The sequence below is a fragment of the Rattus norvegicus genome, chromosome Y (assembly GCF_021556685.1).
Source record: "Rattus norvegicus strain SHRSP/BbbUtx chromosome Y, alternate assembly SHRSP_T2T, whole genome shotgun sequence".
Taxonomy (NCBI): Eukaryota; Metazoa; Chordata; class Mammalia; order Rodentia; family Muridae; genus Rattus; species Rattus norvegicus.
In genome coordinates, this window is record NC_141555.1 from 48,042,744 (window position 1) to 48,114,832 (window position 72,089).

The 72,089-nt window shown below is 40.3% G+C and overlaps 1 pseudogene; it reads right to left on the reverse strand.

Moving 5' to 3' along the window:
* Positions 5,683-33,653, reverse strand: LOC103694772 (Y-linked testis-specific protein 1-like; annotated as a pseudogene).

Here is a 72,089-nt window from a genome sequence, read left to right on the forward strand (position 1 = left end):
CAGAGACTTGAAGGCAGCAGCTGAAGCAGAGGCGATGAAGGAACAACCGCTTACTGGGTTGTTGCTTATTGCTTGGTCAATGTGCTTTCTTCAGTAACCAGGACCACCCACCCAGAGGTGGCACCATCCACAATGGGCCTCCACATGAAAGTCCCCCAAACTTGGGGAGACTCTTGCTCCAGTCACGGGTTGGGGTACAAACAGGAAACACGAATAGCCGGTCTTGATGTAATCAGCAAGAGGCAGTTTTATTTACGAGATCTCGGGCTGACACTTACCCCATATAGGAGATTGACTCAAGCCCAAGCCTCTCTAGGCAGGAGCTTATATAGGGAAAACCAGGGGTTTCGTGTGGATATACATATTGGCTAATACAAAGGGTGCACAGTTACTTTTGGCATGGAGTTACATCAACAAAGCACACCTGTAATGTAGCATCTCAGCAGTGTGGGCAGGGCAACTCATCTCACTGCAGCAGGGGGATGACCCATCCTCAGGGAGTGAAGAAGGGGGGGGGTGGCTTCAGATGGCCAGTGTCCTTGGGAGCTGATAGTCGGGCTGGTGAGCCGTATCTCAAATTCTCTCAGGCATGTCTGGACTTTGCTTGAGACTAACTTTTTGAAATTTAACTCTTCATTCCCTTCTACGTGTTGTGAGTAGTTCTAATCTTAGAACTACATGTAGAACTCATTCTTCATCTGGCATAACATCATGGTACTGTTGTCTTAACATGAGGACGTGTACAGCGCTAATCCTCTTCTTGACAAAAGCTAAAAGGTGATTAATGATGTAGGGCCCAAAGGTGAGCAAAAGGAGAAGGATAATCAAGGGACCAGCTAAGGCTGAAAGCAGGGTGGTAAGCCATGGGTACCTATGGAGCCAGCTTTGAAACCAGTTATCAGTGGTTTCTCGTTCTCATCGTCTCTTTTCCAACCTCTCTCTAAGTTTAGCCATAGAATCTTTAATGGTCCCAGAGTGATCGAGGTAAAAACCTCATTCTTCTCTCAAAGCAGCACATAACCCTCTTTCTTTAAGGAATATCAGGTCTAATCTTCTCCTATTTTGAAGGACTACCTCTGAGAGAGAGGTTAGGTATTCTTGGAGGTCAGCTAAAAAGTCTTTAGGATTCCAATCTGAACATTATCTAAACCTATACACCAAGGTCATGACTATCTTAGAACTTTTAAACTGATGGTCCCTGAGGCACAATCCCAAGAAGTGTTACAAGTATTAACATATGTAATGTTACATCATTTGTAAGAGAAATCAAGCCTATCTCTATATTTTTCTCGATGGAACCCAGGGCCAACATGAAATTCTTGTTTCTAAAGCACACTCCTCAAGTGCGCATTATAACAACCTCCTAGTCACTTATCTGATGTGTAAGTCTAGGGAGCTTTCTGAAGATCTGAGTGTCCCTCTAGGTCCCAGCTCTCAGCCCCAACAGCTAGTATGCGGCTGGTGAGGGCTGAGAATTCACGGCTGTCTGGGTGGTCAGCAGCACCAGGTATGGCCCTTTCCAGCGAGGCTCGAGTGTCTAGGCTCCATGTCATTGTATGTAGCTACAGTCTCCGACCTGGAACAAATGAGCTGTCTTGGAGGTTCCTGGGGCATAGGCTGTGGCCAGCTGTGAGCAGATTTCTTTCTGTATCACTTTTAGGTCTTTTAGCCTGGCATATAAATCATTATTACTATGACATGTTAGTTCAGTAACATCTTCTAATACAGTCAGAGGATCTGAGGCTCCATATAACATCTCAAAGGGGGTAAAGCTGAATGTGGAAGGGGTATTTCTTGCTCTGAAGAGAGCAAGAGGGAAGGAGTGTCACCCAGTTGGCGCCAGTCTTCATGGTCAATTTGAACAGGGTCTCTTTTAGAGTCTTATTTATTTATTCTACCTGTCCTGAACTTTGAGGTCTGTAAATATAATGTAATTTTCAATCAACCTCTAAATACTTGGCCACACGCTGGCTTACCTTGGCAACGACAGTAGGGCCATTGTTTGACCAGATTACCTTGGGTAATCTAAATCGGGGGAAAGATTTCTTCCAGTATTTTCTAAATGATTGTAGAGGCCGTCTCTTGTTTGTTGAGGAAAGTTTTTGTCTATTCCTGGAAAGGTATCTACAAGCACTAGGAGATACTTGTGATCATATTTTCCTGGTTTTATCTCAGTGAAGTTCATTTCGACTTTTTACTAAACTCTCTAGGTCTCTTTATCCTGTTTTCTTGTTAAGCATTTGCTTACTGACATATCTTTCTCTGAGGAATATAATTTTTTTTCTCAAGTGTGTCATTGTCTTTTTTTTTTCTCTTCTTTTAATCAATTGGGACCTTTTCTTCTGTTGTACATATTAAGTGAGGCCATCCCTTAGTCCAATCCCAGTTCCCAGTGGCTGTCTCTTGTAGGCCTGTAACTAGGATAGGCTACTGCATAGCCATTTTCCGAGTCACTTTATCTGCTTTGTTACTGTCCCATGCCACTGAATCTCTTCCTTCTGATATGCTGAGCAATGAATAGTACTCACAGTTGTTGGCTTCATCAGTGCATTAAAGGGATGGTAAAAGCATCTGCAGCGCTGATGTGCTGGGGGGTAGAAGTTCAGCCATCCTAGATGACATTGTGATTGTTGCCCACCATGGCAGCACCCACTTATCTCTGACCTTCATGAAGAAGGTTCCCATCTGTGGACAAGGTCCTCGGCTTTCAGCAGGGGTCAATCAGCCAGTCGCAGAGGTCTTTCCTCCACCCATGGGCTTCTGCCAGTTCTTGACACTTGTGCTATGGTGGCTTCCAGGTCAGGATTGGGCAGCAAGTTGACCAGATTGCCCCCAACAGGTGGAGAATCTAGTCCATGTCAGCTGATCAGTGATCCCATCCTCTGGGACATTTCATTTAAAGGCAAAACATCAGCCACTCTACCACAGTTTAAGTCTTGGATTGGGTGATAATTGTCAGAGCCCGGCTGGCAGGAATGATGTGTTCCAGGCAGAACGGCACTGAGCCACACACACATCTCCCAGCATCAGGTACTGGTACACTGAGACAGGTCTTAAGCTCCACAGACACAGTCTGTAGATATGCATACACACGGCCTCACCCAGTCATTTTAGCCCACGCAAGCCATTTTGGAGAGCAATTTTCTCATGAGCAAGGTATAGGGCCAGTCAGGGATGACCATGAAGTAGTGTGTGCGTTACCCGGCCCACGCCAAGGTCCACTGTTTTTCAGGCAGTCCATAAGTATTGTTCATTGCCAGTAGCCCCTTGCACTCAAGGTCTTTGGATATTGGCCCACTGGGGGGCATAGGACCACAGAGCATTGGGTCCCTGTATCCACACTTCCCTTCTATCTCTGTACATAGCCAGCACTCTTGGACCAAGAAGCTCTTGGTCCTAGAGGGACCAGTGGCCCCTCTTGTTCTTTCTTGGGCAGTACCTAACACTGTGTCCTTTTTCTTCGTATTAGGCACACTGATCTTTAGACAGGAATTATCTTTTGTTGCCAGGTACTATCTTCCTAGGTTCCCTAACTACTGTGGCAGTATATGTTCCACTCTTGTCTCTTTTCTTCCATAGCTTCCTGTTCCTTTTACCTTCTTCCCTCTTTCTCTGCCTCAGTCTCATTGTCTGTATCTTCTTCTACAGCTATTAGTTGCTGTTTACTTTTGTGCACTGACCCTGAACCATATATCAACCTTATTTTCTCTGCAACATACAACAACTCTCTCAGTGACTTAGCTTAACCCTTCAAGTTTCTGTAACTTTTTTTTTATATCTTTTTCTTACTTTAGCCAAATTGGTGGGGCATTTTCTAGCCCCTCGGAGACCCACCCTTGGAGCCTGGCGGCAGACCCGCAGCACTCTCTACCTTCAACGGTATTCAGGTCAACAGTCAGGAGTGACAGTCTTCCATCGGTGTCTGGAACATTCTTTCTGGCTTCTTGTAGGAATCCGTCTTTCCTCAGTGGTAAAGAAGACCTGTGACAGTTACTAACAAGCATCTCAGATGGGATGGTGAGAAAACAAGGATGTCTTGAGAATAGAGGTCTACTGAAGAGGGCAAACAGCTTTTAGTCACACAGCTAAACCAGGGGGCCTTCTTGGGACAAAAAGGCCATTGTAGAAATAAGCACAAACATTGTTCCTGTGAAACAGAAAGGAAAGCAGAGAGGCAGCTGATCTGCTATCGACTATCTCTCTGAACTTAGATTTTACTTAAGAAGTACTTCCCTTCAGTGTCAGCTCAGTGTCTCTGTCTCTCAATAAACTAAGCCTCTGAAGGACACTAGGCTTCTAGTAAGAACTAATAACAAAACGATGAAGAGAGGGTTAGAACCTGGGTGTTAGATACTAAGTGGCTGACAAAAGAATTGTAAACAGTTCACCTGGGGCTATCAGGTTTGTAGTAGTAGTCCTTTACCAAGCTGTCTCACTGGTTTAAAGGCCCATGGAAAAGAAAACATTAATCATGACCTTAGCCACAGCCAAAGCCTGAATTCTAAATTTTGACTGGCAAAACAAAGTTCTTCACAGTTTGTTGTAGATTCTTTGAAACTATTTTACGGGCTTCTATACCCCCCCCAACCTGGGGCATTTTGACCACAGGGGCAGGAACTGGATGCTGTGGGGATAGGATAAAAGGCACTCTCCATGTCAATGATGACTAACAGGGAAGGTTACTTAATGTTGGAGATCAACTCCTCTCAGGAATAGGGCCATCAGATAAGGCAGGCTCCCTTAAAGAACTTCTCTTAATAAACACTCTCCTTTTGTTAGCAAGTGTTGAAGGTCTGTCCACTGAAGGCAGCAACTGGAATTATTTATTTATTTTTTCCAGGGACAAAAGTCTCATAATAAAACCACTAACTCTACGCTATCTTTGTTGTCAAAGCGTCAACCCCAGCCGGCCACCTTACCTTGAAACTCCTCTTACGCTGACTTGGCCAGACCTGCACTGCTGTCCACGCACAGCCTGTAGCTTGCTAGCAGGCCTGCATGCCTGCCACCCTCAGCCCCTACATTTTCCTACTCTGTGCTGTCCCTTCCTTAAAAGCTGTGAATGTTTAAGCAACAGGGAGAATTTTTCTTCAGGATCTAAGGTAAAGCTTTCAGGTACTTGTTAATGCCTGCTTCAGAGGGATCACTCGCTAACCTGGAGACCTTCATACACAACGGTTAACAGCAGCTGGACTGGACAATGGGAGTAAAGAGAGGGGCAGCTCTCCTTGGGGATGAGGCTCAAGAGAGAAAGATAAAACTCCCCGGCAGAAAACAATTTCTCTCAAGCAAATTATTTTTAACTTTTAATTAAGAACCAAGAGGACCAAGTAAAACTCCTTGACAAACAAAGCAAACAGTTTCATTATTTCAAACACAGTCGTCAGTCCAAGATTTCAAACACAGTTGTCAGTCCTAGTCCAAAAAGAAAACAAAAGCTAAAAAGACACTCGACAATACCACAGAAAACAAACCAGACAAACAAGACCAAGACAAAGCATCCTATAACCAATTTGCACAGATGCCTGGTACCTTCAGTACCTGGTCCAAACTGCAGCTTAACTTTAGCTGCTTCTGGAATACTAAACACAGAAACAGAATACAGACAACAGACACTAACACATCTAAGCACACTTGTCCATGCCTATACTTAATGATGCAGCCGAACGCAACCTCCGAAGTCAAGTCACAGTCAGATCTTTTTGACTGTCAGTCGCCGGGTTCTCCCAACAATATTTGGCTCTTGGAACGTCTCCCAGAGCTGGGGCGTCCCCACTTCTGCTATCTAAAAAAAGAAAACAAAAAGAAAATGACTATTCGGAGTAGGAACCCAGTACCTACTCACAGGCATCTGTCCGGGGCGGGAAACCCATCGGCCCAAGTGGAAAGCATATCCACTCAAATTCGGGGTGGTAAGCCCATCCACCCGAGTACACTCAAATTAAACCTAGACTATGGCACAATGTACAGTACATAATACACAACACACACACACACACACACACACACACACACACACACACACAGCCGCTTTCAACACTCACTCCAACGTACCTCCAAGAGGCATTCGAGTCTCTGGGGGTCTCGCTCCTATCCCGGACGAGGTCCCAATGAAAGACCCCCAAACTTGGGGAGACTCTTGCTCCAGTCACGGGTTGGGGTACACCCAGGAGACAAGAGTAGCCGGTCTTGATGTAATCAGCAAGAGGCAGTTTTATTTACGAGATCTCGGGCTGACACTTATCCCATACAGGAGATTGAGTCAAGCCCCGAGCCTCTCTAGGCAGGAGCTTATATAGGGAAAACCAGGGGTTTCGTGTGGATACACATAATTGGCTAATACAGAGGTTGCACAGTTACTTTTGGCATGGAGTTACATCAACAAAGCATACCTGTAATGTAGCATCTCAGCAATGTGGGCAGGGCAACTCATCTCACTGCAGCAGGGGGATGACCCATCCTCAGGGAGTGAAGGAAGGGGAGGGGGTGGCTCCAGATGGCCAGTGTCCTTGGGAGCTGATAGTAGGGATGGTGAGCCCTATCTCAAATTCTCTCAGGCATGTCTGGACTTTGTTTGAGACTAACTTTTTGAAATTTAACTCTTCACACACACCAATCATTATTCCAAAAGATGCCCCAGAGATCTGTCCACAAGCAAATGCAATGAGGCAAATCCTCAGCTGAGGTACTAAAAAAAAAAAAAATGTTTAATAAATCCCGATGCCGAGTTACTCACATCAATGGTTTCTGTTTCCGAATGAAAGAAACAAGCCCAGCTTCTATATCTAAGGCAGCCCATAGCTGGGCAGATGCCTACCCTCCATGCTGTTAGAATCCATCTCCCAGCAATAAGCCCAAGTTACTATTTATTAATTTCTATGCTTCATCTTGGCTGTTCTTGAATCCAAGGTGCAGCCCTCTGGGCCATGATCTATTAGCCCTTTTATACGGCAGCTCTGCCTTTCTGCAAGTTATTTCCCTTCCATGACAAACTCTGTCTCCCCTCCTCCACACTCCACTAAGGCATGGGGACCTCTCTGTCCTGCTTGCTCCCAAACCCAAGCCCGGGAACCCTAAATCCCGTCTCTCTCTCTCTCTCTCTCTCTCTCTCTCTCTCTCTCTCTCTCTCTCTCTCTCTCTCTCTCTCTCCTTCCCAGCTATCGGAGGATAGCATCTTTATTCACCATTCAGAATTAACTCTGGGCAGGTTCCCAGAAGCTAGGGGCAGACTTTCTCCTGCAAACAAATTTGGGGAACCCGATTAGTATTAGAAAGCAAGGAGCTACAATCTCCTCTTCCCAGGTGTGTCAACTTGACCACTGTAGGGAGTTGAGCCAGTGACTGAGGAAGACAGCTAAGGTTGACCTCTGACCTCCCATGCTTATGCAACCACATACACGTATGTATTCATTTATTTAAATCCATAGCAGGATATTGGCTGGGAAGGCAGGGTGAGTGGATCTGGGGACAAGTAGATAAAAGAGAAACAGGTATTTGTAATCACCACAGAGAGCTCTCTTCTTTCCTCTCAGAACAAAGTAGACTACAGCCATTATGTCATCTTCCTAACAATGTAGGGGCTTCTCAAGGGCAAACTCCAAACCTGCAGCATTTCCACCCAAGTCTTTGTTCCATGATGCCACAGTGTGCATTAAGTTGAAAACAAAAACAAGAACAAAACAACAAAATCCCCCAAATAGGGTTAAACGTACCAAGCAAGATTAAAACCATCTTGTTTAACAAGAGACACCTGTTTATTCCTGTTTGATAAATGGTGTTTCTCCAATAGTTCGGATTTTTTAAAATTTTTATTAAACAAAATAGAAATAGAGTAGAAAGGAAGAGAACAAGACAAGAAGCTGTTGCTTGTCCTCAGTTGAAACACTAGGTAGAATCAGGCAAATTTTAATTCTGAGAAAGCTCAGGTTTGACAATGCAGTCTGTATGTTATTTCATGGTTTCTCGTGAACTCATCTGAATTTTGGTTTTGCATACGTGCATGAGGCACCCTTCTGTCTTGGACCTCTGTGGTGTTTTGCATGCCCAGGGTGCCCTTCGTTCAACAGTCAGATACACTAAGGATTCTGTCAGGTGCTAAGCACAGGTTGGTGATAATCCCACATGGTCCTCTCTTTGGTGAGCCTGAGAGAGAATGGGTCAGGGGTCAGCTAATAATGCAGACCCTTTCATGCAAGCGACAGCTTTATAATGTTTTATTTATTAAAAAATGGTAATTTACTTTAATTAATTAGTTAGTTAATTAATTAGTTAATTAATTAATTATTGTGTGTGTGCGTGAGCTTGCCGCTGCAAATATGTGGACCTCAGGTCCTCAGGCCTGGCAGCAATTGCCTTGTCTTGCTGAGCATCTCACCAGCCTGGAGCAAAATGCTGACCAAAGGAGGCAGTGGGACTTGAATGAAGTGTTTTCTTTTTCTTTTCTTTTTTTTTTTTTCTTCAGAGTTGGGGATCGAACCCAGGACCTTGCACTTGCTTGGCAAGTGCTCTACCACTGAGCCAAATCCCCAATCCCAGGTGTATTCGTTTTAATCTCTTTTATTATTATCTGAGAATTTATATAGATGCATGTAAGGCCTATTTGTTCAAATCCAGCCATTCATTCCCTCCCTTTCAATTCCCTTGTTGCAAAGTCTGTGTTACAGGAAATGTCTAGAGAAGTGTGGATTTTTGGAAGCCCTGGGTCAGGTCTGAGCTGCTCACATTGGCCCTTCAGGGAGACCTGGTGATTAGCAGGACCATTAGCCACTTAGTAGGTGGGAAATGCCCCACTATTTCCATTTTAAATGTCTAACTAGGCCCGGTGGGAGGCAGATTCTTATCACTTCAGAAAAGCCTTCAGTACCCATGACACCTGTCCCCAGCCCAGTGCCAAACCTAGAGGGCTCTTGTGTTTGGTGAGGATTGTCCTGGTGTGCTCTGGGATTTCCTCATTTTCTCAGGGAATCTGGGTGTTGGTGTGATTCAGACAGCACAGGGCTCCTGGCTTCACTGGATTTCCATGAGAGTACTCCTGTCTTTCTGCAGACTTGTTTGACAGGGTGTCAGTACTGCTATTGGCATTTCCATTAGGGGCTGATTACTACTCTGACTCATTGGAGCCATACTCCTCTCACTGGGGTCTGACCTCCAAGGTTTGCCCTTCACACTCTTTGTCTTAACCTCAGGGAGGGAGCATACAGTAAGTCTTAGCAGAAAAGATGCTGGGCTTCTGAGTCGAGGGAGAGTGTGAATTTGGGACAACTTCAGCTTTGTCTGATATTTGATGTCTGGATTTGCCTTCTCTGAGGTTTTTGCCCACCCCCCCCATCCCTGCTACTTCCTTTCTTTGACCTTCCTTCCTGTCCTCCATCCTTCCCCACTTCTTTTCCATGGTGAAGATCATTGCTTCATAACATCTTATTATTAGACAAAAGAGAGGCAAAGACATTGGACCTTATAGTCCCATGACTTCACAGAGCAGACAAAGATTCTCAATATTCCAGGCGGAAGTGGATGGTCCCTGCTTCCCTCTGGTGCAACCCTCCCTTTCTCGGATAGTTTGAATGTGAAATGCTCCTCAGAGACTGTAAACACAGAAACACAGTTCTCACCTTAAGGGACTAAGGATGATTTATTCCGGAGCCATGTAGAGTGATCATGGTCCAGGATCACAAATTTAGGTCACCCCTTATCCCAGTGTGGATGCAGTGTCACGAGATTTCATAGTTTTACACAACAAAAAAAGTTATAATTATAATGCAAGGCAAATGCAAAATACATTGGTGGGCATACAAGCAAGGCAGTCAAAGCTAATTTGGGGGGTCCTTTCTATGTTCCTACGATGCTATCTGATGACATTCTTAGCTTTTAGATTGTTGGTTTGTAGGAGTTTATTAAGTTAATAGATCCCAAAAAGTTTTTATTTTAAATCTATGACATAGATTAGTTTTGACAAAAAGGGAGGCAAAGAATTCTGGGGGCTAAAACTATCAGGTAACTAGTCTCTGGATCAGCAACATTCCAACATCTCCTCACCACTGCAGTTCTAACCAGCCAGTCAGCTTTCACAGACAGCTTCTTCCTAGAAATTCTCATTTAAAGGGCACACATGTTTAAACAGTTAGACCTCAGTTGTGGGCAACATTTTGCGAAGGAACATTTTGTGTGGAACATCTTTGACAGCTGGCAGCCATAGAGCCACAGTGGCAGATTGTGAGGTTCATGGTCTGCCTGTCGCTGACTCCAGCCTGCTTCTCTATATACAGTGGCAGGCTCTTTGTTCTTCTGTCAGGTACTTTGTTACAACAGTAAGGGAACTGATTAGTGCAATTAATAGCAGTTCAACTAACTAGAAGCAGTCTTGAGAGAAAAGGGTACCGTTCTGGCTTTGCGCTAGGTGAAGAGTTGGTGAAGATCCTGTTGTCTCCTTCCAGAATGATGAGTTGACATCTTTACATGCAAATGTCTGTGTATGTCAATGATTGGAAGGCAGGTCCTTACCCATTGTAGCCGAGTGAAGCTGATCACATAAGGACTGGAGTTGGCTCCCGCTCCATTGCTGTTGACTTCTGAGACCATGAGAAGAATGGGAAGCAGAGGAGGTCACTATGTGACAAAAGAGGCAGGGATGTACGATTTGTCCACAAGCAAAGGGTGGTGGCATCCTGCAGAAACAAGGGGAGATCTCTCTCTCTCTCTCTCTCTCTCTCTCTCTCTCTCTCTCTCTCTCTCTGTGTGTGTGTGTGTGTGTGTTTGTGTGTGTGTGTGTGTGTGTGTGTGTGTGTGTATGTGTGTGTGTGTTTATGTGTGCGCGCTCCCTACTGACACTTAGGCTCTAGATACTCACCTTCCAAAATGCTGAGAGAATGAGCATCTGTTGTGATATCCCCCATGTATGTGCATGTGTTGTAACTACGTTATGGCACTCACACTGAATCCCTTGCTGCTCTCAACTTGGCCCAAGCCCAGTGGGCATGAAATGGCCACACAGAAGAGGAGATGCTTGCCCTGAGATAACCCCTGTAGATCCTGTCATAGTTCTCAGTTCTCTGGGTTGAGTGGTTGTATATCCCAGGGCCCATTGGTAGCAGGAGACTGTTCTTAAGCAAGTGCTATTCTTGATAGGATGAGCAGCCAACTCTTAGTGGGACGTCAGCTACTGGAGCCACTGCTGTAGCTTCTCCTGGGACAGTGGCACTGAATGTGTGGGACTATTCCTCTCTTAGTGCTAGACACAAGGTAAATCCGCTCAGCCCCAGGACTGCTCAGTGTGGGTCTGCTTCTATCCCTTCAGTTTATCATGATCTTAGAATTTAGGATGGGTCTTTATGTGCAGAGCTGTGAGTACCGTACTCTGCGAGGCGAGCCTCTCTTCTCTCCACTTCCCCAAGCTTCATGTCTCATTCATGTCAGCATAGAAGAGACACGGCTGATGGTGAAGTAAGTCCTTCTTAACTCCCCTGGGAGCTTGTTAGGGATGCTTAGAGGGGCACAACTTGTTGAATTCTGTCTGCAAAGGCAGGTCCACTCTGTGGAGAAGGGAGGGGGCAACAGCCTGAGTGGTAGAGCTGACCCCAGCTTGCTGCAGACTCCCTTGTGTTTCCTGTGTATCTTCATGATACATTTTTGTTTGCTCAACTCAGTTTTCGGTATCCTCACTCTGGGCGCCTTTACTTGTGGTTTGAAATTTTGAGATAATGCTAAAGTAAAGGGGTGGAGGTGGGAGATGTGGTTTCTTCTGTTCAAGTAAATCACAACTTTGTAAGTGGCGGGTAGGTTTTTGCAAGTTTAGCTATTTTCCCCTCTGGGTTTCTTGTATCTTCTTCTTTGAGGTCAGAAAGTTGGGCAGGAATCCTGGCTTTTTCACACTGCACACCTTAGGCCTTAGGATGTGCTGCTGGGGAAACAACCGCCATTCTCTACAGCACTCCCACCCTTAGCACGGGACCTTGGGAGACATTTGGTATCCATAGGACAGCACTAGCAATAACATTCTTTGCTCTGGCTTTAGTTACATTGACTGAATGAATGTTGTTTCGGGACCTCTGGTTTATTTTTCATGGGTTCTGTTGTGAATCCATTGGAATTGAAGCATTCCCTTCTGGAGGAAAGAAAGAATCTCAGAAGTTTCAGGAAGCTTAATAAACCTTTAAGGCTTAGGAATCTCGAAGGTTATGACGCTCAGGTCCTGTTCCAAAGAGCAATAAGATGAGAACAATTGCCCCGGGGGTCGGGGGCAACCATGATGAAGGGGGCTTCTTGGGAGGAGCTGCCTGCTAGTTGGGCTGAAAGCTACAGGATGTAACTATTTTGAGTGTCACCCATGCTGGTGTGGGTTTCCCACTGATAGAGTTGACTGAGCCACTCGTCTGCTCCTGAATAGACATGATAAGGTAGACCTGGCTGGAATTGTTTGTAGTTGGAGGCTTACATGAGGTGAACACATATTGTTCAGGTCTACCCAGGATGGGTCATGTAACATAAGCTGCTAGACATTCATGTAGGTTAAAAAGTAGCAGAAGTCACCCTATGTTAACATAACCAGAACTAGGTAGCTAAGGGTGCAAAGCTAATGCAGGGTATTGGGCACAGGTTCTAGAGGACCCAGGGGAGGAAGGATGTTCCTCATCCTCGCCCCTCATCCCTGCTCCTCTGTGCTGGTCCAGATACCACCAGGCAGGACGCCATCCTACAATCCACATCTACACTGGTTTACCACCCAGATCCAATACTTCCGGAACCTACAGCACTACAATGACCTCACTGGCTGCAGGGAGGACACAGCCAGTAAAGAAGCTGCTTAAAGTTAAAGGAGAACTATCACTCAAGTTGGGAGAGGACCTCTTCACTCTCCAGGAGCCTTGTATGAGAGCTCGGGCCTCCTGGGAACCACAGTTCTTGCTTCAGGGCTCAGCAAAAGTCAGGGCAAATGTAGTCATTGGTCGGGGCTGCCTTCCTTGTTAACTGAGGTGCCGTTATTTTATTTTCTGCCACAATGAAATTAACACTTAATTACTGTGGCATTTTTTTATCTTGTGATACACAGTTCTGACCCACGAAGGCATAGAGAAAACATTAACATCTGTTTCCACCTCTCTGCTGGAATAGGATGCTTGAATTGTGCGGGGAAGTTGTGAGTTTCCCTGTAATACAGGTTATGTTCTGAAAGGGAAGGAGGGGACTCCAATCTGCTCTGTAGTAGTTGCATTCAAATAAAATGCTGTCTATTTATCTTATCTGTCTGTCTGCCTGGCTGTCTATCTTATCTATCTAATCTATCATTTGTCTATCATCTATCATCTATTTATCCCTCCATCCATCCATCTACATACTATCTATCTATCTATCTATCTATCTATCTATCTATCTATCTATCTATCTTTCTGTCTGTCTATTATCTATCATTTTTCTATCTGTCTATCTATAATATGTCTATTATTAAATAGACATATCTATCTACCATTTGCTTATCTAATATCTATCATCTATTTATCTAAGGTGTGTTCATGGGTGTGTGTAGATGCATATGTGTGCAGATGTGTGTATATGTTTCCATATTCAGGTAGTCAGAGAACAACCTCAGGCCTCATCCTCAGGCATGGTCTGTTTTTTCGAGACAGTTTCTCTAATTGGCCAGGAGCTTACGAATCATGCCATCTGTGGTGGTCAGCAGATCACGGGTATCCTCTCCTTTTTTCCCCAACTGGCATTAGAAGCTTTCTCCATTCACATTTTGATGTGGGTTCTGGGAATCAAACCCATGTCTTCATGCTTATGAGGTATCCTGGTTAGTTTTCACTGACATCTTGACATAACTTAGAAGAGACTTGACATACTGACCGAGTGACCTGCTTATTTGCAGTCATGCATTTTAAAAGAAAAAGCTTTAGGAATGGGAACCAAATGGCTGACTCTTTCTAGGGTGAATACAGAAATCAGATACCACAAATCTAGGATTTATATATATATCTATATATATCTATATCTATATCTATATATATATAGATAGATAGATATAGATTGATAGATAGATATATGTTTGTTATATATATATGTGTGTGTGTATGTATTATATATATATATATATATATTATGTTGTATATATACTGTATAAAGGTATCATATGTGTGAAACTAAGTGCACACATGCTTATATGTATATGTGTATTTATAAAATTATCAGTGCATTCATGTATGCATATTTATGTGTGCATGCATGCATGTTTGCTTATGTTCTTGGTGTGCATATGCATGCGGATATATGTGTCATGCATGTCTGTATGCATGAAAGTGTATGTCTGTGTTGTTGCTACTTATTCTTGTCCTCCACCTCCACGCCGCAATTGGCCTGCTTCTCAATAACACTTTAGATGGAGCTGGGTGTCTTCTCCTTCTGGTAGGAAACTATGGACCGAAAGTGGATACGATCATAGACTGGAGACCCCAGCACATTTCATACACACATGGTGGGAGTGGCTCTGTACTCAGTTAGAAGCACATACTCAGGTCTCTGACTCTTGTATAGGAGCCAGAGAAGGACACTTTCCTCTCTTCTCTTCTGCCCTGGTTTCCATGAAGTGTCCTCCTGTTGCTCCTCAGAGTTGCTGGTAGGACGCTCCCTGGATGTTGCCACAAGAGACGGACCTGCACCCGTAGAAGCCCAAGTAGGGACAGCGTGTATCTGTTGGTCCCGAAATCCAGGTTAACTCCAGCACTCCTGCTGATCACGTAATAGAGCTGTGCAGTAGTTGTCGGGGTATAATTGACCATTCCCACTTGCCTTATAAAACTTGGCCATTATCTTTCTGGTCCAAGCTTGAGAAATGGCCATACAAAGAGTTTTGAAACTACCTTCCCCTGGGAGAGAGCAAAGAAAAAATTAGTAGATATTAAAAGGCTTTTAATCCATGAACACATAACCAGCTGAAACGGGCTGAAAGTGCCATTGTGACTGAACGGAGGATGTGTGAGGCATCTTTATCTAATAACCACCATTTGACATAATAAAGATTTATTTTAAATCAAAGCAGATGAGTCAAGTTCTTTTCTTTAAATCTGCTTTTGCTAATAGCCCTACACATCCGGAACCCATTTTAGTGCCGTCTCTTCTACTGAGAGCAGAGGCAAAGGCTTTCTATTCTCCCCAATGTCCCAACAGACTCAGTACTGATTCCTTTGGGCCCTCCGTGGAAGGGTACTTTTAAGCCTAAACCCGAAAGGAACCTTTTGGTGGGGGGCGGGGTTGTGTGGTGTTCAATGTCCCCATTTGTGTGTCCTGCTTTCGCTCAGTTCTCACATCACGTTCTCTTATCCGCGTGCTCGCCCACCCCGAATCATTTCAGACAAGGTTGTACCCGCTATCTTTTGCCTAGGTGGGGCTTCTGTTCTCTTCTTGTCTCTTGGGCTTCACGGAAAGCCCCTCCCCCCAAGTCCCCTGAAATAGATGACAAGGTAAAGCACATCTTTGGGTGATCGGCAGGGATTTTCAGAGCTAACAGGCAAAGTAGAAGAAATATGGGATGATTTATTAAGTCATGAAGTAGTCCCGGGACTAATAATATATGAAAATAAAAGAAAGAAATAACAATGCTTAAATAACAATGCACACGTGCACACACACACAGATACACAGTCCTTCTATAGAAACATGCACACGCACTCAGTGGTTCAAAGTACACAGACAGGTGTCATCTTCTTCTGTGTTCACAACTGGCTGAGTTTACTGTGGTAAAGACCGCCACCTATTTGATTATTAAACCACGCCTTTTCTCCTGGGCATCCAGCTCAGTGATATTGCCTGGCATCCGTGGACTGAGTGCCAATGGAATGGTCAGTGTATATGACTGGATTACTGGCAGCCTCCTCTCCAGCCCTTCTTGTACTTTCTCCCCTCCTTTCTTGGCTAGCTCTTTAGGTTCTTATGCTCGAGGTAGGGCAGAGCTATGGGGAAGGGGAAACCTGGGTCCCAGGAGACAATGTGGAGCCAAATTGAGACGGAAATTGCAGCCAGAGAGAAGGTCTGGGCCCTGGGTTGGAAGCTGATATTTCAAAGGCTCTTGTATGAGTCATTTATTGACTTCTTCTTCAGAGATAACTATACTTGGAGAAGCAATCCTCTTTATACGCCACCAGCTGGAAAGGAGCTTTCTTTATTGAATTTCCACATTTCATTTTTCATTTTGGTATTGTATGCAGCACATGTACACACGGTCGTGTGCACATGTTTGTGGAGGCTGAAAGACTGGTGTCAGTCTCAGGAACACCACCCACATCATCTGAAACAAGGTCTCCCATTGTCCTGGATCTCACCAGTTAGGTTAGATAGGCTGCCCCCCCAAGCCCCAGGATCCACCAGTCTCTACACATCAGCACCGTATTAATAATATACAGTGTGCACACACACTCCCAGCATTTCCTTCAAAGTAAGAGCTCGAACTTATGGAATACAAAGTTAAAATAATCAAGGGGCTGGAGAGATAGCTCAGCAGTTAAGAGCAATGACTGCTCTTCCTAGACATCCTGAGTTCAAATCCCAGCAACCACATTGTGGCTCACAACCATCTGTAATGGGAACTGATGCCCTCTTCTGGTGTGTCTGAAGATGGCTACAGTGTACTCATACATAAAGTAAATAAATAAAAAAAAATTGAATTCAGTGTTTTTGTGGCTTTCATAGGGCTGCCTCCTTCTCTTCTCTTTCTTCTTCTTTTTCTTTTCCTCACTGAGCAAAAAATTAAGTTCTAGAAGAGGGATGCCCAGACTGGATGTATAAAATCAGAAATAACAAATTGTGTTGGAACTGGCTCTGAAGGAAGAGGGGGACCAGAAGGATTGTTGTGAGTGTGACTGTCTGCTTGTTCCAAAGTGTAAGGCTATATAAACCCAGTGCCACCTCCTCCAGGAACGCAAAGCAACAGCTCTGTGTGAGGTCAGTGCTGTCTGTTGTGTGTGTGAGTGTGTGTGTGTGTGTTCGTGTGTGTGTTTGTGTGTGTTTGTGTGTGTGTGTGTGTGTGTGATCACTTTTGGGGGTGTATGCGACCACAAGCCAATGCTCATCAGATCTCGATCCCGAAAGTGCTTTGGGCCCCATCTTAAGTCATCACATCTCTCAGTGCCTGAGGTTAACTGACTTCCAGAAAGCATCTTAGATGGGCTGACTAATGTTTCATTACATCGCAATGACATTTTCTACTGTAGATAAAATAAACACCTATACTTTAGAATGGACAGAGACTTGAAAAATGGAAGTGGAAAAAATATCACTACCGAGTTTGCATTATAAAACACATTTATTTAGAATTCTCCAGGATAGTTGTAATTTCCCATATAACCTACACATGATTTCCATATATTAGCATCTTACATAATCATTTGAAAATAATAAGGAGAAATTAACCTTTGGGAAAAAAAAGTACTTTTTTAAATCACAGCTCCCACTCCCACACTGACAACTATGAAACTAATTATTTATTAACAAATTCCTAAGCCACAGTCTTTGGCTCATTCCCGGACTAACTTAATAACCCATTCAAACTATTCTGTGTCTTCTACATGGTTATTTACTATGCTTTCAACCCCTTTCTTAGTATCATCCTCAACATCTCCTTTAGCATCTGCCGCAGCGTCCCTCCCTGGGTCTCCTTTTATACACTATTTGCCAAAATCCTCTCTTCCTGCCAGTGTTCCACCTTCTATTTCCTGCCTCAGCTCATAGGTCATAGACTTTTTTTTATTGACAGGTGATGCTTAGAAGAGATTCTCTCTACAAACCTTGGTGCATTAACATCAATTAAATGACTCATTTTAAGTTCTCATTTTTAATTTTGTTCATGGATCTTTTTTGTGTTATGTCATGTTGCTGCAGTACCTGCAAAGTCCAGTACACAGAGGCAGATCTCCCAGAGCCAGAGTCAGTTGTGAGGATGCTAAGGGTTCTGAGTAGCTGAGCCATCTCTCCAGCCCATAAATGACACAATTTTGTCACAGTAAGGGGAAAACTGGATACTACTACTCCTATGCCTTTTCACAGTGTAGATTCCAATCCACACTTTATTTAGAATCTAAGGGTCCTGTAAATGTATTAAACTTTTTTTTCTTTTTCTTTTTTTCGAAGCTGGGGACCGAACCCAGGGCCTTGCGCTTCCTAGGCAAGCGCTCTACCACTGAGCTAAATCCCCAACCCCTTAAACTTTTTTCATTCCCACTTCGGGGGGTACCTATCCCTCATTTCCCCTAGACATTGAAGGTTGTCAAGGTATGAATGGCACATTTTGCAGGCTCTTTGCTTATGGTCCACCTGTCTGGTCTACTGAGCCTCCATACCCAATCCTGTAGGTCCTCGATCTCTTATGATCCCTTCAGCCTTGTGGATTCAAGCTTTTGAACACTGATTTCCAACTTTTCTAATGCAGTCGTAGGGAGGTTTGGCACCAACTGATTTCGTTCAACCTGTGCTATTTAACAGATAAAGATCGGCTGAACTTTAAAATAACCATTTGAATAATTTATTTTATATAGATAGTAATATGATCTGGTGTGGATTTAAATATTTCGCCACCTAGGAACTGAATTTAGGACATTGTGTAACCTTTTAGAAAACATTCTGTGGTTTTAAATTTTGGTGTGTATATGTGTGTGTGTGTGTGTGTGTGTGTGTGTGTGTGGGTGGGTGGGTGTGTGTGTGTGTTCATGTGTTTCACAGAGTCCAGGATCCCATCTACAAAATCTGCACAGATAAATCCCAGAATAGACGGGTGGAGACTCTGGAAGATCCCCTCCCCCAACTGAGGAACTACTGGCACCTGATGACTACAGGGCAGAGGGCCGGATTTCTTCATTGATTTGGCCCCTGACTGCTGTCCATGCTCCCCTGGATGTTTGTACCCACGCCCACACATCTAGTCAGCACTAAATGGACTCAGCAGTTTCTATTAAAATGCAGATGGAATTAGGAGGGAGGAAAGGGGAGGGATTTAAGGGGAGGGGATGGGGACGGATTTGCTCAAACACATTATGTGTATGTACCAATTTCTTAAGGAAAAAAATTAAAACAAAGTAAATAAATAAGTAAATAAATCTGCTCATGTTTGCACATGTGCATGGTTTATGTGTGTGTGTGGGGGGGGGGTTGCAGCACCCTGCTACAAGGTGATACCATGCAAGTCTCTTTCTGGTCTGCCTTCGGATTTAGATATAGAACACTCTCCAGCACCATGTCTACCCGGACTCTGCCATGCTTCCCACCATGATGATAACTGACTGAACCTCTGAAACTGTAAGCCAGGCCCAATTAAATGTTTCTTTATTAAGAGTTGCGTTGGTCATGGTGTCTCCTCACAGCAATGGAACTCTAACTAAGACAGGAGGTGTCTTTGCCTGACCCAAATCTCTCATATTTTCATCCGGGCTGGAAGCCAGCAGACCTTAGTGATTCTGTTCCCCCTTCCTGTCCCTGCGGTTACAGTTTTCCCTTTCCTGTTTCATGATGACTGGGATCTGAGTTCGGGTCTGCTACGGAAGCAAGTGGTTTTACCCACCCATTCTCCTAAGAACCATCCTGTGGTTTTTAAGGCTTATCAGACGATTACAGTCAACATTCAAACACAAATTAGAGATGGCAAGTGCATCTTGAATTTTCCTTGTTTTGGTATATTTGAGTTGTTTCAGTGTCTTGATTTCACCTTGTTTCAGTATATTTGAGTTGTTTCAGTGTATATGAATGATAGCTGAGGACTGGGAATCTTAGCAAGAGATCAAAAGGAGAAATGAGGATGCAAAGATCTATCAGATCCCTGCCACTTGCCCTTGCATTCAACATTTCATATTTTAAAACAATAACAACCACTACCATCGACAATAGTCAACAACAAGGCATGCATGCAAGAGACAGGCAGAGAAGACACTAAAGGGCATTACATACTTGTAACTTCACTTTCTCCACTAAAGCCTCATGTATTGAGCCAGTGGATTTTGTTCTCAAGCCCTGACGATTAATCCCTAGATGGAAGCCCCCTAACACCGAGATGAATGACACCATGGTCAATGGTGTAGGCAGAGCTTGCGATTTTCTTTTCTTGTAAAATCAACCCAGTAGGGAACTAATAAAGACAGCTCACATATATAAATAAAAGAGCCTTTGACACTGACGATTGGAATTGTTACTATATATCCCAGTTCTTTGCATTTTATTTTCATTTGTGTGTTGTTTTCAGCACCATGATTGCTACATAGAAAACTGTGTATTTTCTACACTATGTATCTTTTGGAGGTGCACTCTGTAAGCTAAAGACTAAATCAATCCATATCAAAGGGTTCCTCCCTGACCTGTTTACAGAACTGAAATTAAACTTTTCACAAAACATTTCACACTTGCCTGGCTCATTGTTGTTAGGGCTTGAGTGTGACATTTCCCCAGGTTCTCAGCTGTGGGAACACTTTGTCTCAAGCTGATGGCACTGTCTAGGAAGGTGGAGGAAACTTTCAGGCTGTGCCCTAGCAGAAGTAGGTCACTGGGTCAAGAAGGAAGGAGCTGGCTGGTTCAGACCAAACTCTTGGCTGTCTGATCCACCCAAATATAAGCAGGGCCATACAGGCTCTCAGTGACACAGATCAATACACTGTTGCCATGAAGTCATTGCCACGACAGTTTGAACCCAATGACTGTGACTGTGTGCCCTTAACAAACCTCTATTCCTTTATTTTGATTGTGTCATGAATTTTGACACTTTGACATAAAAATAATGTAAGTGTACATCTGCATGTGTGAGTGTGTGTGTGTGTGTTTGAGAGAGAGAGAGACAGAGCCAGAGCCAGAGACAGAGACAGAGACAGAGACAGAGACAGAGAGACAGGAGAGAGAAAGGGACCAAAAGACGGAGAAAGTGCATTATATTAAGTACACATAATTTGCTCCTTGAATCATAAGGCAGTCAATTGGTTTGATTTATGTTCAGTATTTGAATTCTTCAGAGTCATACAGCCTTATAATACATAGCTAAAGCTTATAGTATAAATTTTCTATTAAATAATAAATTGTCATTATCCTTGAGAATTTCATACCTGTATACAATGAAACATGGCCATAAACTCTTCCATTTCACCCTCTGCTCTGCCCAAATTCCCTGACAATAACCATCCCTCAAAATCCTATCCTCTTTCCCAACCTATAACCACTAAGCCCAATTAGCATTGGTTATGTACTTATGGGTGTGTGACCATCTTCAGGCATGTGGGAAGTATACCAGTGACCAAACCCTCAGAGAAGAATGATTCTTTTACCCCAGCAGCCATCAGGACCCGAAAGCTTCCTCAGTAAGGGATTCTGTCTTGCTGGTTGTCCTTTATAGACGTATGCAGGTGACCACAGCTGCTGTGAGCTCACAATTGCAGCAGTCATGTCCTGTCCTGAAGGCAGCAAACCACAGCCCTTCTTCCCACCCTCTGGGTCTTACACTCTTCCCACCTCCTTGTCCAAGATGCTTCCCGAGTCCCAGGAGTTAAAAGAGACTGTGTGCTCATCAATAAATGGGGCATCTACTGCTTCACATGCTAAACTGCTCTCTTAAGAAACTTTACTTTAGGGCTGGAGAGATGGCTCAGTGGTTAAGAGCACTGACTGCTCTTCCAAAGGGGCTGAGTTCAATTCCCAGCAACCACATGGTGGCTCACAGCCATCTGTAATGGGATCTGATGCCCTCTTTTGGTGGAGTGTCTGAAGACAGTGACAGTGTTCTCACATTCATGGAATAAATAAAGCTTTAAAAAAAAGAATCTTTATTTAAATTTTAACTGGAACCTGAAACTTTTTCTTTTTATTTACCTTTATAAAATGTACACACACACACAATAACACACACACACAAAGAGAGAGAAAGAGAGAGAGACAGACAGACAGACAGACAGAGACAGAGTGAGAGAGAGAGAGAGGGGGGGAGGGAGAGGGGGAGGGAGGGGGGAGGGAGAGAGATCGATCTAAAGGACTAAAATATACTCCTAAGTCAAAGATAAAGCCCAGACACTTGTCAAAAGAATGGTGGAGACTTAAGTGTGGAATGACCATGGAGCCTCCAGAAGGCAAGAACCAGAGACAGTGGCTCTACCAGGTAGGGAGTCTACTGTTTTTCGATGACTTCAAGACCAGGATTGGTGAACTGCAGAGTAGCCATGTGGGTATTAGCCTGCAAAGTGCACTTTGTATGGAGACTGAAGTGTGCTGCCCAGGCTGCCTTGGTTCCCTCTCACTTCTATGATTCCTAGGAGAGTAGGAAATGTTTCACCAGGTTCAGTGAAGCTTGTGAATCTGGAAGCTAGTGCTAAAACTGGACACTTAAAAGTTACTAGTTATTAGAAATTCTGTTTAAATTTAAAAATCATTTCCTCATTTGTGTGGGCTCACCCGACACGTGTAGGCAGTGCTTACTGATTGATCATGGCGCCGTACACTACCGACCTCACACAGACTCTGACAAGGATTACTTCCGGTGGTGTGTGACTTATTTTTTCTCCTTTCAATGAAGGTGCAGACGAGCCATTTCCGGTGTCAGCACGTAAATGACCTAGTTCCGGTTTCTCACAGGCTTCCTGCATCTAGGTTGAATCCTTGACATGGGACATCCTCGGCACGGCACAACGTTCCGTTTGGCTGAGCAAGAGGGATCTCTGGTGTGGATTGTTTTCTCTGCCCAAAGTACATGGGATTAAATTCGCAGACACCATGAGTCTATAGTGGCTTCTGTGAACTCTGGGTTGTTATTATCTTTTCAAATCCTCTTAGTTCTTGGCCTAGTCGGTGACAGCTGCCTCACTCTGTGAACTGGCTGCCGTCGTTCTTTTACAGTGATTTGATCGATATGTTGCCTTCATTTTTTAGATCTCCTAGCTCCATTTTCTGAGAAAGGCTACTTCCCTCTGTGCGCATGACCTCACTTGTTGGACGCTACCTCTTTGGAGATCTCAGGACATTCCTTTGAGGTTCTGCATCCCTGCAGACAAGGAGCTAAAGTCTTTCAAACAAAATTCTGTAACTCCACGGTGGCTTTTTCATGCCTTTTGATAAATCCGAGGACAAGTCTTTCCTCTGGCAGCTATTCATACACGTTAAACTCTTAAGTCGAGATATCCAACTTATTTTAATCCAAATATCAACAAACACATGAGTTACCAGTAGATTTATTGAAAGAATCATGTATGAGTTTGGACACTCCTTTGTCTCTCTCTCTCTGGAACACAACTTTTCCCCTTTGAAAGCTAAAATTTCTAATTTTATTCAGTCCATTAAAAATCCACATTATTCTTAATTTTTTGATGGTAATGACTTTAGTTATCTACAAACTGACTTGCTCCACCCCCCTCCTTCCATGATTAAAAGGAAGTCTACTTTAAAAGCAGTTCTGCCTAATGAAAACCTAGTTTTTTCTTTTGTCAAATATTATTTCTTCACTTCTGGATTTTTTTTTAAATACCAATAAGGCACCAACTGTTTTCTTGATGTCTCCCCCTCCCACATATACTTTATTATTTGGTAAACATGGGGTGAGCCCCCTGTATGCTCATTATCAAATGCTTCTGATTCGATTTGTGAACAAAAGCAGCCTACCCTCTGTCTTTTTCTAGTGGTGTTCCTTTTCAGTGAAAGAGAATTACCAAAGCCTGCCTGAGAATTAGGATTTTTCAAAACTCTAATCTCATTGAGGATTCCAATTTCCAAAGTTGACATTCATTAAGGGGAACGGATATGAACTTCCCATTACGGTTTGGATGTGTATTATTATTTCTTGTTATATTTATTTTCCCTTTGTGACTTGAGATGTAAGCTACCCACAGAAAAAAAGAGCTATCTAACCAAGTTCCCATCTTCCCCTCTCTGTAAGTTGAGATTTCTAAGGCTGAAGAGGAGAATAAAGTAAAATGAAGTGAGTCTGCAGATGTTGTCCACGTAATTCCTAGAACAAGAAACAGAGAGAGACATGTTACATGAACACGTGTATCAGATGGATCAATGAAACTGCAGGGGCCCTGACTAGATCTAAATTTTCTGTAAATGGTGTGTGTGTGTGTGTGTGTGTGTGTGTGTGTAAACCTAGGTGTATATGTATATGTATATATGTATGTATGTCTTAGGGTTTTATTGCTACAAAAAGAAACCATGACCAATGCAAGTCTTACAAGGACATTTAGTTGGGGCTGGGTTATTGGTGCATAGGTTCAGTCTATTATCATCAAGACAAGAGCATGGCAGCATCTAGGCAGGCATGGTGCAGGAGGAACTGAGAGTTCTACATCGTCCTCTGAAGGCTGCTAGAAGACTGGCTTCCAGGCAGCTAGGGTTAGGGTCTTATAGCCCATTCCCGAAGTGACACACCTACTCCAACAAGGCCACACCCACTCCAACAAGGCCAAACCTCCTAGTAGTGCCACTCTTATTTGGTACTATTTGTCTTTAAACTTGAAACTTATCCATAAAACTTTTCAATGAACAACAGGTAACTTTAATGAAATAAATACAGAAGTATTAGAAAAATACACAGGAAGATGTGTGCCTTAGTTACTGTTCTATTGCCGTGAAGAGACACCGTGACCAAATCAATTTATGACAGGAAACATATAATTGTGGTCTTACACTTTCAGAGGGTGAGTCCATGTACCATCGTGGTAGACACTATGGCAGCAGGCTGGCAGGCAGGTAGGCATGCCTGGAGTAGTTCCTGAGAGCTCTCATCCTGCTCCCCATATGAGAGAGAGAAGGAGAGGGAGAGGGAGAGAGGGAGAGGGAGAGGGAGGGGGAGGGGGAGAGGGAGAGGGAGAGGGAGAGGGAGAGGGAGAAGCCTGGTGGGCTTTTGAAATCTCAAGGCCCCCACCTCCCATTGACCCATCTCTTTTAACAAAAACACAACTCCCAATCCTTTCTAAACAGTCCACAAATTGGAAACCAAACACATTCAAGTATTTGAACCTCTGATTGTCACACTTATTCTAAATACTAAAGTATGTTTTATTTTCTTTTAAAAGAAATTAAGTAATGAGTGTCCATCCCATTTGGTAGTACATTTTATCATTGCATTTCATTTCTCAGAGGTTAGGGTTATTTGCATAACAAGCATCCAATCAAGCCATAACTCTCCCATAAGCAATAGGCATCATACTTCCCCCTTTCTACTTAATTATCCACGTAGGGGTTACGGAAACATATCCCTTCATAATGATTTAGTTCAAAGCATGGGACGCTATTGATGTGCAATTAATTGCTATTCATAATGGGATAAAACAGAAGCCAACATGATTGAGTCTATTGTTGCTGGGAGCTGAAGATTTCCCTTCCATTTAATAAAAGGTGATAAATATGATTTTAACGCAAGACTAGAAACCCCAACAAAGCCTTTAGTTTATATTTGTTTCAGTATTTCCAGATCATTCTCTGTGATACACAGGAACCCCAGAGGAGGAGAATTGTGTGGAGTCACTGACACACACTCAGCAAAGGATTGGTTTTTCACAATAAGGAGATATATCCTGTCCTCTGAGAGTTGGCCCCAGGACTCCCAATGATTTAAAAGTCCTCAGGTTCCTTGGACAAAATGACACTGCATTTGGATATAACCTATGAAAGCCTCTTGTATACTCTAGTCATATTTATGTGTGTGTTTGTGGGCGTGTGTTCATAGATACATGTAAGTTCAGAGGATGGCGGAGTGTAGAGCGTGTTCTGCTCCTTCACTACCTACTTTATTCCCTTGTGACAGGGTCCCTTGCTGAACCTGAGGTGAGGCACACTGTCAGGAAGCCCCCGTCTTCCTCCTGTTCCCATACCAAGCACTGGTGTTTGCAATTGTAACTACTCACTTGGCTTTACCCCTGTGCCATCTCCCCAGATCCTCCTACATTTTAAATAATCTCTGAATTACTTTTGTACTTAATGAAATGAAATCATGAGGGGCTATTAATTAGGAGATGACAAGAAAAATGGTTTGTTTGTGTTCAGTACAGATATATTTTAAAAACCACTTATATTAGTTCCTTGATAACTTTGTACATTATATAATGATAGAATTTACTTCTCTCTTCTCTTCCTAACTCCTCCCAGATCCATCCACACCTAATCCTTTTTCCCTAATTCAAGCTCTCTTTCTTCCCTCTGTAATAACCTACTGAAGTCATTTATGCTGCCCATAATTTCACAGGCATTGGGCAAGCCACTAGAGCCTGGCCAGCTTATCACCAGCTATATCTGTGCAGAAAACTGACTTTCCCTTTCCTGTCAGCTAGGGCGGAGGAATAGTGGTCCTGTCGTGTATAGAAGACACTGCTTTGTTCTGGTTCTCACTAACATCTGTATCTTATATTTTCACTCCCTCAACCTTGAGGGTTCCTAAGACTCAACTCCTTCCCTTTTTGCACCTCTCTGTGAGTCTGGGTATATGCTTGTGTGTCTATATTATAGATGTCCCATTTTACATTCAAACCAACACATGGTTGGTGGGCATCTTTACAATTGACTGCTGTTTGTATCTCACCCCAGACAAAATGCTGCAATGCAGACATGGTGTAGGTCAGTACCAGAAAGAAATAGGAGATGCTGAGAAACCTACCCAGTTGTTTCTAGTGTGAGGTGAAGTTTAGACCTCTGACACAACCTTCTGGCCCTACCCTATGGGTTTAAGATACACATTGTCCCGGTACAATGTTCAAAGGTGGGACTATGAAAATCAATGGACCCTGTGTGCTGTAATCAATGAGTTCATCTGTTGATGGATGTGTATGAAGGTGGCGGGAAACTAGGAGATAGGAAATTAAGGGATTTGTTCATTTGGGACATGTCTTGGAGGGTGTTTTTTTGTCCTTGGTCTCTTCCTGTGTTGATGCTTCTTGGATGTCAGTGAGGTTAGCAGTTGATTTCTATCGCGCCTCTTTCATGGTCATGTGACCATGGACCGAAACCTATGAAACCATGAACTAAAATAAGTTTGTTTACTATGTGAGTTGCTAGGCAACTTGTAAGAGTGATGAATGAGATTAACATGAAAGTGTCCAAAAGTGATGCTGACTATACCAGGTCAGGTCTGGATTTGATGTAGGAAGACCCATGACTTAATCCTTTAAACTCTTTGTCTGGAGGCTGCAGGGTAAGAGAAGGCCCAATGTTTCCAAAGTGGTTTTATCCAGACGATTCTGCCAATGTATCTGTTGTCTTAGCAAATCAAGAACCTCCTGTTTCCCGCTCTGGTCCTTCTCCTGATTTCACTTCTGTGTTTTTAATAGACTTCGATATTGTATGAACTAGTGGGAAATGAGTACTAAAAAAGGGAAGGAAGCTATAAATTTTGCTGTTAAATCATTAAATTACACAATTAAAATAAATGGATTTTTTTAATTATGTAAATTATACTTCAATAAGGCTGCAGAAAAGGCTTGGATAACTATGATGCTTGTCCAGTGATTTGCTATTTGTCATAGTTCCTGTGACTTTGATATTAATAGTAGTGGGTTTTATTAAAGATGAATCAGACACCAGTGTAACCATGCAGGGAGAACACTCCATTCTGACAGGGAAAAAAATCAAGTCAAATTCATTGGCTTTCTTGGTGAGGTTTTTCTGGTCACAGATGAGTTGGCTAGAAGTTGGACAGCTATTAGGGGAGAGCAAAGATGGAGAGAGCACAATGTTTACGGGGATAACTGAAGGTTGTGCCCATGAAAGGGGCTGAGTTTCATAGAGTGCAATTGCAGAAGCTCCAGTGGCTGATGGAGCTGAGTCCTAGGAGCCTTGCAAGACTGCCATTATACGTTTTGTGATGTCATGGCCGAGTGTGAGATAAGGCTAGATGAAGTTAAAAAATTTTGGTTTCTTTGGAAATTAATTTGTGTCACAGGATGTTTTTCTGGAAGCTATGTTAGGAGAGGATGTTTTGCTGAAGCAGACACGTGAGAAGGCATATGATATTTAGCTAGAGCACATGCTTGTAGGGGGACAGGATGTTTATGGAGAACATAAATGTAATCCCACAGAGAGGGACAGGACATATTTACATTGCTACACCTTGCAAGGATTCGATGGTCTTTGCTGGTCTTATTTCGTAATGAGAAATGCACAAAAGAACCTGTGCTATTCGGGCTGCTTCTGGCTGCTTCTGCTGCTTCTTGTTGGTTTATTAGAGCCTTGAGGTCTCTGCCAGATCAAGGCACTGCTACTGATTTGTGTTTTGCATTTGCTATGGGACCACACTGCACCATGAAGATTGAAGTTACCCCAAAGAATTACTTCTAAATAGGTCCACAACTCTCTCCATTTTTCTATCAAGTTTCTCTCTCTGCTACCTCTGGTTGGTGGGCTAGAAGGTTTAAAAACCCTAAATAAAGTAGGTTTTGAAAAAATCTAAGCATACAGATAGATTCATGGGTTTTGAGAAGGGCTATGTCTCCTGCTGAGAGGAGATGATATGTAGTTTGTGACTTTTTGGTTCTGTGGTCTACTGTGACCCATTAAATGGCCAGTGACTGACTGTCTCCCAGTAAGTGTAGCACACACTAAAACACTTTTGCTTGGCATTGGGAGCTTTAGAATGTATTCATTTCTTGTCACATATCCTCGCGTATTCATGTTGGTGACAGTAGTAACTCTTCAGTTCAGCCATACAGGGAAGTGGGTCTATACACTGAGAGAAGAGAATGGCTGGTGGTGAGTATGTAGCATGGAATAAGAGAAACTTTACAGTGCTGGGTCTCTCTCTCTCTCTCTTTTTTTCCCAATTTGACAATCTGGAGTCAACTGAGAAGAGAGAACAATTCAAGAACTGCCTCCATTAGATTAGACTTTGGGTAAGTCCATGGAACATTTTCTTTATTAATGATTATGTGGGAGGGCCCACCATTGTGGGCAAGTTCATCAGTAGTCATGTATAAAAAGAATAGCATTTTAGGCTGTAAGAAATAGTAATGGACCAAGCCATGGGGAGTGTGACAGTTTGAATAAGAAAGGCTCCCACAGTCATATATTTGAATATTTAGTTAACAGGGAGTGACAGTATTTTCAAGGATTAGAAGGATTAAGAGTTGTGCCTCATTTGAGGAAGTGGGTGTGTCGACCAGGGTGGGTTTGCTTTTTCAATAGACCTATGCTTTCCCAGACTTTCTCTCTCTCTCTCTCTCTCTCTCTCTCTCTCTCTCTCTCTCTCTCTCTCTCTCTCTCTCTCTTTGCTTACAGAGCAGTAGCTCTCTATTGCTCCAGTTTTATGCTCCCTGCCATCATGATGGAGCAGACTTCTGAAACTGTAAGGTAGCCTCCAATTACATGCTTTCACTTATAGTAGTTGTCTTGACCATGGTGTCTCTTCACAGCAACAGAACAATGACTGAGACAGGGAGCAAGCCAAAATGCAGTGCTCCTTGTTACCATTTCAAGCTCCTGTTCTGGTTTCCCTCAGTGATGGTCTGTAACCTGTAAGTCAAATAACCCTTTCATACCCAAGTTAGTTTTGATCATGGCATTCATCACAGAGAGAAGGAAGCAAACTAGAACTTCACAGGTCAGTACATGAGCAAGTCTTACCTTTAAATTAAAGCAAAGTGTCTATACTTTTCTATTTTTGGTTATGAGGTAAGAGTCTGTGGCTCTACTAGACTCACTGTTTCTATAAGAAATTGTCTTACTTAGGGTTCCTATTTTTGTAAGGAAACATCATGACCAAAAGAGCACGTTAGGAAGGAAAAGATTTATTCAGCTTACACTTCTACATTGCTGCTCATCAGCAAAGGAAGTTGGAACAGGAACTCAAACAGGACAGTATTCTGGAGGCAGGAACTGAGGCATTGTCTATGTAGTGGCACTGCTTACTATCTTGCTCATCATGTCTTGCTTAGCTTGTTTTCTTATAGAACCCGGACCACCAGCCTAGTAATGGTGCCACTCACAGTGGGCTGGGCCCTCCCCAACCAATAACTAAGAAAATGCCCTACACTTAGATCTTATGGAGGCATGTTCTCAAATGAGGCACCCTCTTCTCTGATTACTCTAGCTTGTATCAAGTTGGCATAAAATCATGGTGGTGGTTAGAATGTGATTGTCCCATGGGAAGGGTGGCACAAGTAGGAGGTGTGGCCTTGTGGGAGTAGGTGTGGCGTTGTTGGAGGAAGCATATCACTGTGGGGGTTATATGCTTCTTCTCCAACACCATGTCTATCTAGAAGCTTCCATGATTCCTGCCTTGATGAAAATACAATGAACTACTGAACCTGAAAGCCTGCCCTAATTAAATGTTGTTCCTTGGGGTTGATGATTTAGCTCAGTGGTAGAGCGCTTGCCTAGGAAGTGCAAGGCCCTGGGTTCATTCCCCATTTCCAAAAGAAAAGAACCCAAAAAAACAATGTTGTCCCTTATAAGTTGCCTTGGTCATAGTGTCTTTTCGCAGCAATGAAAGCGTCAGACAACCAGCCAGTATAAAAACTCCCAAATAGCAGAAATAATTAATGATAGAAAGTATTTTCAAGTCCTGCACTGAGAAACTTATTCTTGAGGGAAGAAACAGCAATGAATGAGTCCAAGATAAGGTTGATTCCAAAGACATTCTTGGAGTGTAGATGTGGCTCAGGGAGACCCCATGGAGTGCAAAGGGGCTTCTAAGGAGGAGAGAGCTACATGGTCAGGAACCACAAAGCATTTTAAAGTCAGGGCAAATGGCATAAGAAAGAGCTCAGCACCTCTGCATTGGAGGCACCAGCAAGATTTTCCTGAGGATAAGCTTACATGTGAATAAAAGACAGGAACTTCCTGAGGCTAGATAGGGTAAAAGGGCCCACAGGTGTGTAGGAAGCCATCCAGTCGAAGAAGAGCCAGGCAAGACAAGCCAGTGCAGGAGCTCTTTGTGGTCATCTAGGGGCATTGAGAAGGGACGTCAAAAAATATTACAGGATGCAACAGAGTCTAACAGTGCACAGGGAAGCTATACACAGGATCCAGGTAACACCTGACATAAACTCACGGCATCCTCATGTTCTTTTTTAAATTACTTTTTAATGATCATACATAATAATGGGCTTTATGATACTTTCAGGAATCGATAGATATAAACTGAGTTTGGCATTCACTACTCTGAGTTATCCTCGTTAAAATGTCCTCTCCGGAAGCCTCCACCTCACATCCACCTTCTGAAATGATGGCTTGGCTGTTCTTTAAGGAACCAAAGAGACCAATATGGATGTGGCCCAAGTTCAACTCATTCTAGACCCTTTCTGTTCTTCCTGGGTCTCCTGCTTCACTTTTTGAGAACTCCATCTTGGAATTCCCTCGTCCCTCAGTGTCCTCGACTCCCCCATGTGTTCTTTAGTATTTCTTCCACATCACCATCAATTTAATCTTTCTTACCCTCATCCTGGTCTCTACTCTGCATGTGAAGGTTTGATTTATTTAAAAAGATGACTTTAGGGGCCTGCAGAGATAACCAATGGATTAAGAGCTCGTCTGCTTTGAAAGAGGATTTGGATTTGTTCTTTGAGCTCATGTCCAATGGCTCCCAACCACCTTTCATTTCAACTCCAGGGGACCTGACTATTCTTGTCTCTGTGGTCTCCTGTATTCATGCCCTTCCCCTAACCACATAATTAAAAATAATACATCTTCAGATGAGAAACAGGTTTCATTAGGTTTTGTTAGTCAAACAATCCCAGATCTTCTCTGATTCTGAGTCTGCTTGGATCAGTTTATTGGGTTTCCCCTTGAGTTCCAAGACCACCTCCCTGTTACCTGCCACTCTTTCACCAACTGGCTGTTTCTCCCTCAAACTTCACTTCAGAGAGTTTATCTATTTCTGGCCCTTCTCCACTGCTTCCTAAACATCCATTTTTTTCCCTGTGCCATCCCTGCTCCTCTAAGCCTGGTCTCAAGCTCTTTTCTCTCCCTAAAGACCAGACCAGCTCTGTCCTGTTTGTTTTAGCCTATGTGAGAATAGACTTAATATTCACAGCCTTGACCTTTCAGGCTTCCTCTCCATGTTCCATCCACCACAGTCAGTCTCCTCCAAAGTGTTCACACACAAAAGGTCACATCGCACATTTTAATTTTAGAGCAAAAACAAATTCCACAGGAAAAGATACTGGGGTTGTCAAACGCCCTTGTGTATCTGAAACACAAAAAAACAAACATTTCCCCCAACCCTATAAATTCCCCATCCATGTCCCCCACACTTTGTGAATTTCACCTTTACGGATCTTTTCCATCAGATTATAGACATAGATGTGGACATCACAATCAAACTTGATGAAGTACACGGAAGGCTTTGCTAGAACTTGGTAAATGACTTTGCTGATCTTTTTGGACCCGTCACTTCTGATGAACTGCACACATTGTCCTGTTAAGATGTCGCTGTAAACATCTGAGTTTACCTCTACTGGAGTAATCTCTGGAATGATATGGAGGTTACCTTCTGTGTAATCATCCAGGATCTGGTAGATGTATAGGACGGGATTTTTCTCATAGGTGATGTAAAACCAGTCCTTCATGATCGGCACCTGGGCTAGGACCACCACTCTCCAGTTGTCCCTAGAGCTATGTTTTCCCTCAAATTTATGCTCCAAAGCTCGGCCAACCATGGCACTTGCGAGATGGGCTTCTTTCACTTGAGGAAACACTACTTTGTGAGTCAAGATCTTATGTTTTAATATCCTCTCATCACTGTGAAGTGCCAGTCAATAGACACAATCAATTCCATCATACTTGACCAGATAGAGGGAGGGACTGGTTGGCAGTTGATCTAGAATGATGGCCTTCCATTGGGTGATGGGGTCATCACATTTCTTCCATCCATGAGAAAATGTGCAGCCCACAATTGTCCCCAGGGCCTGGGAAGAAGGACTCCTCCTCCTCTGCTTCTGGAAGGATGGTGTGCTCATCCTCCTCAGAGAAATCCTCTTCTTCTTGGCTGAAGACCTAGTGTGGTAGGCCAAGGCACTCCTTGTCCACTGTCTTGTGGCTATCGTTCTGTGTTCAGTCTTCATACTTTACCATGGCCTGGGTTTGAAGAGCTCACCTGCTTAAACCACACACAGTGCTGTTGCCTCTGTCATATGAGTGCCTGCAAGAATGATTGGGGAGGGGTGGGGGAGGGTGCTCAACCAAGTCTCTTGTCTAAGAGAACTTTGGAAAAGGTGAGGAAGGCGATTATAAACAGTTTTGAGCATCTGAATCTAATTCTGTCATAATCAGAAGTTCGTAGGAGGGCTGGGCAATGGTGGAGCACACCTTTAATTCTAGCACTCAAGAGGCAGAAGGAGGAAGACCTCTGTGAGATCAAGGCCATGCTGGTCTACAGAATTAGTTCCAGAGTAGCCAAAGCTACCCACATAAAAACCCTCTCCCAAAAATCAAAATCTAAAGTTCAAACGGAAATGAAAAAATGGTTCTCTACAGCTCAGAATAACATATTCAGACACAATTCTTCAGCCCGAGGCACTTTGCCTCTGCTGAGGAACATCTTGAATGCCTAGGTCAGTGTGGGATTAAGTATCCCTGTCCCCACTTTAATCAAGCAGAAAAGAGAAAGGATAGCAAAGGAGCCAGAAGGGTGGCCACACTCCTCTTCTACCCTCTAAATATGAGCTATGTGGCAACATCCACAAGTATCTGCCCAGAGACAATGCACACCAGTCCACTGGCTTTCTGTACTGTGCATCTTGACCGAGTCCCAGGTTTATTCCGCGATGCTGTTGCATCTTCAACCGCAACAAGAGTCTTTTGTGTAGGCAAAAACAGCCATTTAGAAATAATGTCTCCTGGGGTTGGGCTTTAACTCAGTGGTAGAGCAGTTGCCTAGCAAGTACAAGGCCCTGGGTTCGGTCCTCAGCTCCGAAAAAAACAACAAGAACAAAAAAAAAAAAAGAAAACAAAATACAACAACAACAAAAAAAAAAAAAAAAAAAAAAAAAACAAAGAAATACTATCTCCTAAAATGCACAGGCACAGAGAGGAGCTTTGGCATTGTAGTAGAGTTATGAATTAGATATTGTTATCAAAGTATAATAAACTCCGGAGACTGACTAGCCTAGACCATCCACCCAGCTCTCAAACGTGGAAGACATTAGAACATAAGGTTACTTGCTGTACGAGAGAAAACTTTTAGCTTTCTGGGATACAAGGGTCCCAGTTATCTTCATAAACCCATTTACCGAAAGAAAATATCCTAGTCGTCCAGATTCTGTCTTCTGAAACAGGTCAGGCACCAAAAGGCTGTTGAAAAATTGTGGGGTTCAGGAGCTGAACTGGCTTTCACACAAAGCTGCGAAGATAGTGAACCCACCTTCAAGGTCGTCTAGCGCCTCCAAGTGGAAGAGATGTGCAACATCCCCCCTTCTCTCTGTGACATCATTCAGGCTCTGCTTATGTCATAGAAGCCCTCTCAGGCCAGTTCCTTCCCTAGTTCCGCTTAGAAACTTCCAGCATCTAGGTTTTAGCTTCTCGTGTATCCTGCTGACGACCCAAAATAAAGTCCCCACCCAATTATTCTGATGACTCGAGTCACAGTCTGCCCAAGTAGCTCTTTTCATGTATTTTTTTTTTCTGAAAAAAGTCTTTGGTTTCTGAGTCACCAACATCCTTGGTGGTTATTTTCCCAGCTCCTTTCTTTCCTTTGGTTATCTTTAAGTCATTCTCCATATCAGAAAAAACGCTAGGCTCTCTCTTCGAGGCAGCCCACAGGTTAGCACACCAAAATTAGCTTTATCAAAACCCACAATTAGAGGAGGGCCACTTTTATTCAAACAAAACTGGAATTTGACAAGATTAAATACCTTGTATTGAAGTAAATGGCAATCATGAATTATGGATTCTTTGCAAAAAGCGAGGTAAATTAGCTCCTAGGCCTGCTTCCAAAGTCGGGATAAACTGATGACAAACCCGATATCGACCAGTCATATTTTAAATGTCTTTAAAATTTACCAGCACTTCTGGTTACATGGAATTTATTAGATCAAATGCACCAAAACAGGATGAAATAGATGTGGTATTTTTTTTTAAATATGGGTAGACAGAATACTGGATGCAGGTTAAGTATGGAATTTACCTGTAAATTACAGCGCACTTTAATTTTTTGTGTCACATAGTTCTCCAGATCTTCAAAGGGATTCTTTCAGAACCCTCCCCTGTCCCCACTACACTCTGACCATCCCTTCCCTCTTCCCAATAATTCCCTTCCTCTTTAACATAATTTTTTTAAATGTACTTAGAGCTTAACACTTATGGCAACTTTTAAAAATATGTCCACTTTTCTAAGTGCACCGTCATCTTTTTCTCCCTTCTATCGTAGTTTTAAGCACATTTTCCTTCACACTTTGAGTTTTACTCTCTCTCTGCTCTTATGACTACTCTGCCATTATGTGACTGTTGGTCTACTATGTGGCTGACCTCAATGTGTGGTTGACTCAAATGACATGATTTTTTCCCCCTTTTCTCCCCTTCATCTTCCTTCTCTAGGCACCTGCTGAGATTTACAGCCTTGGGGAATTTTTAAGCCTGGAAAGCAAACACACACACACACACACACACACACACACACACACAAACACACACACACACGTCAGACACGCACACACATACACAATTACGCACATATTCACAGAAACACTTATAAAAACACAAACACCCACATACATACACATACAAACACACACATGCACACACTAACACACAAAAAATACACATATACACACTCAAACACACAAATACAGAGGGAGATTGAGACAGAGACAGAGTCAGAGAGAGACATGGTGAGAGACAGAGAGCCCATGAGAAAACATGTAATATCATCTTTCTAAGAACAGTAAACAGAGACAACTTTCAAAAAAGGAAGACCTAGTAGGCAAAAAGAAGAATAATCTCATCATAGCCATAAATTTGAGGAGGAAAGATTCTCACTCTAGGCTTCTAGTTACCAGTCTGTTACTGAGCGAAGTTGGGGCAGGAACTCAGGCAGGACTCTAGAGGCAGGAATGGAAGCAAAGACAACTTAGAAATGCTGAGTACTGGATTGCTATCCACGACTTACTCAGATTTCTCTCCTTCACATACAACCCAGGGACCAACTTCATAGGGGATGAAACTACACATAGTGGGCTAGACCCTTCCACATCAACGATCAAAAAAAAAAAAAAAGAATTTCTTACCACTTTACATCCATTCTGTTTGCCACATTGTGTGCAATAGACAAGCCATTGGAATAACTTTAATTGTTGATCACTGGATGAATGGCTTAAAAAATATGATATACATTGATGTGATTTTCATCTATGTATAAGGGGAAAGGGTTTGTTTTTCTCAGAAAAACAGATGGAACTGTAAAATACAATGTTAAGTGAAACAAGCCAGACTCAAACAGATGACTGTGAAATTTAGATTTTAATAAGGGATATTAAGTTAAAGGGGGCATTTAGGAAGAGGAAGGGGAGAAGCAGGGTGTGTGTGTGTGTGTGTGTGTGTGTGTGTGTGTGCAGGAGGAAATGGAGGTGAGTTGTGAGGATGAAGATGGCTAATGTACAGTATAAAACTATACAAGTAGTCACAAGCAAGCCCACTGGCTTGTACATTTAAAGAACATCAGTATAAGAGAACTGAGTCTAAAACAATGTTTTGATTAAATTGGGGGTTTACAGTTTAGAGATACCATAAAGTTTATTCATATTTTTCTTCCCACAGTTGGCTCTTGCTGTTTCGAGCTTGATACTGGTGACAGGATATGACAATGAGTTTTGGTGTCTGTATCTCATTAATAACCCGGAATTCACATCATTCAGTGAGGCTACCGTGGGGAAGGAGGTAGTTAGAGATCTTAAGGGTACACCATGTGGGAAGAATAATACCCACCCCCACTATAGATATCCAAATATTCACAGTCATCTCTGGTTTGAATGTGATCACACAAAATTAATTTTCTGAAGATTAATACCCAGAGGGAATTTAGTTGTGAAGAAATGATTAGGTCAAGAGGGATACGACCTACAAATAAAGATCCATTAATGATGCTATTGTGCAAAAAGGTTAAATTATGAAAGGGCATTTGGTTCCCTCTCTTTTATTCCTAGCACATTGGATCCCTTCTTTGGTGTCAACATCCCACAAAAACTCCTTCCTTGGCCGATGGTTTCTTCATCTTGGATTTACAGGCTTCTGAATCAGAATCATACAGAATCTGTGTCATTAGAGACTAGCCAATCGGTGCCATTCTGTTGGTCCATGGAGGCATGAATATGCCTCACAATTGTGAGCAGCTGGGTTATATGTGAAAGCATAGCTGGCAGAGAGGACTAGGTTGTTAGTGTTGACTGAAGACAAGATGGGTTCAGGTTTAGCATGTGTGCTCTTCGTTAAAGAAACAGCACAGAGGAAGAGTGTACATTGGAAAGGTGCAACTTAGAAGGGACTCCAACATCTATTGTTGGCCTTGTGTACAAGGAGCCATTAGGTAAGGGGACAGATCACTAGGGATAGCTTCAGCCACTGCTTTTGTCTAGAAGAACCCTTTTTAGAATCCTCATCTTCGAGGATGTAAAATAAAACTGCCTGGAGTCAGTTGATACATCAGTAACCATCAAAAGTGTGTCCACTGTTACAGAGGGACCCAGGAAAAAGCCTGATCTTGGAAGATCCTTTGCCTTCAAGAGTTGGAGACTTCTCCCCACCAACACTGGGCAACCCATCTACGTTGGTAAGGGCATCCCACTAAGTCCAGATCAGTGGTTCTTAACTCTTGGATTGAGACCCCTTTGGGAGCTCAAATTACACTTGCACAGGAATCACATATCATATATCCTGCATTCCAGGCATTTACATTACAATTCATATCTATAGCAAAATTAAAGTTATGAAGTTGCAATGAAAAAAATTTACAGTTGGTGGAGCTATATTAAAAGGTTATGTTAGGAAGGTTGAGGACCGATCTTCCTGCCCCTATAAAATATGCCTGTTGGTATGAACTGGAGGTATAATCCCTTTTATTCAATCAGGCAAATCCAGAAAAACCAAAACACCACCATAAGCTTATGAAAGATAAACAGCCACTGTATCCACAGTGTTAGGACTGCTCAAGTCTTAGACAAAGGATGTCAAAATGGAAATTACATCACACCATGACCATCCCCCTAAATGAAAAGCAGAGGAGAAAAAACAGTTCCCTGGTGGTGGCACCAAGAGAAAACCATTGTCAGAATTGTCAGCAAGGATCTTAAACCCAGTATTCAAGTGTTGTCAATGAGAAACTTCAAAAACTGACAGAAGGGGCTGGGGAGATGGCTCACTGCTTAGGAACACTGGTTGCTCTTGCAGAGGATCATGGTTCAGAGCATATGAGTGACTCTTTGGTCAAAACACACACACACACACACACACTCATCATAGAGATAAATTTAAAAAACAAATTAAAAAAAGAAGGAGAAAGGTATGTCTCTTTCATCCCAGTTCTCAGAAACAAGCTGATCTCTGTTAGTCCAATGCCTACCTGGTTTATACAGTGAGTTTCAGGCCAGCCCTACCAATATAATGAAACCGAGTGTCAAAATAAAACAGAAAAGAGTGTTTTATTTATTTCTGATAATGTAGGCAACAGAGAAACTATTTCTACAGATAAAGAACTTATTGTTGAGAGAATCAGTGGGCTGGAAGGAGACCCCAATTCTTTGTGTAACTACTCAGCCTCAGCAGGGAACAAGAATGGGTACAGCTAAAAATGAAGCAGGGCAATTATGAGTAAAGGTGCGGACACGCATCAGCCCATCATCAACAGAAGCAGGCAGAAAACCAGCTAGGATGAGATGGCTTCACCAGCCAATGTCTCTGAACTGACAGTCCCTAGTATCACCAGGATGTTCTTTTCCTTCAAGTACCCCTGGACTTTTCAGACACTCAGAAACCATAGAACAAAGTGTGGCAAATGCCTAAGAAAAGATGTCCTGTGGAATATATTTGTTTATACAGGTTTCATGTAGCCCAGGCTGACCTCAAACACACTATGCACCCAAGGATGATTTTGAACTCATGTTTCTCCTTCTGGTAATGGGACTATGGGCATATACCACCACATCAGGCTTATGAGGTACTGTAGGTTGAGCCCAGAGCTGTGTGAGAGCCAAGTGAGCACACTGTCCAGTGAGCTGCATTTCCAGCCCCTCGGGATGTATTCTGCTAATACAACAAAACTAAAATAGAAGTCTTCAATGAGAGACAACAGGAGTCTCCCAGTCCAGAAACATTAAATTACACATTCACAAGTAAACATATGTCAAGGAATAATGAAACTATGTAACAGTAAGAAAAAAAAAGATAGGAAAAATATTATCAAAATGTGCGAGACATAACTATGACAGTGCTAAGAGGAAACTTTATTTACAACACTAATTCTTAGATTAGAAACCAAGACCAGCAACCTAAATTTTTATCTACACTAGAAAATAAGAAAATAATTAATTCAATGAAAAAATAATTGATAAAATGAACCCCAAAACACTAAAAATAACAAATTAAAAATTACACACAATGGTTTTCTTTTTTAAAGCAAATAATGGTATTTCATCGTCTCAGTTAGACCTAGATAGAAAAATATAAGGTCCATTCTCTTTGGCGATTTAAAAAAAAATAAAGAAATTGCCTTTTTTTTAGAGTTTATGCAGAACACTGAACCTGGTACCACAGACAAAAATTAAAAAATATATATATATTCATCATTTAAACCCTTTTTATTGACAGTGTTTATACTCAACTTGTTCGTCCTATAATCTGTTTAATATCAGACTAGATTGCCAGGATTGCCATATGGAGATTACGCAGTGTTGAAATGGAAGCACAGCATTGTTTTCCCAACACGGACTCTGGTTGAGAACATAATTGTTTTTATCATGAGGGAACTAGCACAAGATGCAAGCCCAGTCTTCCGAGGTGTTGTCCCATCTTAGAGCCATTTCTTTAAGACAGCACTTCCCGTGTGTCACATTTTTCTTCAACAATTGAAACAGACTTGTTTGCTGCACTGTTTGGTTTTCCTGCTACTTTAGAGATCCTGGAACATCAGACATGATGGAAGTTCTCCCCCACACACCCAAACTACAGCACTGGTATCTGTGTAGAGGAAATAGGAGAGACAGAAACCAGAAAGGAAAAAAAAAACTGTTGTTGTTTGGGGAAGTGTCATATAAGTAGGCCAAGCAGATTTTGGACTTCCTATGTAGCCCAGGTTGGCCTTGGCTTTACTATGTAGCCCAGGCTGGCCATGGACTTGCTCTGTAGCCCAGGCTGGCCTTGGATTTACGATGTAGCCCAGGCTTCCTTTGGCCTTACTATGTAGCCCATGCTGGATTTGAACTTGTGATCTTCGTGAGTATTGAGAATATAGGTATGCACTACCACACTCAGCTTTGCCTCTGTTATTTTAAGTGACACAGCTGTGGCCCCTCATTTGCCAGCCTCCCTCAACATTAACAACAGCATCCACAATCACATACTAGAATAATCCCATCCTTATCTCATCTGTTAAGGTCGGAATTTACAGAACAGAGAGTAAGCAGGGTCCTTCTCCTTATTAGAACAGATTTGTGTGGAGGGATTTGAGTGATTGTTTGAGTGATCCAGTCATACCTTAACCTGGTTCTGATATTATGACAGAGACGAAAAAAAATAAGAAAACAAAAGTAAAGGAGTTGGGTCCAACACCGGGACTTGACCCTTAACAATTGAGGAGATGGCTCTGAGGTCTCAGGTAAATGATGGGTAGGATTTGTAGTCCACATAGAATCCCAGTCCAGGAAGTTTGAGATAGGGCAGATTCCCAGGGTAAGATAGCTGTCAAGACTAGTCATATTGGTGAACTCTGGGTTTGACTGAGAAATGTTGGTTCAATGAATAAAGTAGAAGAGAAATGGATTAGTCCCTACATTATACACTCCACGTGCATGCATGCACACACAAACACAGACACAGATACACACACACACACAGACACACACACACACACACACACACACACTCACACACACACACAGGAACAAAACATAAATCCTTGGACTTAAGGCATTTCCTCCACTGTAGTAGCACATAGTAGGAGGTGGGAATCTAAATAAGTGTACCTTTCCACCACCACAATGACCAACATAATTATGAACCCTCAACCCTGGATCTGTACAATCTGCTGAGGAATCCCAGATGTTTAGTTTAGTCTCCTCGCTCTCTAACATATTCTGTTGTTTGGTTTCAGGAATCCTGAGCTGGTGCTCGGCTGACTTGAGCCTTACTCCCACTCTTGCATCCAAGACAACTTTCAGCTGCCACATGTATTGATCCTTTGAATTCCCTGCAAAAGTACCCTGACTTGCATTTCACACGAGGCCATGGCATGAAGCCAGAGAAAGTGCAGCTTTCTTACTCTGCCATTTATTATATTAGAGTATTGGGAAATTGGCTCAACATTTAAATCTCACTTCCCTCATGTAAAATTGAGCAGGCGAACAATTCCAGTTCATCAGATCTACATTAGGAGTGAGTTAATAAAACATATCAAAATGATTAGTGCCAGTGTGTTTTATGAATGATAAGCAGTATTACTTATATGATTTGTAACATTGGTAATTATGGTACCTGGAACGTAACGGTTTTCATTACCTTTGCACAGATGATGCAAGGAAAGCATCTAGGATGCAGAAATGCGTCCTTTTTTGCTTTATTTCCTAGAAGCATTTCTTTCTGATCCAATTTTTTTTTTAAAGTTACTTTCCACTCCATCTCCTCTTAGGTGAGTATGTTAGAACAGGGTTTGGTGAGAGGGGTTATAAAACGTTGTGTTACAGAATATATCTACAAGATCAACTTTTGAGTTCAAATGGAGGCACCCTCCATGGATAAGCCATGATATCCCTGAAGCTATTGATTTCTTTTCTTTTTTTATTTTCATTGATTTCTTTTGATGGCTAGTTTTGGAAGAAAGAACCTCGGTTGAGGAGCTTCCTCCATCAGATTGGACTTGACTATGTCTAGGTGGCATTTCCTTGACTGTTAACTGATGTTGGAGAGCCTGTTCTACTGTGGGCAGGACCACGCTATGCAGGTGGGTCTTGATTTTGTAAAGGTAGTTGAATGTGAGCTTAGAAGCAAGCCAGTGAGAAGTCTCTGTAGTTTCTGTTTCCCAATCCAGTCTTGGTTTTCCTTGATGATGGGCTGGAACATATAAGATGAAATAAAGATTTCTCTTCCCAAGCTGGCTTGAGTGACTGTATTTATCAGAGCAACAGAGAACCAAAATTAAGCAAAAATCACAGTGCCAGATGTGGGATATCTTCCTGAAATTTGCTGACCATCGAGATCACAAAAGCCCTCACAACCTTACAGGTTGTTGCCATAGTTCTTTGTAGTACTCCAGAACTTGATGGTAAGACCCTATTGCTGAGGATACTGAATCCTTTTGGTCACAGGTCACAGAAGGGTCAATATAAAGCTGAGGTGGAAGCATCCTCTATAATGGCTTGCCTTCATGATTCAAGAAAGTGCTATGTAGGCTTCCATGGGAGAAAATCATCTACAAATTTACTCGGGGGTGAACCATTCAAGCTAAAATGTCAGCCAAGATGTGCCCCTAATTTGTTAGTGCCATCACAGACATGGGAGTACCCAGTGGCTTTCCAATTGGATACAAGTCATATTCCACACGAGGGAATACACACCAGGTTCTGTAAAGTTATCAAGAACCTATGGTTAGGGTGATATATGATATATATGATATATGATATATGAAAGAACCTAATGCTAAATACATTGTCGAACTTCCTTCCAAACATCCATATTTGTATCTACAGATCAGCGTTGCACTCAGCTCTCATCAGAGAAGAAGCCTCTGACTACCATGGGCAGAGACATAAAGCTAGACAATGTGCTGGGAATCAGTGGTGTTGAACTGTTCAGGTGGAAATAGGACAGCTAATTCTTCTCCTCCACAGCTCAGAGAACATCATGAAAGAGTGGGTAGAAGGAATATATGAACCAGAAGATGGGGAAGGGGACAGAAAAAGGATATCCTTTAGATTGGACCTAGTCATTGAACTCTTCAACTTATTGTGGCTATGGTCATGGGCACAAGACTAGGCCACTCAATACTTCATTACAGATGGGAGAGGCCATAAAGTCCATCCACTCCCTTGGCAATCAACATTTATTGGAGGAGGGGTTCTATCCTGCAGGCTTAGATTTTTCAAGACCTACTTTAGTAAGAGTTCTTAAATGCTTTAACCTTCTTTTAGCCCACCATCCACCAGTGGTAGTGAAAAGGAAATGACAATAGGGCAAACAATGGACAATGTGGACCTGCTTCGAAAATGGTTCTCTGGGGCGATTTAAACCTTCATCATCAGGATATCAGTTCAGTTGACGTGAGTCAGCAGAGGTGGGTCGATCTACTTGCAAACACCATTCACGAATCACCAAGGACAGTTCAACCCAGAAAAAATTGCTGAGCTCTTCCAATTGGCCTGGGTTCGAGGAGGCAGCAAGAAGCCATTGATTTATCACCACAAGAAGTTCCCTGGTGCTTTTCTCTCTACAAAGCCATGGCAAACAATGGTCAGTGGAGAAAGAAAGGTGAACCAATTCCAAAGCGTGGTCAATGAAGACCAGATTCATCAAAGTCCATTGAGCATCAGCGAAGAATGGCAAGGCAAGCCAATTCCATGGTGTTGCCCACTGTTGTCCAGGGTTATACTCGTACCCTTTCTAAACATCACATGCCCTTTTCCCAGGCAGCTACCAGAAACACCATGTGTTTGTTCTCAGCAAAACATCCTCTCCGAAGACAGTTTCCAGAACAACATACATGACACAGTTGAGTCTGCAAAGAAACCAGAATTTTCTCCTTCACTACCTTCTTCATTCCTGTACACATAGATAAGTTGTTCTGTCGAATTCCTCTGTGCTCATGTAATTAATTAAACTTAGGGATTACACACATAAAAGAGACATGAAATAGGAGGGGGGACTTATTCAAAATATCGGAGCCAATTGGAGAGGGAATGGAGTGAGAGAAGGGGTTGACCTAGGGGATGACAGAGGATGATTAGGAAGGAAGCAAGGGTGAAATGAAGGATAGGATGGGAGAATGATTGAGGAGGATGAGGGAGGGGAATTGGGAAGGGAAATCCAGAAAGTAAATTTCTAAAACTCATTATATAAGTATAGGAAATTGTTAAACAAAAACATCAAAATTGTCTTTTTAAAAAAAAAAGGTTAATGGTTCTCTTTATAGAGGGTCAATCATTACAACTTTGGGCTCATTTTGTTGGATCAATTTTGTCTTATGGCTTTTTTTTTCCTTCGTGCAAATCGTCAGATGTGAAGTTTTAGTTCGAGTTAGTGCCCTCCAGGGTTCTGTGTAAATGAAAAATTAAGTCAATAAATACTTTGTATTTATTGTCAAAATCCCAGTGAGTTTTCTTTAGTAATATTCTTTTTATCACACTCCACCCACAGCCCTTCTCAAAATGCTGCCTGAATTAAGTACCTACCACTGAATGGAACACACGTTCAAACCAGTGGTAGTGGGAAGAACAACTAAAAGCAAACAAAGTAACAAGGAGCAAAACTTCTTCCCTCTGCATCTGGGATTCCATTTTATGGTTTTGGAGAGTCTACTACACTGAATAAAATGAAAGAGTAGAGTCTGAGGTGGTGTTTAACTTAGTGAAGAAAGGCAGGAATAGCCGAATATGGGGAGTAGGCCGGGTTAGGCTGTCAGGGCTTTTCCTCTTTTGAAGATGTATGTAAACACCAAAGCTGAGAATGAAGAGAACCTCCCAGTGAAAACAGCTATGCCAAATTTCATGAATACAAGAGCATTTGTATCACACTGACTGAACATTCACACAAATAAATCACACCACAAGTCTTGTATGCATATTTGCACACATCAAGTGTTGCTCCGTTTGGGGGGTTGTATAAACAATGATTGTGTGTGACTGGAGAGGTGGCTTGGAAGTTGAGAACCGTTATTGCTCTTGCAGAGGACTTGAGTTCAGACCCTGGCAGAAACATGGTGGCTCACAATCATTGATTACTCTTGTTTAGTTCTGTGCCCTGCTGCTCTCTCTTGTTTTGATGAATACACATGTGGTCGTGAGGGAAACTGACTTGAGTCCTGTGGCCTCCCATGTCTTATTGACAGCTATACCTGCTTTTCTTCCCTAAGTTTCTTGTGGCTTCTGTATATGTATCTTTTATACAGATACCTAAAACTAAGGGAAACACCTATATATGTTATTTAAAACAAGGAAACAAAGAAACAAAGAAAGAAAGAAAGCTGAACACCCTCCAGGTCTGCAATGTGACCATCACACTCCAGTTGCTATGCTTTCCCCATCATGATGGATGGTACCAGCTCAAACAATGAGTCAAAGTAAACACTTCCTGTCTCTTTTTTTATTGTAATTTTATGTATTTAAATTTCAAATGGTATCCTTTTTCCTGGATCCCCTCTCTCCCATTCTCTCTCCCACTGCTTCAGTGATGTTGCTTTTCTTAACACCTACTCCCATCTCAACACTCTGCCATTCCCTCACATTGGGGAAATGAGCCTTCAGAGGACCAAGGGCTTCTCCTCCTATTGATGACAGACAATGCCATCCTCTGCTATATATGTGGCTGGAGCCTTTGGACCATCCATGTGTACTCTTCGGTTGGTGGATTAGTCTCTGGGAGCTCTGTGGGGGTCTGGTTGGTTGATACCATTGCTCTTCCCATGGGGATGCAACCCCTTCAGCTCCTCCGTTCCATTCTTTAACTCCTCCTCCATTGGGGTCCTGCTGCTTGGTCTAATGATTAGCTGTAAGCATCCTCATCTGTATCAGCAAGTCTCTGGCAAAGCCTATCAGGAGACATCCATATCAAACTCCAGTCAACAAGTACTCCTGTCTTCGTTAAGTTTTTGCTTTGTATTTTTTCATAGCAACAACAAGAAGAATCAATATGCTCCCTCTTCATATCCGGGCCATGTGAATTAGAGTCAGTGCTTCACTGAGCCCAGTAGGGTTCTCTTGGCTCCATCCACAGAGCCTGGAGTGGGCATGGACCCTCAAACGGACATGGTCAACATTGACTTTTGATGATGTATTCTCTTTGTGAGAAACAAAACTTCATGTCATTGATAAATACAATCAAGGAGGGTATCGCATGTAATTATCCTAGAGTCTATTTTTTGTATACTTATTCTCAGCAGCCCTCGTTGGGAGTCAGGGACAGTGTGAGGCGCCAAAACATCTCAGTTCTATGGACCACATTCTGCATTCCATGACATCATAGAACTTGGTCCTGGAATGCAAATTCTTAGCTCAAATATCTAGCTCTTCCTTTCAGGTGTAGCTGTGTCTTGGGTCTATGACTTATAACATGAATCAAAACCTATAGGTTTGGGAGAAAAATGGCCTCATATTAATGGGAAATGTATCTGACATGCATGCCTTCGATATACTTTTCCAAGTGAAATTTATGGAAGGAAAGGTGTGATCAGACACACAAAAGACAACCTAAATCCTAAATTCAAATTCTTTGAGTGTTGTCCTAATGCAGCTGTGTGTGTGTGTGTTTGTGTGTGTGTGTGTGTGTGTTTGTGTGTGTGTGTGTGTTTGTGTGTGTGTGTACACATATTTCTGTGTATGTGCATGAGGAGAACAGAGGCAGACCCTGCACATCTCTTCATTCATCTTCCTCCTCTTTAGTTTTTGAGACAAAGTCTCTTACTGAACCCAAAACTCACTGATCCTGGCTATCATAGGCACCCCACAAATGTTATCCCTTTTTCTGCTTCTCCACTTTCCCATTTCCCTCTCCCCTTGCTATTATGAGGATGAACTACCTCCCACCCACTCCCACCTCAACACCCTGGCATTCCCCCACACTGGGGAAATGAGCCTTCACAGGACCAAGGTATTCTCCTCCTATTGATGCCAGACAATGCCATCCTCTGCTATATATGTGGCTGGAGCCATGAGACCCTCCATGTGTCCTGTCATTATCCCTCCAATCATGGGTTATGGGTTGTCATGCAGGTGCTGGTAATTTCACAGCAGGCACTGCTTCCCAAAAAACTATCTAACCAGCTTGCATTTTATCCCATGTTACTGGCATACTGGAGATCCTGTATTTTGTTTAGTTGGCCCATAGCTAGACCCTCTTTCTTGAACTATAAGTCAGTGATCTACCTTCCTAAAGCTGCCACCCTTTAAGACATTTCCTATGTTGTTACCACCCTTGATGACAAAATTATTCTTGTTGCTACTTCATAGTTATAGTTTTCCCACTGTTATGAATTGTAGTAGGTAATCATTTTGGAGACTGAAATTTGTCAAAGGAAACATGACCACACACAGGTTGTGAACCGCAGCTATAACCGATTGGTAGCAAGATATATTTGAAGGACAAACTGGGGAAGACAACCACCATCCCTGGGTCCTAAGGGCATAGTTTCATTGACCTAGCTTACCTCTTCACCTCCTTAAATATGGAGTCAAAGAAGGAGAGTTTGTCACATTGAATAAAACACACCTTAACGGAGACACATGATGGTTCGTTGTTGCTACCATCTTGTAATTTCCTTCCTCAAAACCCCACATTTTAAAAATCATCGAAAGCAAAGAAAATAGGCACACAGATATGTCTGTGTGAGGTACTGCCCACAATTCATTTCGTTCACCTGGCCCTCAACTTTAGAATACTGCAAGCATTAGCCATTTGAAAATCCACTTACTGCTCATGTTTTTTTGAAGAAAAAAATAATTAAGCTAAATAGAACAAAAGAGATGGAGTGTACAGGATGGGTTGGGGGTTTAGTGCTCTTAAGGAAAGCTCGCAAAAAGTGAGGTATAACAATATACCTCAGCTGACTCAGAAGCAAACAGGTGAGGACCATAGGAAGCCTTGAGCATGAACAACAGGGATGAAGGTGTCTTTCCAAGGCAGGGAGACAGAGCAGAGCACCCTTCCTTGGTCTAGTTGAAGTGAGGAAGCTAGTGGTTATCAACCTAAGTCATCCCACACTGAGCCTGCTTGTGAAGTTCTGGACCCGTAGACTCTCCTGTGCCTAAGGTTGAAATGAAGCTGCCCCCCCACCATGCCCATAGGAACAAGCACTTGTTCCAAGGAGAGGTGCTTGAAGACTTCATTCTTTGAAGCCATCTTCTTTGAAGGGCAGGTCTCCAATTCCTTAGCAAGAAAGGCATCATGTATTCAACCTTGTTCTCTTTCCATATCTGCCATATCTGGGAAGACCCATCTAGAAGATCTTGGCCAGGGCATCTGGCTTCCTGAACTGATGTCTCCAACATGTTTACTAAAGTCTAAGTTTAGCAGTTTTCGCCGGATTATCTGTGCCTTATCTAGAGTGGAAAAAGGGAATTAATTCTGGCTTATCTGAGTCCCTGGCGGTAGTAGGTACTTATAGAGTGCAGGTGAAGGAATTATAAACATGAAAGTGCTAATCCATTCTTCGGGTGCGAACTTCTCTAACTTTTTATACATATTTTTAATCATTTAATAAAGTAAGTCAGTATCCCAGACAGGATGAGTGTCTGGCTTATGCACCACCCTCTCTTTTTATCCTAACTCCTGGCTGCTCAGGCTGTGATATCCATTGGAAGTAGAGTCACTGCAGATGTAAGTGGTTATAATGAAGTCTGCACTGGAATGTGCTGGTTCCTTAATCAAATATGATCATCGACCCTATCAGAATAGAAGTGTTAGTGGGCTGAATGGCAGACAGGATGAATGGGACCCGATGACAGGGTGTGGTTGAATGGGAGCTGGCTTTGTTTCCCAACCACGAGTTTGGGCTTTAGCCTGAGGTTCTAGTAAGCACTGCAGAATTTTTATCAGGGATTTCCTTTCAGGGATCCCTCAAGATGATCCCCTGTGGATGTACAGATGAGGACATAGAGGAGGCTGCAAGGGCTGTCAGCTCAAGCAACATTGAAAGCTGTTGGCATTGCAAAAGGCATATGCTGCAGAGTGCAGGCCAGCAGAGACAGTGACTGAGGCAGTTAGTGCAATGTCCCTCTTTGCAACAGAGCAGACCCCCCCACACACTATCTTTCTGCCATGCTTGACTTACATGTACAACAGACCGTCAAAATCCTATCTGAGTGAAGGGACACCATTGCACTAAGAAACGAACACTGTATAGTACGAGACACAATGGATGGTAAGATGTTTCACAATGATGGGAAACTAAAATAATGTCAGTTAAGATGGTTTGCATTCCTCTTAGAGTACCCGGGTTCAGTTCCCAGCAACTATATCAGATGGTCCACAACTCTAGGGAGTCTGATGCACTCTTCTGATCTCAGTGGGTCACTGCACATGTGTGTACATACATACATACATACATACATACATACATACATACATACTACAAATATATACACACATACATACTATACACATACTACATACATACACATATATAATATGCCAGTGGGTTACTCAGTAAATACTATCCTTGGTCAGTGGATTACTCATGCCCTCAGGAACCCTCAGAGGAAGTGGAACTGTCCATTTCTTCTTCTCTGTCAGTTCCCTTCTGGGGTCTAGGGCCCTCTAATTGACTGAAGCCATTGTATGATCTTTGAGTTTCTGAAGCATTTCTGTAACACGAGCATCAGGTTTTTTGAATATCTGGTCTTCATAGGGTTTTGAGCATCTGAACTTGTGCCGAGTCCATCTAAGTAGTCCCGGGGGTGGAAAGTCGCTCGGGTCTCTGCTGTTCAAGTGCTTCCCCCATTGGGGTAGGATGTTATAATCCGGTTGAGATACACTGAAGGCATTCTCAAGCGGCAGAGGCTGGGAACCCTTCAAGTTCTTCCCCCATTGGAGTCTGGTGTGATAATCCGCTTGGGGGACACTGAATGGGCTTCCAGTATGTGGAGGCTGGGAATCCTTCAACTGATTCCCCCGTTGCACTCCGGTGTTATAATCATCTTGAGGGACTCTGAAGGGGTTCCCAGACCAATGAGGCTGGGAAATTGTTGGTGCATTGACAGAGGGTAAAGTCCGGGATGAGGCTTTCTGTCCTCTCTAAACACTACCACGTGAAGGGGCAGTGAAAGTACTTGGCAGTTGTGAGTCTTGGTGAGCATCACGTGAGCTTTATCCTTTGAGTATTTCTGTCTCTCTCTCTCTCCCGAGAACTGTGGGCAAGTCTGTAAGGCAAAGCAGGTAAATTTCGAGTGACTATTGAACTCCGGAAACAACCAAAGCTCGAGAGGGGCTGTCCTCGAGTTTGCACGAGTCAGTAGCGAGGACTGCATAGGGCAGTCTTGAGGTCTGCACAGGGCAGTTGCGAGATCTGAATGGGCCATCGCCAGGTCTGCACGGGGCAGTCGCGAGTTCTGCACGGGGCAGTCGTGAGGTCTGCACGGCCCAGCCAGGATATGCCTCACTTGTCAGTTCTGCTTGTAGTAGCGGTGCGATCATCCAAGCTTTCTGAATGAGGAGGAACCATGTCGACTCTCTTCCTTTGAATCCGGAATGCCACCTGTTTTCTACACACTGTCAGACGTATTGACAACTGATTCCTGAAGGAGCAACATGAATGGAAAGGGCAAAGGGTGCTTAGGAGTCTGTGCAGTCAAGCGCCGCTTACACCAGCATTGGTTCAGTGATGTGTCTTGGAACCTCATAAACCAATGAGAAAGGCTGATCCAGACCCTTGCTCTTCAGAGACTGCAGGGACTAGAAAATCACTGGTTGACTGTGTTAGGGAATGAACATATGAAAGGATTTGAATAGAGCATAGAGTACATCGTGTTGCTATTAGAATTCCATGTGAGTTTCAGGTGTTACTGTGACGCTTCCACCTTGATGTCTCACTATTTTTTTTCCTAAAACCCTTAATATTCCTTCCGTGATGATATTTTTGAAATATTGAGTATGCTACACCATGTCAAGTATTTTCTCTTGTCACATATATTGAAATTCTAAATGTCTCTTGACATTGTATGCAGTTGCCTAGCCAGGAGTCCTGGGATGCTTTCAATACTGGTAAGTTGATTGAACATACACTGTTTGTGTTACAACCTTTGCTTGTAAATAATTCTTTTGGTGACCCCCATTTAGATTGTACAAATGCCCTCTGCCTTTCACAGACATTTCTACAACCACCCTTGCTTGGAGAAAGGAGTTAAGTGTTATGCCTTCTTTGAATGAGGAGGAAGATCTAAGGCTACACTCCTCAGAGAAAAAAGGTGTCAGGTATTGTAGGAAGAAATATCCATCTAGGCAACAATAAATATTCCAAGCAAACCTGTACAGTAAAGTAATGTATGGGAAATACCACTCCTCTTTTAGTAGTATTATCTACCACTGTATTTGTTTATATTTCAAATATTACCCATTTTCCATAAACCCCATCTCCACATATTCCTCCTCTTTGTCTCTAAGAAGGTGACTCCATAAGCCCCATGCATTCTTTCCTCACCCCTCTAGAATCACTCTTCTCTGGGACATCAAGAATCCAAAGGAACAAGTGCTTCCCCTTCCACTGATGTGAGATTCGGCAGTCCTCTCCTACATATGTAGGATAGCAGACTACGAATAATCTATGGTTGGTGGTTAGGTCCATGGGAGCCCTGAGGGGTCTGGTTAATTGATATTGTTGTTAATTATAGTTTCTTTCAGCTCCATTATCCCTTCCCCTACATCTTACATTGGTATCTGTAGGCTCATTTGAATCGTGGCTGTGAATATCTGAATCTGTATCAGTCAGGTGCTGTCAGAGCCTCTCAGAGGACAGCCATATCAGACTCCTGTTCGCAAGCATGTCTCAGCATCAGCAACAGTTCCCATTTTGGTGTCTGCAGATGTCTGAATGGCCTTTCTTACAACCTCTGCTACATATTTACTCCTGCATTTCAATAGACACGGATACCTCTGATTTAATAAGAGATGGGTGAGTGGTCCCATCCTTACACTGGGGGCCATGTCTATCTACTGCAGGTGGTGCCTTCAGGTTCAATTTCACTGTTGTTGTTGATGTTGGCTAATGTCATCACTGTTGAGTCCAGAGAACCTGTTGCATCCTTAGTATCTGGGACATCCTAGAGGATACCCCCATCCTCCAATGTTCCTTCTTTCTATGCTCATTCTCCTGGTCCTCTGTGCTTCTCTCCTGTCTCTTCCCACATCTTATCTTGCTCTCCTGTTTTTCCATTTAACTCCCTTCTCCCTCACAGGGTCCTTCCTCCATGTGCCTCCCATGATAATTTTCTTCCCCCTTCTAATTGGGATTGAAGCAGTCCCTCTCTGTCCTTTCTTGTTGAGCTGCAGAGTATATATGAGTTTTTTATGGATATTCTGAGCTCTTAGGCTAATTTCCACTTACAAGTGAATGCATTCTTTGTGCCTTTATTTGTGTTTTTGTTACTTCCATCAGGATGATATTTTCTAGTTTTATCCATTTGATATGGTCTCTTTAAAGTCTCATGTAATTGTTTAAGGGATTTTTGTGTTTGCTCTGTAAGGGCTTCTTTCTCTTTACATCTGTTGTCCAGTATTTCTTTGATGGAATTCTTTATTTCCTTCTTAAAATCCTTTAACCTCATCATGTTAAGTGATTTGAAGTACAAACATTTCTTTTTCTTTTCTGTTGTGTTGAGGGTATCCTAGCCTTGTGTTGGTGTGAGATCTGGGATCTGATGAAGTCATATAACCTTGGTTTATATTGCTTAGGCTATTATACTTCCCTCTTGCCATCTCATTATCTCTGGTGTTAGCTGGTTTTACTGTCTCTGACAATGGATTGATCCTCCTGTAAGCCTATGTATCAGGACTCCAGGGACACTACTTCTCTCCTGAATGATCTTGTGTACCAAGAGCTGTGGATCAGGTTCAGCGATATAGAAAAGATAGAAACCAGAAGTATCCTGTAACAGATTGCCCCTTTGTTCCTGGGTTCTGAGGGCTGCAGGCAGTTCACCCTAAAAAGTGGTAGTCTGTCCTGTGATCTTGAATGTGTAAGCACTCCTGTACCTCCAGCCATTTCCTGGTGGGATCTGGGGAGAGAGAGATGAGGTACAGGTTCAGCTCTGTAAATACAGCATTGGGTCCTCTTGGTTTTTAATCTTTCACTGAAACAGCTCACAAATAATCTTTGACTCCGTGAACAGTAAGCCCCTAAGAATAATCATCTCTTTGTATTTTCAGAGATGGGACCACAAATGATTGGCACCTGGCATTTTTACATGGGTGCTATCAATTAAAATTAGGTATCTTTTTCTTCATGTCAAAAGTATTCCTAGCTGAAATAATTGCTAAGCCAACAAAGCATTGCTGTTGAATATGAAATAGACTATCGTTGACAAATTAAAATGTTTAGGCAATGTCATCTAGTTCATTGAAGTGTAATATATTGAAAAATTCACATAAATAATTCATGATGGTTTAACCAATGCATGGAATCCATATTCATTAAAACGAAGAATAGTATGAAGTTTATTTTTACAACACACTGAATCATGTAATAAATAATAATCTTCATTAATGTACCAGGCTCCATAATAACGCTGTTGATTAGGAATGAAAAAAAAAGTATTATGAGCTTTATCTTCTAAAAATTGCATTATGATATAAAAAAAGAAAGAAATGAATGCATAAATCAGTGTGTTGGAGTTTATTGTATGCAAATAACTGAAGAATCTATCTTAGAAATAAGGTTATGCAGATTGTCCTAAGGAAGTGACAGCTAAGTTAAATTAGATGAAAAATAATTGAACTATATTTCGGGCAATATTACTATAAATATGAGGCAAATAAAAGGAAAAGATCTTGACATATACAAAAAGTAAATTTGAAAGGATTTTTTATAGAGTAAGTGATGGAAGAGAGGACCGAATAAAGCTGAAGCTTAGATATCACATATGGGCTTACAGAAACAATATGAGAGATATAAATTTTTATTCATGGAAATTGTCTAATAAATCATGAAATAGTTTGAAATAAGTTTTTTTTAACTCTCTATGTACATACTAAGGGACTCTGGTTACTTATGTATTATGAAATGATACACAGAGTGATTAGAAGGATGATTTTGAAGTCAATCTGGAAGTAGAGTCAGTGATAAAGATAAAGATTCATATCAGACAGCTATGTTGGAAACTTATGTTGTTTGGTAGTAGACTGATTATGGTGAGGGCCGATAGAAAGAAAGACAATGTCTTGTTTTGAGCAAATGAAAATATGTTGGAGTTATTTACTGTGATGTGGAATATTTCATGATAAGTGTATTTAGGAGAATTTTCAAGGAAATATTTTAGATCGATTTATTTGAAGATGCTTGAGAGAACCTCTAACTCACTAAAAATTCCTACTTCAAGGTTTGGTGATTTAAGCCATTACTCAGACCATGAATTAATAGCTGTTATATAACAAAAAATTTACTTTAAAAGATGTATTTTTCCCCATTATATCTGGTAGTTCTTATTTCATTAAGAGCAAACCTATGCTTACGTTAGATGCTTGTTTAGTACATGTGGACAAATAATTTGCCATTTACTTTCTGCAAATATTTTGGATTGCAATTAGCATTTAATTTAACTTTATGGGAGCTGACACAGGAGTTTGATTAGAATGTAATAGCTCATGAATGTGAATTTCACAGAAAGAAGTGATTTGCTCATATTTTGTAAAGCTACAACTCTAAAAGAGTAAAAATATTTAATAAATATCTACTTCTACCTTTTCTCTTTAGTTTTTTAGCGTGTTCTGATATTCATCCAAAAATTCTTTATCCAGATGATTTTTAACTATAATATCCAGTTCTATGAAACATATGCACAGCATTTTAAAACTATTAATAATATATGCTTTCAGAAAATTTTCATCAAATGAGCAGAAATTCTTCCTGACTTCAACACAACATGGCCATTGGGAAAAGAATAAACCACAATTAAGGAAATGCAGAAAGTGAGTGACACATGCTAAATTCGTGGTTTTAAATTTAATTATCATGCTAGTTATGGGATAGAGCTTTGAAAATAGAGTCAATGACTTGATGAGAAACACTGAAGAATAGTATTTAAATTGAATTTTTACTAAATAAAATAAAACAGTGGATCTGAAGGTAAGCTACATTTAACAAAATGACCCTGTTGTTCTGCCACTACTTATTCAATGCTTTGTTTTTTGTTCCTATATGTTCCAGAAACATCTCAATGATTCTGGTTATTCTTAAATAAATGAACATGCAGTTTAGCTGATCTAATATTCCACATTATCTCAATGTATTTCTGTATCATTATACATTAAAATTATAGAGAATTATTTTGACTAGAAAAAATTTTACTGTTTCTTTATCATATGAGAGAAGCAATTATTGTTCTTTTTTTTTTTTTGGAGCTGGGGATGGAACCCAGTGTCTTGTGCTTCCTAGGCAAGCGCTCTACCACTGAGCTAAATCCCCAACCCCGAGAGAAGCAAATATTTACAGAGAATGTATACCTGATAATTTCTAAATAATCTCAATAGAGGATTAAACCATATATATATTAGATCAATCATTCATAACTTCTCCAAATGAAACTCATTAAATGTTACTACACATATAGTACGTAACGGGACTGATATGTAGAAATAAGAAAACATCACCTATGCAGCCACAATCATCTATTATCCCCATGATGAAAGCCAATACTAGGAAGAGAAGATAGTACAGACACATTGCAGGATAATTCAGCATCATTCAAAATAAAGATTGAGCTGGAAAGTGTTTTGTACTAAGTGCAGTGAAGAATAATGTAAATAAGTTTAATGGTATGAGAACCAGTTTACCTGTTATGGCTGCCTTATCCGTTCTTAACTTGCCCAGTCACATTTCTGCTCTGTGGAATGAGACAGTCTCCACCTTCTCTGCCCTCACATATTTCACTTTGTCACTTGGTTCTCAGGACATCCATATACCTGGCAATGAATTTTTGTTCTTGGAAATTCGAAATTTTCTTATCCTGAGTTCGGAGAGAGGGTTAAATACAAATGGGAAGTGAGTGCCATACCATAACTCTTCTATATTATTATCAAAATGTTTTTTTGGGGGGGGGGATGGGATACTTGAGGTGAAAAAAAAGGAAAGGTGCTGCTTTATTTGAAATATTTTCTTACCTCATTCTGTGCCACTGTAAAGGGCCCAGACTTATCTGTCAGGCCTGGCCATGTTCCTGTAATTACTCCACTGCCTTTCTCATGCAGTTCTTAATTCTAGATCCTACTTGCCACTCTAGTTTTAATCTTGACCAGATTCATATCATCTCCCTGTGATCCTGCTCTGAAACATACGCAAAATTTTTTTTCTTTTGTTTCATTTTCAAACTTTTAAATGTTTATGTTAATTTTTGTTTAACCTGTTTTAGGGAAGCCTTAGAGGAGAATTATTCAAGGCTGTTTGTTTTGATTGGAAGTAGAAAATAATGAAAAAAACAGTTTTTTAATTTTACAAGACATTTTCATTTCTAAGTATTTCTCTTATATAAACCCACCATGCTAGTTTATCTCCCTGTCTTGTCCTGAATTCTTTCTTCCCATTGCTACTTGAATACTGTCTCTTAGGATTTACTGCAGATCCGTAAATGCTGGCATACACGAGGAAGGAGTTGATTCTTCTACACTTTTGTAACCCTTTTTTAGATGTATCTTCTTGCTCTCTTGAGCTATTTGAATTAATTTGGAACACTGTACTCAGTAGTATAGTACTATAGTGATTGGGCCTTGAAAATATTTATTATTATTGCCTTGTCATAGTTTTACAGATCAGGGTTGGGCCTAGTTACATTTTGAAACTTTACTCCAAGAAGTTTGTGAACTTGGAAAAAACCTAGACAGAAAATATCAATACTTTCAAATGGTATTTTAGTACATGAGGGCTATAAAAATCTTTAATAAATCATGGAAAAGCAGTCTGAGTTTCTTGTTTCTGTTAAGTACTTGAAAAATATGAAAGGGGGGAAAGTCCATGGCCCACTCACTTTTGTCTTAACATAGGGTGCTCAAACGTGACTTTAGTTTTGGTGCCTTTTCTGGTTAGAACATACAGTTGTTTCTGGTAGTTTGTGGAAATGGTTTGCTTCTATTAATATACTCTTTTGTTATTGTTTTTGATTTTTGTCTTCATCATTCCCATTAGGGCAGGGATCCCCACTTTGTATAGATAAAAGGTGGGTTCAGTCCAGCTATTACTGTCCTGGGTTACAACCCACAAGTTTGGGAAAAAATGTTCACAATTATATAGTTGACCGTGGTTTAAAATCCTTCCTTGACTTCAAATTCTTGTAGCAACATAAATGCTTACTTCTGCTTCACTTAATTGTATTGATCACCCTATAATACCATTATGTATCTGTGTGTAGGGGGAAAGGGATCCTTTCAATTTTCTCTGTTTTGTGCTTTTATTCTTCCATAAATTATTTCCCACCACCACATGAGCACAGCATACTACCTGGCATTATTGCATGCTGGGATCACTGTGGAAGAGTAGTGTGAAATACAGCACTGTTCTTTGTTTCAGAGATTCTTATTTTAATAACTAATCCATCCTATTGAAATAGCTAATTAACTCTTATATTCTCCTTCAAATATGGCTGCTGCTGTGAATAAATTGCATTTTTCCATTGATAAACAATAACAAAATCCCATTAAATCACGAACATACATGAAGAGGGAAAAGTATTCACAAAGAAAAAATGCATAATAATGGAGAAATATATAAGTAAATGAGATCAAAAGTTAGAGTTTGAAGTTATGAAATTAAAAATTTCTTTATAAGATTACAAATTTGTTAGATTAGATAATACAAATATATTTTCAAACAAAGAGGCAAACATTAAATGCAATATATGCACAAAGAGTTAACTCAAAATGTAGTATATAAACCACGATTGAAATGGAAAAATCACTCTTGCTATTGAAGAGACAAAAATGGAAGAACTACCAAGTGACAAACTATCAAGAAAGATGATGTTTCAAAAAACACATAAATAAGTCATCGATAATTTAAACAAATACATAAAATAATAAAATAAAGAAGAGCAGCCCTAGTCCATGGTGATCTGATAGGATGCGTAGGATTACTTCAATATTCTGGTATCAATTGAGTGCTGTTATGTGAATGAGTATTTGGACAAATTGGGAGAAGTTACAATGAGGTGCATAGGAAAAGGTATATTGTTCTGATTTAGGATGAAATGTTACCTAAATATCTGTTAAATTCACTTGGATTTTTTAAGATACTAAAATAACTTCTGTTATTTTAACCATATCTGTTTAGTTACAGTTTCCATAAATTGTCCATTGATGAGAGTGCAGAATTGAAGTCTCCAACAATTTATTCTGTGTGGTGCAATATTTGCTTTGAGATATAGTTATGTTTCTTTAATGAATTTAGGTGTCCTTGCATTTGAAAAATAGTTGTTCAGAATTGAAAGTTCATCTTAGTATTATTTTTTCGTTGACAGGTATGGTTCCCTTCCTTATCATTTTTGATAACTTTTTTTTGAAAGTCAAAGTTGTTCAATATTAGAAAGGATACTCCAACTTGTTCCTTGGGGACATTTGCTTAGCATTTTTCTCCATCCTTTTACCCTGAGATTCTCTGTCTTTGTCTCTAAGGTGTATTTCCTGTATACAGCAAAATCTTGCATCCTCTTTATGTTTTCAGTCTCTTAGTTTATGTCTTTTTCTTTGGGGAATTTTGTCCATTGATGATAAGAGATATTAAATGAAATGGACGGTTGCTTCCTGTTATTTTTGTTGTTAGAAATGTAATTAAAATTGTGTGGCTATCATCTTTTGGGTTGTTGAAAGGTTAATTCCCTACTTTTTGCTAAGGTGTAGTTCCCCACCTTGTGTGGGAAGTTTCAATGTATTATCATTTGTAGGGTTGGATTTGTGGAAAGATATTGTGACATTCGGCTTTGTCATGGAATATCTTGGTTTCTCGATCCATGGTAATTGAAAATTTCACCAGATATCCTAGCCAGAAGATACAGAAATGAATGCACACACCTATGGTCTCTTTTTCTTTGACAATGGTGCTAAAACCATGAAATGGAAAAAAGACAGAATTTTCAAGAAATTGTGGTTCAACTCTATGTCACCATATAGAAGAATCAATTATGTAAATAAACTCGCGGGGGGGGGGCAAATGATTATCTTTTTCAGATGCTGATAAAAAAAATTAAAAAAAATAAATATTTCTTCATGTTAGAAGTCTTGGGAAATATTAGGAATTAAACGCCCATACTTAAACATAATAAGAGCAATATTAAAAAAAAATAAATAACAAAACAAAATAAAAAAAACCAAAAAAACAAAACAGTTGCCAACATCAAACTTACTGGAGAGAAACTTGAAGTAATACCAAAAAAATCACGAACAAGAAAAGATTGCCTAATCTCTACTTACTCCATCAATATAGTACTGGAAGTCTTATCCACAAAAATTAGACAAAAACACGAGGCAAAATGGAAAAATTTAGAAACCAAGAAGTTAAAATATCATGATTTTAGATGATGTGATTTTATATTTTAGTGACTCCAAAAATTCCACCAGAGAACTCCTTCAGCTGATAAACAACTTCAGCAAAGTGGCTGGATGTAAACTTAAATCAAACAAATCAGTAGCAATCTACTTCAAGGATAAACAGTTTGAGGAGAAATTAAGGAAATGACCGCCTTCAAAATAGTCACAAAAAATCATAAATACCTCAGGTTGACTCTAAACAAGCAAGTGAAATTTCTGTATGACAGTAATTTCAAGTCTTTGAAGAAAAATATTGAAGAAGACGTGAGAAGATGGAATAATTTCCCATGGTCATGCATGTGCAGGGTTAATATTGTAAAAATGGCCATCTTGCCAAAATAAATCAAGAGATTCAAGGCAATCACCATCAAAATTCCAACTCAAATATTCACAGAGTTAGAAAGAGCAGTTTGAAAATTCATTTGGAATAACAAGAACCCCATGATAGGGAAAACGTTCATCAACAGTATAAGAACTTCTGGGGCAATCACTATCGATGATTTCAAACTGTATTACAGAACAATAATAATAAAAACTGAATGGGAATGCTACAGAGACAGTCAGATAGATCAATGGAATATAATTGAAGGCCCAGAAATGAAGGCACACACCTATGGCCACTTGATATTTGATAGTGAACCGAAACCATCAAATGGAACGATAACATTTTCCAAAAACGGTTCTCATTCGACTGGAGGTTAGCATGTAGAAGAATGGACATCAATCAATTCTTATCAGCCTGTACAAAGCTCAAGTTGAAGTGAATCAAGTCTCTCCACAAGAAACATATAATCTTAAACTCATAGAAGAAAAAGTCGGGAAATTTACTGAACAGAACATCAATGGCTTTGATCCAAGATCGAGAATTGACAAACGGGACTTCATAAAGCTTTCGTAAGGCATAGGTCACTGGAATTTGGAAAAAGGTAAAATCAATAGGTTAAGAAAAGATCATTACCAATCTTTCATCTGATATAGAGCTAAAATCAATCTATACAAAGACTCAAGGAGTTAGACTCCAGAAAATCAAATAGTCCTTTCAAAAATGGTGAATAGCACTAAACAAAGAATTCTCTACTGAGGAATATTAACATCCTAACCAATCAGATAAATGCAAGTCAACAAATTCTCAGGTTACACAGAATACTACTCATAATGGCTAAGAAAAGAAATTCACAACAGATTCTGGCAAAGAGGTGGAGAAACAGGAACTCTCCTCCATTGTTGGTCAGATTGCAAGCTGCTATAACCATTCTGGAAATCAGTCTGGAATTTTCTCACAAAGGTGGATATAGTACTAACTGAGGATACAACATTCCCATTTCTTTGATATATATCCAAAAGATGGTCCAATATATAAGAAGGACACATGATGCTAGATTGAGAGCAACCTTTATTTTTATAACAGCCAGAAGCTGAAAAGAAACCAGATGTCCCTCAACATAATAATGGATAAATGAAATATGGTACATTTGCACACCTGTGTTCTTCTAACCTATCAAAAACAATGTTTGCATAAAATTCATAGGATAGACTAGAAATTATCATTCTGTGTGAGGTAACTCAGTCACAAAAGAACACAAATGGTATACATTTCTTGGAACTGTGTATCAGCCCAAAAGTTTGGAATACATAAGAAAGAATTCCCAGGTTATATGAAGCTAAAGCTGGAAGAAGACCAAAATGTAGATGTTACATTCCTTCTTTGAAGGGATAAAAAAAATATTCATGGGAGGAAATTCAAGGATAAAGAGTTAAGCAGGGACTGAAAAGAGGGTCAACCAGAGACTGCCCCATGTGGGGATCTGTCCCATATGCAGTCTCATAAACCAGTCACTATTGCTGATGCCACCAAGTCCTTGTTGACAGGAGTCAGATATGGATATCTCCTGAGAGACACTGACAGAACCCTACTGAGTCTGGTGAGGATGATTGTAGCTAATCATTGGATTGAACAAGGGGAGTTCAATGAAGTTCTTAGAGAGTATACTTAATGAGATGAAGGGATTTCCAAATCCCCAGGAAGAACAACAATATCAACTAACCAGACCCACAAGAAATTCGAGGGATTAAACCATCCACTAGTGAGTACAGATTTAGGGACCCATGACTCCAGCCACATATGTGGCAGAGGATTGCACTGTCTAACATCATTGGAAGGAAAAGCCCTTAATCTTGTGAAGGCTTGTATCCCCGATGTAAGGTAATGCCAGAGCATTGAGGTTGAAGTAGATTGGTGGGAATTAAAAAATCCTCACAGAAGACGGGCAGGGATGTTATGGGAGAAAAAGGAAAGGAAATAACATTTGAAATGTAAATACATAAAATATTCAGGAAAAATTATTAAATAAAAATGATATCTTGTCTCATTTAATTAATAATACAGTAATTATCATTCGCCATTTCTGATATTGACACAAATATTAGAGTTTGGTACTAATTTCCTTTGGTCTCTTTTGCTGTCTATTTAATAGTTCCCTTTTTGTTATGACTTATTTAAATAAAAATATATTTTATAATTTAAAGGAATATAGAATGAAAAACTTATTGACATAATTGCTGACTTCCCTTTATTAAAAGTTGGACAACTCCTTGAAGAAACTTGAATAGATAATATCAAAATAAATTTTTAAGAATTGTATATCAAATATTTTTTGTTAATAGCCTCAGTCAGGAAATGCTTCTTATATTTATGCATTATGATATTTGATTTCAGAAAAAACTCAATGATCTTAGATTTTATAATAATGTACATAAGTCATTTATTCTTAAAATTTGTTCAAAGGGGGAAGTTATCAACGAATACATATATACAATGTAGCACACATTTCTAATATAAATAGAGCAAATAAATTATATATATATGTATGTATATATATATATATATTTATATATATGACCAACGATGAACAATCATGTTTAAAAGGAAGATATAACATTGAGTGTACCGACATTTGAAGTTGAGATGATTCATGCTACCATGTATTTCTGTCCAGACACCTAATATGATAAAAATTATTGTTGGAAAAAGCTAAAAATTAAATTAGAATGCTTAATCTACTATACATATCTAAACAATGCTTTGAAAAAATATACAGAACATATTTTCATATATATATATATATATATATATATATATATATATATATACATATATATAAATATGTGGAAGGGGAAGGCCTTTGTCATGCTATGACTGAACCCCCAGTGAACGTGATTGTTGCGGGAAGGGCGGTAAAGAGGGGGGGAAATGAGTAGGGGAACACCCTTCCATAAAAAAGAAAAAAAAAAGAAATACATTTAAATGAAAATTCTATACTTAAAATTAAAATGAAAGTCTACTAGATTATTATAAAAAAACTAATGAACAAAAAATGTACGTAAGAAAAACAAAGAAAAAGAAAAAAAAAGAAAAAAAGAAATATGGGCAATTGCATTCTAAACATGAGTATGCAATTGCATCTAAAACAAATTTACTTTTTGGATGCAGGAGAAGTAAACCTGTTTTCTTATACAAACTGAAAGCCTGTATATTATTAGTGTGGGACAGTTAATTCTTAGCGTTATTAATGAGGAGTAGTTATGGGTCTTTTTTATTTTGTTTTTGCCATATTCTTTTTCCCTATTCCGATGAATTACTACAGGGTTATTTACCATTTCTGTCCTCTTGAGACTATACCTTATTTTCAGAACGCGGTTTACCATTTTTAGACTAAGATTGCTGAAGAGACATGGCTTCCTAATGATTAGGCTATGTAAAGTTTCTCCTCTTTGTTGATGTGAATGATACATTTGCTCAGTAATAAATTCTAGGCTAGTATCTGTATTCTTTGAAGACGTGTTAAAAGGTGAACCAAGCCCATTTATATTTTAGAATGTCCATTGAAGATCCAGGTGTTAGTCTCATTTGATCAGCTTTACATGTGACTTAGTCTTTTTCCTTCACAGTTTTTTATTTTTATTTCTCTATTCAGTTTTGCTTTGATGATGATGATGAGTGTGAGGATGATGATGATGATTACTTTATTTTTATTATAATTTATTTTTATAATTATTATATTTATTATTGTTTTCATCACTTTTATTATAATATATTAAATTATTTAAATGTATATATTATTATTATGTGTCTACTTGATAATTTCTATGATTCTTGTACTTTAACAGGTATCTCTTTCTTGTTTGGGGAATATTGTTCCCATAAAATCACATACAAATAGTTATTGCAGCTGATTTTATTCTCATGCTTTTCATAGTGCCCTGAACTTATGAATTAGGGACCCTGCCTCAGTTGGTTCTGATTGGAAAATAGAAATATTGATAGGCAGTGTCTAGGCAGGGCAGACAGAGCAGGAGTTTCAGGATGATTGGACAAAGGTCCAGAGAGGAAGAAGACATGGAGAATCTCCAGGACAGACTTTCAGGACAGAGAAGCAGCTGACATAGAAGAGGATGAGAATAAGCAGGCCCAGGAGAGCTGCCCAATGGTGTCCAGGGCAAGAAAGATGTGATATAGATTTTAGCAAATAATAACGTGGGAATATCAGTGTGGGATAGCTTAGCTACTTGGAGGTTAGGAAGTGTCCTTGCCATTGAGCTGTTAAAGGCATAGAAAAATATAAAGGCTGTATGTGTGTGGACTCCATCCATAAGCCCCCTATCCCTATCTTCTTCCGCTGCCCTGTCTTCTTCAAAGGTGTTTCCACTCAGCAAAAACATCCCCTTGCTGCCTCCCCAGCATGACATTCTATTTCCTGGAAGGTCCAGCCTTGTCATGACCAAGGGCTTCTCCCATTGGTATAGAACATGGTCATACTTTGCTACATATGCAGCTAGAGCCACCAGTCTGTCCATGTTCAGTCTTAAGGAAGTGCATTAGTCCCGCGGAGATCTGGTTTTTGACCACTGTTGTCCTTACTGGGTTGCAAGGCACTTCAGCTCCTTTAACACTATCTCTATCTTCTCCAAAGGGGACCCTGTTCTCAGTTCAATGGTTGACTGGAAGATTCAGCCTCGGTATTTGTCATGATCTTGAAGAGACTCTCAGGAGACAGCTATATCAGGCTCCTGTAAGCATGCACTTGTTAGCATCAGGAATATTGTTTAGGTTTGGGGGTTGTATGTATGTGGGCTGGATCACCAGGTGGTTTAGGCTCAGAATGGCTATTCCTTCAATCTCTGCTCTAAACTTAATCTCCATATCATGTCCTATGAATATTTTTGTTTCCCCTTTTAAGACCGACCATCCTCACTTGTTTCATCCTTCTTCTTGAACTTAAACGGTATGTGAATTGTATGTTTTGTAATACAAGGTTTTGGGGTTGTGTGTGTGTGTGTGTGTGTTTGTGCGTGTGTGTGTGTGTGTTTTATTTTTCTTTTTTTTGTGTGTGTGTTATTTTGTTGCCTCATTCAGGATTGTATTTTATAGTTTCCTTCATTTGCTTATGAATTTCATGATGTCATTGTATTTGATTACTGAGTTGAACTCAATTATGTAGATGAACCACATTTTCTGTATCAATTTATGTGGTCAAATTGTCTGGGTTCTTCCTAGCTTCTGGGTATCATGACTACACCTGCTATAAACATAGTACAACATGTGTCCTAGTTATATGTTGGGGCATCATATGGGAATATATCCAGGAGAGGGATAGCTAAGTTCTCAGCATATTCTATGGCCAATTTTCTGAGGAAAGCCCAGAGTAATATCCGGAATAGTGTACCATATTTCAATCCCACCAATAATATAGGAGACTTCCTCTTTCTCCACATTGTGACCAGCATTTGCTGTTAACTGAATTTTTTATCCTAGCCATTCTGCCTGGTTTATTTTTGATTTGCATTACCGTGAGAACAATGACTTTGAACATTTCTTTATGTATTTCTCAGCCATTCAAAATTCTTCTGCTGAAAATTATTTGTTTAGATCTGTACCCCATTTAAAATAGGGTTATTTGACTTTCTGGAGTATAACTTCTTGAGTTCTTTGTACATATTGAATTTTAATTCTCTTTCAGATAAAGGAAGGCAAAGATCTTTTTTCAAGATATTAGTTGCCATTTTGTCATAAAGACAATGTTCCTTGCCTTACAGACACTTTGCATTTTTACAAGATCCAATCTGTCAACTCTTCATCATAAAGCATAAGACACTGGTTTGGTGTTCTGTTCAAGTAATTTTCCATTGTTATCATGTGTTCAAGCTTTTCCCCACTATTTCTTCTATTGGTTTGTGTATATCTCTTTTTTCTGGATGCCCTTAATCCACTTGGACTTCAGCTTTGTACAGCGTGATAAGAATGGATGGATTTACATTAATTTACATGCTGACATCTAGATGATCCAACACAAGTGTTCTACTTGTCTGTCTCTGTACCAAAACCATATAATTTGTATTACTATTCCTGGGTATTTAACTTGAGGTTAGGGATGTTGATTTCCACAGAATTTCTTTATATTGAGAATAGTTTCAACTTCCATGTTTTTTTTTTCTTATTCTAAATGAACTAGCACATTTCTCTTTCTAACTGTATGAAGAATTTTGTTGAAAATTTCTTGGGGATTGTGTTGAATCTGTAAATTGCTTTTGGCAAAGGGCAATTTTTGCTATATCAATACTGCCAATCTATGAACATGAAAAGTCTTTCCATCTTCTGAGAATTTCTTCTTTTAGAGAAATTAAGTTTTCTTCATATGGCACTCTCCCTTTCCTGGTTTGAGTTACTGGAGGTATTTTTTGTTATTTCTGATTATTGTGAAGTGTGTCATTTCCCTAATTTCTTTCTTGGTCTGTTTATTCATGGAAGGTTACTGATATGCCCGAATTAATTCTATATCCAAGACTTTGCTGAAGTTGTTTATCACTGCAGCAGTTCTCTGGTGGAAATTGTGAAGTCACTTAAGTATACTATCATATCACCTGCAAATAGAGATATATTGACTTCTTCCTTTATTATTTGTATCCCTTTGTACTCCTTTTGTTGTCTAATTGGTCAGCCTAGCAAATTGGGTACTATGTTGAATAAGTAGAGAGAGAATGCATAGCCTTCTCTTGTCCCTGATTTTAGAGGGAGAGCTTCAAGTTTCTCTTCATTTAGTTTGATTTTTGTCTACTGGATTGCTGTACATTACGTTACTGTTGTTGAGTATGGGCCTTGAATTCCTATCATTGTAAGACTTTGGCTATGAAGGGATGTTTTATTTTGTCAAATTCTTTCCCAGCATCTAGTGAGGTGAAAATGTATTTTTTTCTTTCAGTTTGATTATCTAGTGGAATATGTTGATGGAATTCCATGTTGAACTATCCTTGCATTCCTGTTAAGAAGTTTCCTTGATAGTGATGGATGATCATTTTGATGTGTTCACGGATTTGGTTTCCAATGATTTGATTGACTATTTTTTGTTAATAATCATAAGGGAAATTGGTTTGAAGTTCACTTTCTTTATTGTGTCTTTGTTTGCTTTAGGTAAAAGCATAACTGTGGCTTCATCGTTTGAATTGGGTTGTGTTCCTCTGTTGGTATTTTGTGGAATATTTTGTATTAGGTTCTAGGAAGTGTTGATAGAATTTTCCACTAAAATCATCTGGTCCTGGGATCTTTTCCCAATTGGGAGCCTTTTAATAATTGTTTCTAATTTTATAGGATTCATGGTACAGTTTAGATATTTTATCTGACCCTGACTTTACTTTGGTAACTTTTCACTGTAGAGAAAATTAATCATTTTATCCAGATTTTCTACTTTTCTTGAATATAAATTTCAGTAATACGGTATGATGATGTTTTGAATTACTGCAGATTCTGTTGTTTTGTTTCCCTCTCATTTCTTATTTTCTTATTTGGATACTTTCTCTATGCCCTTTTGTTATTCTAGCTCAGATTTATCTATCATGTTGATTTACCCTTGGATCCAGCTCCTGGTTTTATTTAGTCTTTGTAGAGTTCTTTTTGTTTCTCTTTAGTTGATTTCAGCCTTGAGTTTGATTATTTCCTGCCTTCTGCTCCTCTTTGGTGTATCTGCTTCTTTTTGTTTTTGAGCTTTTATATTTGTTGTCAAGCTGCTAATGTATGCTCTCTCTAGTTTCACTTTGCATACTCTCAGATCTTTGAGTTTTCCTCTTAGCTATACTATCATTGTGTCCCAGAAATTTGAGTTTGTTGTGCCTTACTTTTCCTTAAATTCTAAAACATTTTTTTAATATTTTCTCTATCTCTTCCTCTACCAAGATATCACTGAGTAAAATATTATTCAACGTTCATGTGTAATTGGCCTTTTTTACATTTTTTTTTTGTTATTGAAGTCCAGCCTTAAGTCATGGTAGTATGAGAAAATGCATGGGATTATTTCAGTCTTTTGAATCTGTTGATGCCTCTTTTATGCCCCACTCTATGATCTGTTTTGGAGAATGTGCCATAAATTCTGAGAATAAGGTATATCCTTTTGTTCAAGGATGAAATATTCTAAAGATATTTCTTAAATCCATTTCGTTCAAAATCTATTAATATCTCTGTGTCTCCGGTTTCCCATTCCATGATCTGGCCATTGCTGAGTGTGGGTTGTTGAAGTCTCCCACGACTATTTCGTTCGCCTGAGCTTTAGTACTGTTTCCTTTACAAATTTAGGTGTCGTTGGATGTAGGGTATAGATATTCAGGATAGAGAATTGACCCTGGTGGTATTTTTTTCTCTGATGAAAATGAAGTGTCCGTCCTTATCTTTTTTTTTTTTGATAACTTTTGGTTGAATTAGATACTGGAATCTATGCTTCAAGATGTTTCAACAGATCATATTCTTGGAAAATGTTTTCCAGCCTTTTATTCTGAGATACTATCTGTCTTTGTCACTTAGCTGTGTTTCCTTAATGCAACAAAATTCTAGTTCTTATTTATGTATACGGTCTGTTAGTCTATGTCTTTTTATTGGAGAAATTTGCCTTGATGCTAAGAGATATTAAGGAATAGTGTTTGTGGTTTTCTGTTATTATTTTATGGTAGAGGTGGAATTATGTTTGTGTGACTGTCTTCTTTATGGTTTGTTGAAAGAGGATTACTTTCTTGCTTTTTATAAGGTGTAATTTCCCTCCGTGTGTTGGAGTTTCCCATCTATTATCTTTCATAGGGCAGGATTTGTGAAAATATACTGTGTAAATTTAGCTTATCATAAAATATCTTGGTTTCTCCAGCTGCGCTGATTGAAAGTTTTGCAGGGGATAGTAGCCTGGGATGGCAATTATTTTCTCTTAGAGTATTATAAAATCCACTCTGGATCTGACTTTCATAGTCTCTGGTGAGAAGTTTGGTTTAAAACTTATAGATATGCCTATATATGTTACCTGACTTTTTCGCTTACTGCCTTTAATATACTTTCTTTGTTCTGTGATTTGGTGTTTAGACTATTATGTGGAGGGAGAAATTTATTTTTGGTTCAATCTATTTGGAGAAATATATGATTCTTTTATTATTATATTCATTTCTCCCTTTAGGTAGGGAAGTTTTCCCCTATAATTTTTGATGATATTTACTGGCCCTTTTATATGGGATTCTTCGTTCTCTTTTATACCCATTATCCTTTGGTTTGATATTCTAATTGTGTCCAGGATTTCCTGGTTGTTTTCCATTAGGAGCTCTTTGAGCTTTACATTTTCTTTGATGGTTGTTTAAATATTTTCTACAGTATCTTCTGCCCCTGAGATTTTTATCTTTTATCTCTTGTATTCTCTTTCTGATGCTTCTGTCTATGACTTCTGATTTCTTCCCTAGGTTTTCCACCTCCAGGGTTGTCTCCCTTTGTGCATTATTTATTGCTTCTAATTCCACTTATTGATCCTAGATTTTTTAAATTCCTTCATCTGTTTGTCTTTTCCTGTGATTCTTGAAGGAATTTTGTGTTTCCCCTTTAAGGGCTTCTACTTTTTACCTTTTTTTGTCCTGTATTTCTTGAAGAGTTTTATATGTTCCCTCCTCAATGTCCTCTATCATCATCATGAAAAATGATTTTGAATCCACATCTTGCGTTTTCAGTTTGTTGGGATATCCAATATTTGCTTTCTTGGGATAAGGGAGATCTGATGATGCCAAGTAGTTTTAGTTTCTATTGCTTAGGTTTCTGTGATTGACTCTTGTCATCAGGTTTTCTCTGGTGTTTTGTGGTCTTGCTGTCTCTGACAGTGGCATGACCATCCTGTAAAATTCTTTGTCACTGTTCCTATAGACTTCGTTTCTCCCACCAAGATGTGGGTACAGAGATATGTAGGACCAGATCAGTAATGGGTGCAGGCAGAAACAGGAAGTGTCCTGTCCCAGACTGCTCTTGTTTCCTGTGTCCTGAGGCCTCCAGCCTGGTTGCTTGGAACAGAAGGGTTGGTCTCACTTGTGTTCTCAGTTGTGTTACTTTTCCTGGCCACTGTCTTTAATCTCTGGACACAGGTAGATACTGGATGGATCCCCTCCCTTACTCTCCCAAGGTTCCTTTATCCATAGGGCTCTAAGCAGTTTCCTCACAGCACAGGAATGTGAGCAGAGGAAATGGTTTCCTCTAAGTTCTCAGAATTGTCCATGATTCTGGGAGTCCAGCTTTCTCCCCCACCGAATTTGGGTACAGAGAGCTATTGTGCTATGTCATCTCTGGGCGCAACCAGAAACAGGAAGCTTGTATCTTCTTGATACAAGATATTTATTATTCCTAATAAATGGAAATATCAGGATAGGCATTTCCAGTATATGAAATATATATTGAGGGCATTGACATGGGGAGGTGGATACAAATAGATACAAAATACACTTGAATAAGCAAAGTGTATTAACATACATCCTGACTGGAATCTGTGGAGAAGAATGACAGAGTCTGTATGATGTAAAATGGATTATGAAATTGAGAGGAAAAATTCTTCTAATAAACATAATATCATTTTAAATCGAATCTAATTCATCATTTATTTATATAACACATCTTCACCAGGAATCTAGAATTTCATTGATTATGATACATTAAGGATGCAAATAAAAAAAAACTAATCTTCCATAAACAGGCATTTTAGATTTTTGGTTGTGTCTTAACCAGAATCATGGATAATTCAGAGAACATAGGGGAAATCATTACCTCTGCTCCCGTATTGTAAAGGGAGAGAAAGAACTTAGAGTGTTGTCAAGCATGTGCTCACAGGTATTTACTTATCTAATGGGTTCATGGTCTTTATTTTCATAGAGTTGGATTTCGGTGGGGGTAATCTGAGTTTGAATTTTGTAATTTATTTCTGTGTTTTATAACTTATTTTACTATATCATTTATCTTTTATAAAGATGTATTTTATTCAGTTTGTTTATTTTATTTATATTTCATTTCAGCATTTCTGCTGAGATTAGATATCTCCAAAGTAAATGAACTAAAGAAACCGATTTTGATATTTTACTAACATAACAGATTACCGCAGACGATGTGGCGATTTGATTATAAGAGAGCACGAACTATGCTTCCTTTGGTATAGGATAGGAAGATAAAACCAAAACACATGTTAAATAATTCAAATAAGTTATTACCTAAAATGGTGAATTTTGTAATTGGATGGATTCACTATCATTATAATTAGACCTGATATGATGTAGAGAATTACAAAGAGCTAATATGTGACTATTTCAATACAAATACCTAATATACAGTGACTAATTTCAGTTTCATTGACATTTTGGTTGGGTCACAAGCCTTTAACAGCTGAGGTATTTTTGTAGCCTCTTATGTGGAGTTCACATGCACACTAAATGTATTTACACTATAGAATGCAGGAGAGTTCAGAAAGCTCATGGCTAAAGTATTACATCTAGGTATTATAAGCATAGAAAAATTACTGTTCTAAAATAATTTTAATTAATTTGCTAAATAATTTTTTACATAAGTAAGTGTAAATACTAGGATGAGAGAGGCTACTTTGTATCTTACTATGAAAATAAGTGATAGATAAAAAGAATACAGGTAGTCAATTTTTTAAACACTGTTTGACTTCACTAGAGATTACTTTCTGCTTCACCATAAATAGTATAGTCAAATCACCAGACAAAAATGTACACTATAAATGTAATTATGTGAATGTTCAGTAAGTGTTTGTGTCCTCATTGAAATAATACCAGGGAAAATACTATCATCCAAAGAGCCAAAACAAAAGGGTCTCCATGATGTGCATCATAAATATAAATTAAAGAGAAATCAGTTGCCAAAACAGTGAGCTTAAAATGATGTAGAGACATAGCCATCAACATAAGGAAGCTAAATACTATTATCAGCAGAGGTTGTGATTGTTGTCTAAGCAGGGTTTTTTAAAACAAATATAATGAGTAGTGAATAAAATAGAAGAATGGGTAGCATTATAGCACTGTGGCTATAATGTACAAAATTAATCCCAAATAATCACTTTCCACAAAAATAATCCAGGTACTAATTCTGAAGTCATAGAAATGCTCTCAGATAGCATTAGGATATATTAAATTTTGGGATTGCATAAAGGTTCCCTGGCTAAGGGTGGTTGTTTGCCAACCTGAGCTTGACCTGCTGAGATCAATCCCTG